Source organism: Miscanthus floridulus, chromosome 6, assembly GCF_019320115.1.
Source record: "Miscanthus floridulus cultivar M001 chromosome 6, ASM1932011v1, whole genome shotgun sequence".
Lineage (NCBI taxonomy): Eukaryota > Viridiplantae > Streptophyta > Magnoliopsida > Poales > Poaceae > Miscanthus > Miscanthus floridulus.
The window spans coordinates 10,120,016-10,190,573 of record NC_089585.1 but is presented as its reverse complement, the minus strand read 5'-3'; the positions used below and the strand labels follow the sequence as shown (position 1 = coordinate 10,190,573).

Below are 70,558 nucleotides of genomic sequence, written 5' to 3'. Positions count from 1 at the left end.
GTATTTTCTAGGTTACTAGTTTGATGGAACAACCTCAACTCAATGCTTACTCATGAAATTTTTTATTTACCATGCGGACACAGGTTGGTTCATTTGGGTTCACATTTCTGTCTGTATTGCTAGTTGAGGTCATGAATGCTGGCACACATGTACATATTGTAATAAGCTAATCTTTTTTATTTGTTATCTCTATGGCCGCCCTGAAGTTATTTTATATAAATTGGCTAGACCAACACTTTATGGTCGAATGCATCTATTGCTTGGCCATGCAAACCATTGTTTGTGTGCTTTTAGAGTTCTGTTCTTAAATTTGTGCTCCCATTCACCAGGAAGAAGACTAATGGAGACCATGGGGCATCATCATCATCATCTCAACCTTTTGCACAGCAGCAGCAATTGGCAGTACAGCAGGACAGTTATATGCAGAGCAGAGCTGAGGCTCTTCAAAATGTGGAATCAACAATCCATGAGCTGAGCAACATATTTACACAGTTAGCAACCATGGTTAATCAACAGGGAGAGCTAGCAATCAGGTGAACTTCCTCATCCAAATTCTATTCCATCTATTGTCCATGAAATAAAAACTCACTTGAACTTAAATCCGTATCTTAATTTTATAGTGTTAATATGTTCAAGGGTGAGCATTAGTGTTAATATATCATGACCTCACCTAGAGAATCTTATGGCCGCATCAAAGAGGAACATTGTCTGAAATGTTGACAATGAATTTGAGAATTTGCTGGCTGCTTGGTTGTTTGGGCTTGTAAGCAGGCACTGACTCTGGCACTTGAATAGTACCTAATGGAACCATTAGGGTTAGATAGGGTTTGGAATTTCTATTTTTCTTAATAAGTAATTAGATTATGAGGATAAGGTTAAGTTAACTAGTATCCTATCTATTATTCTTGGACTTATATCTATTTAGTTAGAAAAAGCAAGGTATGGTCCATTAGGAAGGTGGAGACTGTTGTTAAGGGTCAAGACAGTCCTTGGGCACGTGAACAGTACCACTACACTGTGGCACAAACATGGTCAAGGGACCTTAAATGGTGCACTATGTGCCAAATTATGATCAGGGAAAAAACGAACCAACTTTTGTACCTGGCTGATTAGAATCTCGTGGCATCCATGATAAGTTTGGCATTGGTAGGAGCATATATCTTCCTGGACCTTATCCCCAAACATCTCCTGTATTATCAGTCCTCACTGCCCCTATTGTATTGCATTGGTGTGGAATTGATGTGCCCTATTGGCTATATTGTATTAATTGACGGGTTGCCATGGCAGAATTGACGAGAACATGGATAACACATTGACTAACGTGGAGGGAGCACAGGGCCAGCTCCTGAAGTACCTCAACAGCATTTCATCCAACAGGTGGCTGATGATGAAGATATTCTTTGTGCTGATGGTGTTCCTCATGATCTTCATATTCTTCGTCGCTTGAGATGCTTTGGCTGCTATGCGTAGTATTCTTTTATTTTTACTTATATCATACTACACCGTGTACACAATTTTCACCCTGGATGATAAGCAATCGTTCACCCTTTTGTGGTCATGTAAATTGGGAGGAGTTCCAGTACTGATACGTTACTCTTGATTGGCAATGTCTCCACTATGGCCTCGTTCGGCTTACCTTATATCCGGCTTGTTCAGTTTCTTTTTTCAGCCGGAATAGTATTAATTTCAGTTAAGATCCAGGCCGTGTTTAGATGGCGAAATTTTTTGGTTTCTGCTACTGTAGCACGTTCGTTTGTATTTGACAATTAGTGTCTAATTATGGACTAATTAGGTTCGAAAGTTACGTCTTGCGATTTTTCACCCAACTATCCAATTAGTTTTTTTTTCGTCTATATTTAGTATTTTATGCATGTGTCATAAGATTTGACGAGATACTTTGGGTGAAAAATTTTGGGAAATAAACAGGCCCTCGACAAGCCGAACGGGCCTATATTTGATGTATCATTTCGCCAAACGGTAATAGGTAGTTGAGCCGAACGGGCCTATATTTGATGTATCATTTCGCCAAACGGTAATAGGTAGTTGGTTGCATACAAAGCTGCTGCTCGTCATTGTCAGATCGCTATACGGACAGTTTGTCTCACTAATTTTGAGGTAGGATATCTGTCCTGTCTTCACTAATTTTGAGGTAGGATATCTGTCCTGTCTACGATAAACATAGGTGAATCCTAGCATCGTGGATGATGCATCCTTCGCGCTTAGATTCTTGTTTTTGTTTTTTATTACATGACTTTTCTCGCGCTTTTAGCACTGTTACTAGAAAATATGCACGTGCGTGTTTATTGTTTCAATTAATAATATATTGTCCAAATTATATATGAATATGAAATTATGAACTAATTATCTCTTGCTAAGATTGTCGCCATCAACATCAATCTGTGAGGCTAGGTTTGCTCATTCACGTCAGTCATGTGTGCCACGGGAAACTCATTGCAGGCAGTACAATTTGGCATCGGCTAGCGCCTTGTACTTAGGCCTGGTTTAGTTCCAAAAATTTTTAAAACTAATTAGTCCATGATTAGCTAAGTGCTACAGTAACTAACATGCACTAATGATGGATTAATTAGCTTAATAAATTTGTCTTGCAGTTTCTAGGCGAGCTATATAATTAGTTTTTTTTATTAGTATCCAAAAACCTCTTTCAACATCATCAAAACATCCGATGTGACATCTAAAAATTTTCATTTCGCGAACTAAACACCGTCTTAGCAGATCGAGCCTGGTCTGCATGGCGGCGGGCCTGGACTCGAAACTCGATCGTGCACCCGAGCTTCCAGATGTACCATGGCCGTCCTCAGCGGCGTATGCGGGAGCACAGGTCCTGGCGGCTGGGCGTCAGTTGAAACCCAAATACAATAAAAGCCAGCACAATATTCCAAGGATTACCGTCAAACAAAAAAACTCCGTGTAAGCAAAGAGCACAGAAGACAGGAAAACGAAGAAAGATGGCAACCAGCAAGGCAAATAACAGCTTCAAAATCTTTTAAGGACACGTATAGCATACGTGACCGACGAGGACTCATGAACCCATCCGAATTTTTTCTTTACGTATCGCACTAGGAGTCTTACACAGATATACTCGTGCGTTGTAACGGAATATAAAATTATTGTGCAGTCATCTAGACAACTTGTGGCTTAGAAATTTATTCAACAACTATGTCATATATTTCAATTTATACTTTGTACATGTAACTCTTATTAAAATGAGAGGTTTAGAGATTTATCAATGCTCACGTCTCCTTGCTTTTCATGTATCCTTTACCGGTGACTCGGCGAGTAGCCTAGAAAAGCAAGAAAGGCTTGCTCCTGTTCTCTCCGATGACCAAGCATTGTGAACAAAAGCAGCTTGATCTAGTCTCTTCTCTCGCCAATCAAACCATCAACAACAGCATTGTAAATTCTCTTCGCTCCTCCCCGTCGGCTGGACGCTTGCCTCCCCCATGCCACTTGTCCTGGTTTCAGAAAGCTGTATGAGCGACGAAGAGCAGTTTTGAAGCGATGCCAGGAGTTGGAGTTAGATTTCGACGGGAGAGAAAAGGCTAATTGATTTGGCGCATAGGGCGATACTTATACGGACGAAGGAGGACGATGTTGGAAGTTACATCACGGTTTCCATGGGGGCAGACGCGGTTTAGGGCCAACAAACCAAGAGACGTGGAACATGTGGACTCCCATAGACGTATCTGAGATTGAATAAGAGTCTTACATCTTATATGTAAGATCACGAAAGACGAAGGGCTCATCTAGTACGATGTGTAGATCCAACGGTTGTTATAGAGGAAGAGTAAAATCACGTATGACGGAGGGCTCATATAGAACGGCATAGAGATCGAACGGTTATTATATAGTGATAGCCCCCATAAATTATTCCCTCTTTTATAGTGTATATATTGTACCACTATGCTCGACGACATTTCTATAAGGTCCATGCGTTGTGGAAACTCTAGGTCGATTCTACGACAGGTTCAGGGTCTGCGACGTCCATGACCAACCTGTTCGTTTGATCGTATTTGGCTTATAAGCCATGACTTATTAGCCAATAAATAATATTTTTCCTCTCCAGTTATCGGTACTTTCAGCCGTGGCTGGCGAACAACTCCGCATCATGAACGGGAGGACGAGGCAGCCGTGGCACGGCAGCCGCACCACAGCGCATGGCGTGTGCCGTCTGGCAATGCGTAATGCTGGTGTGGGGTGGATAGAATTGTAGCTAGCGATAGCCGATAGGTAGCAAAGCACGGCAGCAAAGCAAACCACCGTGCCTCTCTCGTCTTTGAGTTGCGCCGCTGCTTAAACAAACGCCAGGAGAAGGCTGCGGCACGCGTCCCCCTCCGTCTCCAGCCTCCTCCACCCATCTCAAAACCCTAGCAACCGCGCCTCCGTCCCTACCCGAATCCCAATCCAAGTCCGATCCCCCGGCGGCGAGGACCCTCCCGCGACGATTCGTCCTCGCAGATCGGCGGGCGGGGCAGATTCAGATTCGGGTCCGCGGTTCGCTCGGGTCGCCTCGCCGGGGTTCACCGCGGCGGTCGGGGAGCATGGTGGGCGGGGGGAGGCGGGGCGGAGCGGCGGAGGAGGTGAAACTCAACACCGGCAACGTGTTCGCGGCGCTCGAGTCCCTCAAGAAGAAGAAGAAGGGCGACAAGGGCAAGGCGGCCGGGTCATCCTCCAGGAAGAAGCACGGCGAGGGCGCCGCGCAGCAGCAGGAGCCGCCGCAGAAGGAGCTCTTCTGGGCGCCCGCGCCGCTCACCACCAAGTCGTGGGCGGACGTCGAGGACGACGACGACGACGACTACTTCGCCACCACCGCGCCGCCGCCCCCCGTCTGGGGCACCGCCGACGAGCCCGCCAAGGAGGAGGAGGAGGACGTCGAGGATGCTGTGCGCGCCGCCCTTCAGGAGGTCTATTTCCCCCACCTTCTCTATGTGCCCTGTGATTTGGTTGTGGAATGCGCCTATGAAATGTTCTTATGCTTTCAGACTGTTCGTTGCTGTTTGATCTATGCGCACTGGTTAGTTGACAGTTGGCGCGGAATCGTTGAAGCAAGGGCATGCAAAATTCTCTAGGTTTACGTGTGCATTGTGCCGTTCTATTGGTGTCGGTAACGGATGCAATTATTTCCCTTGGCCGTGTGTCGTGTGCGCAATATGACAATCAATTGTTGGTGTAAGTATTGAAACGCTAAATTTCAGCTGCAAAGTGCTGTAGGCGTACCACGTGAATAACTTTGTCCTTTGATTTGGTGATAGAAGGATTGTCTTGTTGTACAGCATATGCTTAGCTGACAAACCGACACGGCGTAGTTATGTCGCATAAGCAGAATTGGCAAAGCGGTGTATTAATGCCCATATCGTTATATGGCCCATACTATCTTTTTTTGGCAATTAATGGATTCAGCAACGGGTGCGAGAATTCTGGGTAGCTGTATAATATCGCATATTGACAGTAAGGAATTAAAGAGGCTCGTCGTGTGTATGGACGTTTTCTTCACTACCTTTAGGATTCCAGTTCTAGTTAGCTACAGTGATGCTCTTTACAAGATGTGTTTGTACTAATACCGTTGGAGATAAACCACCTGCTAAAGAAAAAGAAAAGAAAAGAAGCACCTTGGACAGGGACTTGTTGCAACTTTTTCTATATCTTGGCTAAGCAAGTGATTTGAAAATGGTTATACATGACAGGTGCTTCTTGTCTGTCATAGCAAACTCTGGTTATTGTTCTACTTGTTTTCTGTCAGAAATTTTGCTTTGAAATTGAACTTTGTTAAGTGGAAGAATAATTTACTCATGTTGAGGGAGGTGGAACATGTTTGGCTGATTGTCCTTATAGTTAGCCTCTGATAGTATTCTTAGATGTATTTGCTTCTGTATATGCTGCAGGACATTGAGAGTGATGATGAGGACATTGATGATGAGGTTGATGATGGAGCTGAGGATGAACCTGAGCATGAAGCGAAAGATGCCCCAGCCGAGCCTGCTGTCAAGACAGCTGCAGCCCCGGCTGCGCCACCCAAAGATACAGAAAGGCAGCTGTCTAAAAAGGAGTTGAAAAAGAAGGAACTAGCAGAACTTGATGCAGTATTGGCTGAGCTGGGACTTTCTGGGAATTCGAGCAGCGCTGCACAGGATGGTAAGAATCGTACATACTGCCATTAAAACAGCCTGATCTCAATAGCTCTCGTGTGGTTTTGTTGTTCGTATGGACTCAATTTTCTCATGCTATATTTTCTTGCAGCTGAGAAGAAAGGTGCCAACCAAACTGGTGATGCAGAGAAAAAGGAAGATGCTCCTGCCCCTTCGGAGAGCAAGACCTCAAAGAAGAAGAAAAAGAAGGACAAGAGTTCAAAGGAGGGAAAAGAAACACAAGAAGCAGCTGATGGGTCAGAGGAGACTGCCAGTGCAGGACCTGATGAAGATACCACTGCTGTGGACGTGAAGGAGCGCTTAAAGAAGATGGCTTCAATGAAGAAGAAGAAATCGAGCAAAGAGATGGACACAGCTGCCAAAATTGCCGCTGCCGAGGCCGCAGCGAGGAGCGCAAGGCTTGCGGCGGCCAAGAAGAAAGAGAAGAGTCATTACAACCAGCAGCCCGTGCGGTAAATGGGCATAAAGTTTGGGTGCTCTGAGTTTGATATCCCCTTGTTCGTTTTGGACTCACAATAAAACTTTTTTGAGTTGTCGTATTTATGACTGGGAAGTGCCTTTCTGAGTTTTATTTCAGAATTCATGAAAGGCCTTTGTGGTTGCAAAAACGGTGGTGTAATTGTGTTTTAAATTGTTCAATCCAATGAAAACTTCATGGACAACATGGCCAGTCAGGGCTATTCCGGCACCTCCTGTAGTCCCATGTCCCAATTCTTGCATTACTGCGGTGGCTACACTTGCCAAAATTATCCTCAGCCAGTTAAAAAAAAAATTATCCTCAGACTCATTTCTTTTATCTTATCTTATATATACCTTTTCTATTCCTATAGACCACATACAGTACCTTTGAGGCCTGCTTGGAACATGAGATTTTTCCCCTTCCGTTTTCACTATAAAATAGAACTGATTTCTGTAAATTTTTCCTGTACGATTTCTGGGTTGTGTTCTAACAGGTCCTGAATGTTGCCCTCATCACTCTACAATTCTATGGAATAACATATTGTAGTCTGATGATTTGTAAGATTTGATTTGATGGCGTATCGGCACTACCCATCATAGTAACTATATCTGTGATGTATCCCGTTTCGTTTTTGCTGCAATGTGCTACCAATTTGGCAATTTCGTTGGGATTCATGTCAGCCCACTGATAAATTGACCGTAACATCTTACTGCCTTGTGCAAGCTGGTGCAACCTTTTTCCAATTGGACAAACGATCACTCGCATTGCATACTGTGGATCGGTTGATTATTAGATGCGACGACTAATCTCTACTATAAGAGATCAATCAAAACTATACCAGATCTCTCTAAAAAAAAGTCTCTCGCTGAGAGACTACAACCATTGTGCACCAACAAAATTATACCCAGGATTACTGTATTATTAAAATCTATGACTCCTAATTCTCTCACAGACTTCAACTTGATCCGATGGCCAACGTTATTTGAATCTCCCCCACCCAGGCTTCACACGCCTCACACATCCCGCAGTTTACAGTAAAATAGAAACCAATGGAAGTCAATCAAGACAAATATGTAAGTCAATCAAGGCAAATAGGAAGAGGGATCCGTGACTCCGATCAAGACAATTTCCAGCATATCCCACAGTCTACGGTAAAATAAAAACCGATGAGAGTCAATCAAGGCAAATATGGAAGTCAGTCAAGACAAATAGGAAGAAGGGATCCGTGACTCCGATCAAGGCAATTTCTAGAATTGTCATTATAATAAAAAAAACCCACGCCGAGCCCGGCCCCATCTGACGCGCCTGTCGGATACCGTGAGAAGGGGTACCCTAAGCAAGAACCAAAAAACGACTGCTTAGACTTCGTAAAAGTCGAAACCAGCTAAACACCGCTGGCCTCGGCCGATTCTCCGACTCGCCCGAGGCCCCCTCACCGCTGACCTCGGGCGATCCCCCACCAAAGGCCTCGGCCGACCCCCTCTCGTCGCAGGTCTCGGCCGGGCCGCCGACCCTCCGTCTCGCGCAAGGCGGGCTCGGCAGCACTCCGCTGCCTCTTCCTTCACCCGTCCCTCTGACAAAACGTCGTGTCGCATTAACTCAGCCAACTGCTGCCCCTGACATCGGCCGCATGCTCGGCACAGTACAGCGGAATGGCCGACGGGACAGGAGGCAGGACTGGGCAGGGGTTACCCGCCACTGTGCTAACCACTATGCACATGGTTGACGCCCATGCCTCACTGTGCTGCCAACTCCTGCTCCGAGAACAACGCAGCGTGGGGAGCCACGTCTGGGACACTGTGGCCTCGGAATCAGTACCCAGGACCAATAATTCCCTCCAAGGCCTCGGCAGTTTGCTTCAGGGGCTCGGCAGCCTGAGGATCCATGTCCGCCGAGCCCCCCACGATGGCTCGGCCTCGGCATCTACAGAGCCATAGCTCCCTACGACGTCATCGCACGATGACCAGCACGTCGCCCGCCATGTCCTGCATCAAGCTGTACTGGAGCCCCACGACGCACAAGATCAAGTATGACCGGCGCGTCACTTCTGCACGACAAGGACGGGGCCACTCCATCGACCATACCACAACCGTGGCCGGCTACAGGGCTTAGACACGCCACCCCCATTTATAGAGCGCTATGTATGGACGTCCCTGGTTCTCCCTTAGAGTATAAAAGGGAGGGACCGGGGCCATTTCTGGAGGGAGGAGGAGGAAAAGACGAACACACCGATAGAACTACACACTTCTATGCTGCTTGAGAACAACGCCTCAAGCAGCCCGCACCACCCTCGCCGAGACCTGGGGCTAGCTCCCTCTCTCACCTAGCTTGTAACCCCCTACTACGAGCACTCCGGTGCAAGAAACAGAAGATCGATCTCTTAGATTGGACGTAGGGCCTCGATTGCCTGAACCAGTATAAACCTTGTGTCTCTTTGCATCACCATCCGGGATTAGGGGCACGCAGCACAAATTCACTCGTTGGTTGAGGGACCCTTGGTTCCAAAACACCGACAGTTGGCGCGCCAAGTAGGGGGTCGCTGCGTGTTAGCTTCATCGTCCCAGCAGGACCCGGATGGCAGACCCCATACGACCATTACGTCTTGGCACCGTAGTTTGGTTCGGGAGCCTAGAGTTCATATCTCTAGGGCATGAGTACGACATGGTGCTCCTCACCCCTCGAGCCCCACCGTCCGACGATGAAGTCACGCCCCGGCAGCCCAGGCGTAGGCGGCGCCCGGGCGGCCGCTCTCGCCGCGCTCGCCAGGCATGACGCGAGGAAGGCCACCCCGACGCTACGCGAACTCGGGGCGGCACGCCACTCCCCGCCGATATCCTATGACTAGCTGTTGGTACGGGGTCCCTGGCTGGGGACCTGTCTGGCCTAAGCATGGACAAAGGAAAATCGCCGGTGGCTCGCGGCGATGTCCAGTCGTCTAGCTCCACTCCACCACTCCCTGAAGAGTCGACCCCGGTGGGGCCGAATATGGAGACGGCACCGCCCCCATACCCCTTTGGGTTGAGGAATGCCGCCGCCTCTTATGCCTACGCCTACACTGCCGCTCACAAGCACCCCTCGGAACGCCGCCAGCGCTTCGCTCTCGACCTGAGCACCCACTCCGACTCCTCGGACGAGGACGAGGCATGGCCCGGGGTGGATTTCTCCGAACTCCACAACCCTGGGGCTTTGCGCCAATTCTTGGCCGCAAGCGACTACTGCCTCGGCTATTCTGACTCCGACGACGAAGGGACTTACGATCCATCTCGTGAGTGCTTCCACGTCGGGCTCGGGATGCCAAGGGCGGGCGAAGAAGACGAGAGGACAGGCAACCATTCCCCGCCCCAGGCAAGGGCGGGCGATGCCACACCTCCGCGTCTCGTAGCCCTGGCGGCACGAAACGAGAATCCCGTCCGCGGGGGGCATCGATGCCCAGACCTGGAGCAGCTCCGCGAGCTTCAAGCCAAGGTCGAACAAGACCGACTCCTTCTGCAACAGCTTCGGGACACTCTCGAGCAGGAGCAGCAAGGGCGCGGTGAGGGCGGAGGAGCCCGAGGGAGGGCCCACGACGTCCATCACCGCATCAACGACAACGAGGGGGGAGAGCCACCCCCAATCTTTAATCGGGCTAGCCAGAATGTCGTAGCGGCTGCGATGCTGGTCCGAGCAATGCCCGAGCCCTCCACCACCGAGGGGCGACGGGTCCGCGAAGAGCTCCGCGACCTCCTCGAGACCGCTGTGGTACAGCAGGCCGAAAGTTCCGCCTCCCGCCGGCGCGAAGGCACTTCGGAGCAACCCACGGCGCGACCTCACCGGGGCTAGGATGCCTCGGTCCGTCCCGAGCCCGCTCGCGCGTCGACGACCAATGGGGCCCCCTTGGTGCGCGATCGACCTGGAGACCAGCACGAGGCACAAGGCGACCACGAAGTAGTTGGCAGGCGACGGCGCCGCGGCGACGGAGCCGCCCGGGGCTACCACCCACACCGAGGCAGTCGCTACGACAGTGAAGAGGACCGCAGTCCTTCTCCCGAGCCACCTAGCCCTCGGGTCTTTAGTAGAGCCATTCGCGACGCTCACTTCCTAGCTCGGTTCCGGCAACCTGCCAACCTCACAAAGTATAGCGGCGAGACGAACCTCGAGCTATGGCTAGCCGATTATCGCCTGGCTTGTCAGCTAGGCGGTGCGGAAGATGACCTGCTCATCATCCGCAACCTCCCTTTGTTCTTGTTAGACTCAGCGTGAGCCTGGCTCGAACACCTTCCTCCCGCACAGATCCACGACTGGCGCGACTTGGTGAGGGTCTTCGTCGAGAATTTCCAGGGCACCTATGTGCGCCCCAGGAACTCCTGGGACCTCAAAGGTTGCCGCTAGAAGCTGAACGAATCTCTTCGAGATTTCATTCGGCGCTTCTCCAAGAAATGCACCGAGTTGCCCCGCGTCGATGACTCGGAAATCGTCCAAGCATTCCTCTCTGGCACCTCCTGCCGAGACCTGGTCCGAGAATTGGGCCGGAACATACCAACCACAGCGGCCGCACTCCTCGACATTGCCACCAACTTCGCCTCGGGCAAAGAGGCGGTTGGGGCCATCTTCCCCAACAACGATGCCAAGGGGAAGCAGAAGGACGAGGCCCTCGAGGCCTCGCCCACCCACGTCCCCAAGAGAAAGAAGAAGGGTCGCCCAGGGAAGCAGGAGGTCCTCGAGGCCATCTATGTCGCCACAGCAGATCGTAGGAATCCCCGAGGCCCCCGAGGCCCCGGGCTATTTGACGACATGCTGAAGAAGCCCTGTCCTTACCATCAAGGTCCGGTAAAGCATGCCCTCGAGGAGTGCACCATGCTCTGGTGTTACTACGCCAGGCTTGGGCTCCCCGACGACGATGAGGCCAGGAAAAGGGGCGCCGGCGAAAGGGACGGCGATAAAGATGATGGGTTCCCCGAGGTACGCAACGCCTTCATGATCTTTGGCGGACCCTCGGCATGCCTCACGGCGCGCCAGCGAAAGAGGGAACGCCGGGAGGTCTTCTCAGTCAAGGTGGCTACCCTCCGGTACCTCGATTGGTCTCGGGAGGCAATCACCTTTGATCGGGATGACCACCCTGATTATGTTCCAAACCCCGGGCAGTACCCGCTTGTCGTCGACCCGATCGTCGGCAACACCCGGCTCACCAAAGTGCTCATGGACGGAGGCAGCGGCCTCAACATCCTCTACGTCAACACTTTGGAGCTCCTGGAGCTCGACCAGTCACGGCTCCGAGGCGGTTCCGCACCCTTCCACGGCGTCGTGCCAGGAAAGCGCACACGACCCCTCGGGCGCATCGACTTACCCGTCTGCTTTGGCACTCCCTCCAACTACCGCAAGGAGGTCCTCACCTTTGAGGTGGTTGGATTCAAGGGGGCTTACCACGCCATCTTGGGGCGCCCGTGCTACGCCAAGTTCATGGTGGTCCCCAACTACATCTACCTCAAGCTCAAGATGCCAGGCCCCAACGGCATCATCACCGTCGAGTCCACGTACGAACATGCATACGACTACGACGTCGAGTGCATCGAGTACACTGAGGCCATCGTGGAGGCCGAGACCCTCATCGCCGATCTCGACTAGCTTGGTAGCGAGGTTCCCGATGCCAAGCGGCGTGCCGGGACCTTCGAGCCCGCGGAGGCCATCAAGCTCGTCCCCGTCGATCCCGCCGTCCCCGACGGCCGAGGACTGAAGATCAGCGCCACCCTCGACAGCAAATAGGAGGCCATGCTCGTCGACTTTCTCCGTGCGAACGTCGATATGTTCGCGTGGAGTCCCTTGGACATGCCAGGCATACCAAGGGAGGTCGCCAAGCACGCCTTAGATATCCGGGCAGGCTCTAGGGCGGCAAAGCAGCGCCTGTGCCGATTTGACGAGGAGAAGCGCAGGGCCATCGGCGAAGAAGTGCAGAATCTCATGGCAGCCAGGTTCATCAAGGAAGTATTCCATCCAGAGTGGTTGGCTAACCCTGTATTAGTCAGGAAGAAAAGTGGCAAGTGGAGGATGTGCGTGGACTACACTGGTCTAAATAAAGCGTGCCCGAAAGTCCCATTCCCACTACCACGAATTGACCAAATCGTCGACTCCACTGCAGGATGCGAAACCCTCTCCTTCCTTGATGCATATTCCGGTTACCACCAAACCAAGATGAAAGAGTCCGACCAGCTCGCGACTTCTTTCATCACTCCATTCGGCATGTACTGCTACATAACCATGTCGTTCGGCCTCAGAAATGTAGGGGCTACTTACCAACGGTGCATGATCCAAGTCTTTGGCGAACACATCGGGCGAACCGTCGAGGCCTACGTGGATGACATTGTAGTCAAGTCTAGGAAGGCCGGTGATCTCGTCGGCGACTTGGAGGTTGCCTTCACATGTCTTAGAGAGAAGGGCATCAAGCTCAACCTCGAGAAGTGTGTCTTCGGGGTTCCCCGAGGCATGCTCTTGGGATTCATAGTCTCGGAACGTGGAATCGAGGCCAACCCGGAGAAGGTCTCGGCCATGACCAACATGGGCCCGATCCGAGACCTCAAAGGGGTGCAGAGGGTCATGGGATGCCTTACGGCCCTAAGCCACTTCATCTCGCGCCTCGGCGAAAAAGGCCTGCCCCTGTACCGCCTCTTGAGAAAGTCCGAGCGCTTTTCTTAGACCACCGAGGCCGAGGAAGCCCTCGCCAGGCTCAAAGCACTGCTCACCAACCCCCCCCCCTGTCCTGGTTCCGCCCACCGAGGGCAAGCACCTCTTACTCTACGTCACCGCGACGACCCAAGTGGTCAGTGCGGCCATAGTAGTCGAGAGGCAGGAGAAGGGACATGCTCTACCCATCCAACGACCTGTTTACTTCATCAGCGAAGTGCTCTCCAAGACTAAGACGCATTACCCCCACATCCAGAAGCTGGTTTACACCGTAGTCTTGGCTCGACGCAAGCTGCGTCACTACTTCGAGTCCCATCCGGTGACTGTGGTGTCGTCTTTTCCTCTGGGAGAGATAATCCAAAACCGAGAGGCCTCGGGTAGAATAGCCAAGTGGGCTGTCGAACTCATGGGGGAAACCTTATCTTTCGTGCCTCGGAAAGCGATCAAATCACAGGTCCTGTCCGACTTTGTAGCCGAATGGACCGACACACAGCTACCACCCGTTCAGATCCAATCAGAATGCTGGACCATGTACTTCGATGGGTCTCTAATGAAGACTGGGGCTGGCACGGGCCTGCTCCTGGTCTCGCCCCTTGGAGTACACATGCGCTACATGATCTGGCTTCACTTCGCCACCTCCAACAATGTCGCCGAATACGAGGCCCTCGTCAATGGCCTGCAAATCGCCATCGAACTTGGAGTATGACATCTTGACGTACGGGGTGATTCCCAGCTCGTCGTCGATCAGGTGATGAAAGAGTCAAGCTGCCATGACCCCAAAATGAAGGCATACTGCGCGATAGTACGTCGCCTGGAGAACAAGTTCGACGGTCTCGAACTCAACCACGTTGCGCGAAAGTTCAACGAGGCCGCGAACGAACTGGCAAAGATGGCGTCGGCACGGGCCCCGGTCCCCCCGAACGTCTTCGCCAGAGACCTCCACAAGCCATCCGTCGACTACGCCTCGACGACGGAAGAGGGCATATCGGCCGAGCCCAACGCAGGGCCCGAGGCCCCCTCTGCCACCGAGACCCCGCCAGCCATGCCCGAGGCCATGGCGATTGACGCAGAGCCTCCCAAGGCCGACCAAGGAACGAACTGGTGAGTCCCTTTCCTTGATCGCCTCGTTCGAGGAGAGCTTCCTGCGGACAGAACCGAGGCTCGGCGGCTTGCGCGATGAGCCAAGACTTACGTCCTCTGCAACGGCGAGTTGTATAGGCGTAGCCCATCGGGTATTCTCCAACGATGCATCACCACCGAGGCTGGCCACTCCCTACTTTGGGACTTGCACGCAGGAGTCTACGGGCACCACGCGACGCCTCGGGCGCTCGTGGGTAACGCCTTCCGCCAAGGTTTCTATTGGCCAACGGCGGTGGCCGACGCCACGAAGCTAGTACGCTCCTGTGAGGGATGCTAGTACTACGCTCGACAGACGCACCTCCGGCCCAAGCCCTCCAAACCATCCCCATCACATGGCCATTCGCTGTGTGGGGGCTGGACATGGTTGGGCCTCTGCAGAAGGCACCCGAGGGCTATACCCATCTGCTGGTAGCCATCGACAAATTCTCCAAATGGATCGAGGCTCGTCCGATCACTCAGATCAAATCCAAGCAAGCGGGGCTGTTCTTTACGGACATCATCCACAGGTTCGGGGTTCCTAACACCATCATCACTGACAATGGGACACAATTCACCGGTCGCAAGTTCCTAACGTTCTGCGACGACCACCACATCCGGGTGGCCTGGTCGGCCGTAGGACACCCAAGGACGAACGGCTAAGTAGAGCGTGCCAACGGCATGATCCTACAAGGCCTTAAGCCAAGAATATTCAACCGGTTGAAGAAGTTTGGCAAGAAATGGCTTGACGAACTCCCGTCAGTCATCTGGAGCCTACGAAACACCCCGAGCCGAGCCACGGGATTCACACCGTTCTTCCTGGTCTATGGAGCCGAGGCCATCCTCCCCACTGACTTAGAATACGGTTCCCCGAGGCTACAGGCGTACAACGAGCAAAGCAACCGCACCGCCCGTGAAGACGCCCTCGACCAACTGGAGGAAGCCCGAGACGTCACGCTGCTACACTCAGCCAGGTACCAGCAAGCCCTATGACACTACCAAGCCCGGTGCGTCCAAAGCCGAGACCTGAAGGTGGGCGACCTGGTGCTGAGACTGAGGCAGAGCAACAAGGGCTGCCACAAGCTGACCCCACCCTGGGAAGGGCCGTACATCGTCGCTCAAGTGCTGAAGCCCGGGACCTATAAGTTAGCCAACGAGAAGGGCGAAATCTTCACCAACGCTTGGAACATAGAACAGCTACGTCGTTTCTACCCTTAAATTTCCAAATGTCATTTACATTGTTTCTCGAAATACAATAAAGAAACGTTCTTAGTTGTTATAATCTTTCGAGGAACCCCCTTATAGACAAGTCGATTGTATAGAACCTAAGGACAGAACGATCGTCTCAAAGGCGAAAAGGCCGGCCGAGCCGTGAGAACGGCCTACGCCTCCGGGCTACGGCAGCTCCCTCACTACCTTTTCACCCAAAGGACAACGTAGGCTCCGAGGAAGTTCTGTACAGAGAGCTTGTCTATCAATAGGGGCTCAACGTCACAATAGCGCTATAAGGGAGACTCGACTCTGCGTCTGCAAAGCCGAGCCTCCCTCGGGGGCTAAAAAGGGGGAACCCCCTAAGTCCCGAACACCGTTTGTTAATGGTCTTTCAAAAAATTTCTACGCCAAACTCTCTCGCGCTCCGATAGGACCTTCACAAGAAACCCAAAGACCAAAAGCTTATCTCAAGGCCAAAGGGCCGGTCGAGTCGTGAGAATGGCCTATGCCTCTGGGCTACGGCAGCTCCCTCACCACCCTTCGCCGAAGGACGGCTTAGGTTCCGAGGGATTTCTTTGTGGGTTCCCAAGATCGAGACAGAGGGCATAAGCTCGGAAGTAGAACAGAAAACGGTTAAAAGACCCACGTACGCAAATACTTTAAAGGCCTCGACGGCCACAAAAACGTCACGATACGGCAACTAACTCAATCCGGTTACATGGCCCCTTTTGGCCTAGGTCAAAGCTCAAGGATCGGCGGCCGGCGCGGGAGGGACCACCTCTTCTTCAAATAGACCAGCCAGCGCTGTGCCAGGTGCCTCGGCCGCCTCCAACAGCTTCACGACCTCTGTATCAGCTTCCTCGTCATCTTCTGGCAACACGTAGCCGTCGCTGACACCCTTGAGGTTGATAGCGTAGTGCGAGGAAACGACGGCCAAGGCGCGCTTGACGCCCGTGTGCAACGCCCCCTGGAGCCTCTCATGGACGCGGCCGCTCAACGCAATCAGGCGGCTCCCAAGGGAGCTGGCCGATTGGACTCCCTCGACGTCTAGGGCCTCACAGGCGGTACAGACTGCGCTGCGCAGCGCCTCGTGCTCCCAGACCTCAACATCCAGCGCCGCTTGCGCTGCGACGGAGGCCTCAGCCGCCTGGGAGGCCTCTTTCTCCAGATCTACGTCGCAACGAGGGGTCAGGAGTCAAACGCGAACCAGAACAAAAAGAACAAGGAGCACGGTTCGGCGGAACTTACCCTCGGCCTTGCTCTTCCAGTCTACCCGGCTATGGCCTTGGCAGCCTCGGCCAAGGCGACTTTCGTCAGCTGATGCTCGCTCTGCTCCACACCCAGCTACCCGGCTATGGCCTTGGCAGAGGCCATCGCTTCTTGGGCCCGAGACCTGGAGGCGTCTCGCTCCTCCTCTAGTTCCTTAATCTTCGCTACCAGAGGGGCAGACTGCTCTTTAGCTGTGGCCAACTCGGCCTGAATGTCAGCACAACGAAGGCGGAGGTCCTCCACTTCCGCACTCCGCGCCGACAAAAGCCCCTGAGCATCGGCGAGCAGGCCCTTCTGCCGCCGAAGCTGGTCCCAGATATCCCTCTCCCTTCGTAGGAACACCGATTTCCTAAGGGATCGGGTCTTGAGCTCCTAAAGAGGCAAAACAAAAAATGCACGTCAAACATTGCGAGGGGGCTCGGAGAGAAAACAACGCGGCACGGGAGAGAAAAGTACTGAAAGGTCCTTGTTGGTTTTGGTAATTGAGTGACAACCTAGGTGGACTAATTGTGTTTATGTGAGATACACAGGTGATTAGTCCACAGGTACATGTGTGTGAGCAACATATGCCATGAAGGTGAAAATGGCTTGGAGATGTTGCAAAGCTCACACATGTGATGATGAAGGAGCTTAAATGCACATGAGACATGACATTGAGTCATGTGATCAAGGTGGAGAAGATCAAGATAAGACTTGGCTTGATGGACCGGTTGCAAGCGTGAAGGGCAAGTCGAAGGCTTTGGAGTGATGGACCGCGTGGCGGTGAAGCTTGAGCAAGACTTGGCGCCGATGGACGATGGCAACGGTGAAGAGCAAGTAGAGTCAAGATCGATGAACCAATATGATCATGTGATGATATGAAGTGGATCATATCATTGTTGATCATGTTGGTGCATGTGTTGCATCGACATTGAAGGAGATGGAATGGAATGCGCAAGGCAAAGGTATAACCTAGGGCATTTCATTTCACCGGTCATAGGTGTGTAGAGAAGTTTATGACCGGGTTTAGGATAGATGGCCGTACTATCAAGAGGGGCAAACTTGTTTGCATATCGGTCATCTAGTGCCACTCGAGTGATCTAACTTTGCATTATCGCTAGGATCGAGTGGCGTGGCAAGTTGAGTGGCTAACATCCTTTGGGAAATGATTGTGAAAATGCTAACACACATACACATGGTGATGTACACTTGGTGGTGTTGGCACATTTACAAAGGCGGTGGTGTTTGCAGGGTTGAGATGGGTTTGGGTCCCTCTCTCCCTCCCGCCGAGCTTGTGAGGCGGGATTCGGCGCTTTCGGGAAAATAGAATGCCTATTTTCTATTGCGCCGGATGCAAATTCTTGTGGTTAGCACACTTGAGCAAGGGTGAAGAGAATGGAGAAGATACTGGCGTCGGTCAACTGACCGGACGCTGGATCTGAATGCACCGGACGCTGGAAGGCTGTGTCCGGTCAGGCTGACGTACGGTGACGCAGTAGCTGGAGAGTGACCGGACGCTGGCTGCGTCCGATCGCGTTCGACCGGACGCGTCCGGTCATGCTCGGGAGCTTACTAGAAACGACCAGACGCTGGGGGTTCAGCGTCCGGTCAGTTGAAGTGCTGCTGCGTCCGGTCAGGTCAAGTGACCATTGGAATCGGGACACGTGGTCGTCTGCGAGCGACCGGACGCTGAGGTCCAGCGTCCGGTCAACACGACCGGAGCGTCCGGTCAGCCCGACCGTTGCCCAGTGAAGGGGTAACGGCTAGTTTAGCCCTTGGGGCTATAAATAGAAGTGGCCCTCGGCCATGGCTGGTGTGGAACACCTTAGGGGACTTTGTGTCCATGCTTGAGAGTGCTTGAGAGCCCTCCATCACACATATACTTGATAGTGATCATTCGATTGTGTGAGTGAGCGATTCTAGTGCGATTGCATCGTGAGGTTGCATCGAGTGGCACTAGGTGATCGAGTTGCAAGCCGGTGGTGCTTGTTACTCTTGGAGGTTGCCACCTCCTAGACGGCTTGGTGGTGGTCTCCGTCGAAGCGCGCAAGAAGCTTGTGCGGCGCTCCGGAGAAGTGCTTGTGAGGGGCATTGTGCTCGCCCCGCGGGAGCCGCGAAGAGCAACTCTAGTAAAGCGTGTCATTGAGCTACCCTCACTCAAGGGGTAGGTTCTTGCGGCGCCCGACGTGCGGGCTTAGCGGGTGATGCTAATTAGCCGCCGAACCACCAAGTGAGCGGTCGACACAATGGGGACTAGCGTGTTGGCAAACACGTGAACCTCGGGAGAAAAATCATCGTGTCAACCTTGTTCTTCCCGTTGGTTTGCATCCCCATTACACAAGCTTGCAATTACTTTTATACATATTAAGCTTGTGTAGTTGCTCTTGTAATTAGATAGCTTGTGTAGCTTGCTAATTACCTTCTTGCTTGTGTAGCATACAAGTAGCTCCCTTGCGTGGCTAATTTGGTTTTAGTAACCTTGTTAGTCACATTGCTTAGTTTGTGTAGCTAAGTATTTGCGCTCTCTAATTAGGCATTGGTTGCCTTGTTATTGAGCATTGCTAGTGAGCTTAGTTAGCTTTGTGCTTTTGCTTACTAGCATGTGTAGGAGCTCCCTTGTTGCTTAAAGTACTAGTGGCATAGGTTTGTGTGACCTTGCTCCTAGAATTGTTTAGGAGAGCTCTAGCTAGCCCGGCACCTTTGTTGCATAATTGTTATCTTTGCAAGGTGCTAGTGAACATATATAGTGGGGTATAGTCTTGGCTAGACCGATAGTTTTAATTCCGCATTTATATCGGTTAGCCGACGCGATTAAGTTTTAGAAAAGACTATTCACCCCCCCTCTAGTCGCCATCTCGACCCTTCAAGTACTTACCTGGGTGACACCGGGCAAGTCCCCTCCCATAATAGTCATCGCTGTCTGTTGCGACCGCACTGCTAGTTGGTGGTACTGCTTGAGGGTATCCCACCGCCCCCCTCTGCGATATCTTCAAGGGCGAACACAGGCTCCCCCTCGGGATCAGCTCGGTTCTGCCAGAAAACACGCGGGAAGTTCCACCCATGGGGCTCGGGTCGTAGCCGGGCAAGAGCCGAACTCCCCTCGGCGGGATCTAGGACTGGCTGCTCCGCGGTACTGGCCGCCTCGACGTCCGCCGCCTCCTTCCCTTGGGAGGAATCATCAGACGAGATTGTCTGAACCAGGGGCGGCGCCAAAACTTGCTCCGTCTCCACCTCCATCGCCTCGGCCTCGATGGATCCAGGGGCTCTGGCCTCTACCATCTCTACCTCGGTGGCCCCAGCGTCCACCGCCCTGACTTCGGAGGTCTTAGGGGCTCCGGCCTCACCCTCAATGGCCTCGGCAATGGTAGACGCCCCAGCCTCCTTCGCCCCAAGACTCATGACATCGCGAGGCGTGGGCTCCTCCTCCTCCACTCGCTCCGCGGCCGCCTCGGCACCCATTTCCTAGGCAGCCGCCTCCTCCGAAACGGCCCCGCCTGATGCCGCGCCACGCTGCACGCCAGCCTGCGCCTTCGCTGCCTGATGGGCGGAGGAGCTAACGTTCACCTTGAGTGCCTTATGGGGCGCCAAGGCAGGATCTTCCACCAGATGCTTCTGGCTGAAAGCAAAGACACTCCCAAGGTCAGCATGCGACCAAGGGGCAAACAAGAAGTACTACGGACTCCACCAGAAAAGACGCTTACCACAAACGGGGATGCAACCGCTTTGACACCGCCAGCCTCCTCTACAACGGCGGCGGTGGTGGCAGCAGCGCGGCCTCGGTGTCCACCGGCGCATCGGGAACGGCATCAAATCGTCGATCTTCGGCTTCCCGTCTACCGCCTCTCTCACCCGACGTAGGGTCTCGTCGTCGGTAAGGGCGAAGGCGGACATCTTGATACCGGCAATCGGGTCGCTCGGGGTCATCTCGAACAGCCGCCGCCGCCGGGCCATCAGCGGCAACACCCTCCGGCGGTGAAAGGCCGCCACGACCACGGCCGCCGAAAGGCCGCGGTCACACAGCTTCCCCAAGGCCCGCAAGAGCGGCTCCAGCCTAGGCTGATCAACCTTGACAACGCCGTATCCCCATTTCTCTGGTTGACTCTCTACAACCCGCCCGGTATAAGGAGGAAGTCCTCCGTCGTCATTGCGGAGGTAGAACCAGCCGTCGTACCAACGATGGTTGGACGATGACAGCTGGGCCGGGATGTAGAGGGACTGCCGGTCTTGGCGCACATGAAGGGTGTAGCCGCCGGCCCTCTGCACCTTCCGAGCCCCCCTCGTTCCCCCCGGCTTGGTGGTGAACGTCGCTCGGAACAAGTGGAGCCACAACTCCCAGTGGGGAGCGATCCCCAAGTACCCCTCACAGACGGCGACGAAGATGGCCGCCTGCGCGATGGAGTTGGGGCTGAAATTGTGAAGCTCCACACCATAGTAGTGCGGGAGCGCCCGCATGAACTTATCCACCAGCGACCTAAGGCCTCGCTCGTGGAAGACGACGAAGCTCACCACGTAGTCGTCGCGCGGCCTCGGCTCCGACTCGTTCCCCGGAGCAATCCACTCTGGCTCGTCAGGGTCGGTGATCAGGCGAAGAAGACCGGCCTCCACGAGCGACTGCAGCTTCTCCTCGGTGACGTCAGACCACTCCCAGGGATCCGCCGAGAGGATGACGGGACCACCAGCCATTGCGCGGTGGAGGTCGCTGCTACGGCGGTAATCTCTCTCTCTCTTTCTTTCAGTCTCTCGCTCTCGCCCTTCTCCTCCCTAGCGCTCTATGCTCTCAGCAACGGCACAGAGGCAATGAAAGCGAATGCAGAAAAGGTAAGAAGGGGGAGGGCGAGGCTCTTTACGTATTTATGCAGGGACGAGACGAAACCATCGGGCGACGAAATCGGAGAAGTTTCCCCCAAAAAATCCGGCGCGGTTATCCAGATCCGGTCTTATCGCCCACGCGCCCACTCCCTCCTCATTAATTGCGCATGCAGATATGTCCCGTCGGCTGACGCCACGTCGCGTCCAACCACAGCAGCAGCAGGCGCCGTTTCGCCTCCCCGAAAAGCCGCCTCAAAAGACACGCCTGCCATTATTAGCCGTAGGGAGAGAAATAACCCTCCCCCGATTCCTTTCAGGCAAAGGAACTGGGCACCGAGCCCACTACGGTCCAGGGGTTCGAAGGCTGGGCCCTTAGGGGTTTCGACAGCCGCCCTAGGGCAACAGAGTCAGGGGCGACTACGGGCGAGCCTATACGAGGCCGAGGCCCAAGCAAGCGAAACGCTTGGGATGCCCTGTGTCGTGTCCGAGACCGGTAGGGAGGTCTCCGAATGGGATCCCACCGTAGGGAGGCACCGAGCCACCGAGGCCCAGCGAACGGCCTCGGCACCCACTAGAGAAACCCTCCGGTACTTTTGGAGCGCGTCTCCGGACCGCTAGCCGACCCCCAGCGAACGGGGTACGGGCCTCCACTCGGACTTACCCGATAACAGCTCACCGGAAATGCCATCGCTCGCGCCCACCGAGGGTAGCGCGGCACATTCCACCCCTCCTTCTGAGCGAAAAGGAAGCACGAGGGTCGAATAAAAAGTCAGGAGAATCCCCGACGGTCCTCTTGCTCCACGCAGAGGCTAAGGGACTCTTCCTGCAAACCATTGCCGAGGCCCAGCGACTTGGGCTCGCACACGAGGGGGCTCGGCAAAACAAACCCTCCTTCCGAGCGAAAAGGAAGCGCGAGGGTCGTTCAAAAAGCCAGAAGATCTCCTGACGGCCCTCTTGCTCCGTGCAGAGGCTAGGGAGCTCCTTCTGCAAAAGACGCCGAGACCCCGTGACCTAGGCTCGCACCCGAGGGGGGCTCGACAGACAGACCCTCACGCGCGAGGGGCGAACCAAAAGCCAGGGGGACCTCTGACCGCTCTCTCGCTCCATGCGAGAGACTCGGGGGCTCCTCCTGCAACTTTACCGAGACCCAGCGGCTCAGGCTCGCACACGAGTGGGCTCGGCAAACAGCCCCCCGTCCGAGCGAAAAGGACATGCGGGGGACGAACAAAAAAGTCGGGAGGACCCCTGACCACCCTCTCGCTCCGTGCGGAGGCTCGGGGGCTCTTCCTGCACCCAAGATAAAGACAAGCGACCCGAGCCCGTTACGGTCCAAGGGTTCGAAGGCTGGGCCCCCAGGGGTTTCGACAGCTGCCCTAGGGCAAAAGAGTCAGGGACAACTATGGGCGAGCCTGTACGAGCGCGCCCTGTGTCGTGTCCGAGACCGGCAGGGAGGTCTCCGAATGGGATCCCACCGTAGGGAGGCACCGAGCCACCGAGGCCCAGCGAACGGCCTCGGCACCCACTAGAGAAACCCGCCGGTACTCTTGGAGCGCGTCTCCGGACCGCTAGCCGACCTCCAGCGAATGGGGTACGGGTCTCCACTCGGACTTACCCGATAACAGCTCACCGGAAATGCCGTCGCTCGCGCCCACCGAGGGTAGCATGGCATCTTCCACCCCTCCTTCCGAGCGAAAAGGAAGCACGAGGGTCGTACAAAAAGCCGGGGGAACCCCCGACGGCTCTCTCGCTCCAGGCGGAGGCTAAAGGGCTCTTTCCGCAGCATCGTCGAGGCCCTACGATCCGAACTCGCACCCACGGGCCCGGCAAACACAATGAAAACCCCTCACTCGAGAGAGAAAAAAGCCCCTGAAGAAGTGAAATCACTCCTCCAGGGCCTCGGGGCTACACCCGGTGGGTGCGCTCGCGCGCACCCACCGAAACCTCGAGTACAAAACACCATCCCAACAGGAACTATCAAGAGCCAATTCTTGTCAGAACCTCAGGGGGAGTGCCTCCACTCCTCCCAAGGCTCGGGGGCTACTGTCGGATACCGTGAGAAGGGGTACCCTAAGCAAGAACCAAAAAACGACTGCTTAGACTTCGTAAAAGTCAAAACCAGCTAAACACCGCTGGTCTCGACCGATTCTCCGACTCGCCCGAGGCCCCCTCACCGCTGACCTCGGGCGATCCCCCACCAAAGGCCTCGGCCGACCCCCTCTCGTCGCAGGTCTCGGCCGGGCTGCTGACCCTCCGTCTCGCGCAAGGCGGGCTCGGCAGTACTCCGCTGCCTCTTCCTTCACCCGTCGCTCTGACAAAACGTCGTGTCGCATTAACTCAGCCAACTGCTGCCCCTGACATCGGCCGCATGCTCGGCACAGTACAGCGGAATGGCCGACGGGACAGGAGGCAGGACTGGGCAGGGGTTACCCGCCACTGTGCTAACCACTATGCATATGGTTGACGCCCATGCCTCACTGTGCTGCCAACTCCTGCTCTGAGAACAACGCAGCGTGGGGAGCCACGTCTGGGACACTGTGGCCTCGGAATTAGTACCTAGGACCAAAAATTCCCTCCAAGGCCTCGGCAGTTTGCTTCAGGGGCTCGACAGCCTGAGGATCCATGTCCGCCGAGCCCCCCACGATGGCTCGGCCTCGGCATCTGCAGAGCCACAGCTCCCTACGACGTCATCGCACGATGACCAGCACGTCGCCCGCCATGTCCTGCATCAAGCTGTACTGGAGCCCCACGACGCACAAGATCAAGTATGACCGGCGCGTCACTTCTACACGACAAGGACGGGGCTACTCCATCGACCATACCACAACTGTGGCTGGCTACAGGGCTTGGACACGCCACCCCCATTTATAGAGCGCTATGTATGGACGTCCCTGGTTCTCCCTTAGAGTATAAAAGGGAGGGACCGGGGCCATTTCTGGAGGGAGGAGGAGGAAAAGACGAACACACCGATAGAACTACACACTTCTACGCTGCTTGAGAACAACGCCTCAAGCAGCCCGCACCACCCTCGCCGAGACCTGGGGCTAGCTCCCTCTCTCACCTAGCTTGTAACCCCCTACTACGAGCACTCCGGTGCAAGGAACAGAAGATCGATCTCTTAGACTGGATGTAGGGCCTCGATTGCCTGAACTAGTATAAACCTTGTGTCTCTTTGCATCACCATCCGGGATTAGGGGCACGCAGCACAAATTCACTCGTTGGTTGAGGGACCCCCGGTTCCAAAACACCGACCTTCCAAAACTCTTCGTGCCGTTCTGGTATTGCGTCAATAAGGAATGGCGACAGACCTGCCAACATACCCTCTCGCATGTTTCCATCAAGAACACGTGGGACTTGGTTTGGTGACCCCACGCTTCAGTAGGAGCAGTGGACCGTTTTGGTACATCTAATTTGTTATACATTTAGATATAATAATATGTCTAGATACATAGCAAAATGGATGAACCAAAAAAATCAAAGCGACTTATAATTTAGAATGGAGGGAGTATGTATCTAGAAAAGTTGGAACGACTTACAATTTAAAACAGATGGAGTACTTAAAACTTACTTATAAATCAATTGATTATGCCAAGAAGAAATGTTTTTTTTTGTCCAATAATTTTCATTAGTTAGCTTTCTAATACCCGAAAATCATCTGAAGAAAGAAAAACAGGATGGGAGAGAAGGAGAAACCGAGGAACAACCAGATAAATATCCATCGCGGTTGCGCACATATATTTACGACTATATCTACTATTTAATTTTAAAAAAGATCAAATACAATTTTTTCTTCCATTTATCAAAAGTGAATTATAGAGTTACTTTAAAAAGTTATATCTACTTTAAGAAGCTTGGTACGACATCTTTGATTATTTGAGATAAAGTTTGCATGAAGTGGCCATGAAGATCTTCAAGACATGTTTAAGGACTTAGGCAGATTGTAAATTATATGGTTAATGCGAGAAATAACTTTATTATGTCTTGTTACGTATACGTGTTTCTCGGATTATATATACATGGTCATATATAATTGTGTGAAAGTTGAACTCTGAAAACAAAAATTGTTGTTTGGTTGTTTTCATGTACATCTCTAAAATAAAGCCGTAGTGTTAACACGGACACTGTACTAATAAAAATAAAAGAGACCAAATTCTCAGAAACCATTACCTACCCAAAGACAAAAAGAAAAAGGGATAGAAGAAAACTGAGGCGAGGCGTGGAAGCGAAAGCTGGGCTAAGCTTTCGCTAGAATACTCGAACTCGAGAACGAGAAGACACTGCTCACCCAGAGGGCCGGGCCAGGCCAGTCCAGGCAAAGAAGGGAAGCCAGCAGCGCGAGTGCGCGACGACGAAATGGTCCCAGCGGAAGGCAAGCATCTCCCTCGCATCACCTGTCGCCTCGCCCCGCGCCCAGACCACTACTCTCCCCCTCCCTCCCCTTGCCGCACGCAAATGGTCACCTAGGCGCGCGAGGCCGACGCGCCGCTCGCTCCCTCCCCACCCAATGTCGAACTGCCTCCGCGCCTCACTCTTCCTCGCGCCGCCGTCGCCCTTCCTCTTCTCCCACTGCCCATCTCCGCGCCGGCGACGGCGCCCGCGCGGCCGCAGCCTCCACCTGACCTCGCGCCCCCTCTTCACCCTCGCCCGCTTCGACCCGCCGCCGCTGTTCCGCCTCAAGGTCTCCGACTCCAGCGACCCCCCCGCCGAGGCCGCCCACGCCCACCGCAGCAACCACCGCGCCCACGCCCACCAAAGCTCCGCGCCGTCGCTGCTCCCGGGGCCGCGGGCCCTGATCGGCTCGCTCGCGCCGGTATGGCGGGAGGGGCTCTTCCTCGTGCGCTGCTCCGTCTTCGCCGCCGTGGTCTCCGTCGCCGCCGTGCTCTCCTGGGTCGCGCAGCTCCGGGCCCGTTCCTTCGTCGAGGCCCGCCTCCTGCCCGCGGCATGCGCCGCGCTCAGCGAGTACCTCCAGCGGGAGGTCCGCCTCGGCAAGGTGCGCAGCGTCTCGCCGCTCGGGATCACGCTGCAGACCTGCTCCATCGGCCCGCACGCGGAGGAGTTCTCCTGCGCCGAGGTGCCCGTCATGAAGATTAGGGTACGCCCCTTCGCCAGCATCAGGAGGGGAAGGGTCGTCGTGGACGCCGTGCTGTCCGAGCCCTCCGCGCTGGTGGCACAGAAGAAGGATTTCTCGTGGCTCGGGATTCCCCCACCCTCCGAGGGCACGGTCAAGAGGCCCTACGGGGAGGAGGGCATAGACTACCGCACCAAGACGAGGAGGCTTGCCAGGGAGAAGGCCGCGGAGCAATGGAACGAGGAGAGGGATCAAGCCGCAAGGGAAGCCGCTGAAAAGGGATACACCATTCCTAGTGGCCAATCGGTTTCTCTGCCCACTAATGAGATTCTGGAGGTTGATGCGACTACCGAGATTGGGAAGTCCAGTCCACCCGTGTGCGCCGATGAAATGCATAAGAAGGATCATCACTTGGCAACAGGCAGCGACTCTGGTTCAAAGCATGCAGATCTGGAGAAGTCTTTTGGCTTCAAATCACGCATTCCTGGGATTAACCTCTGGTCTAGGGTGATTTCAAGCTCTAGTAGGCTCAGGTACAGGAGGAAGGCTCTCAGTAAGGTTATTCCAGATGTTGATAATTCTTCTCAGCAAAGGATTCTTAGACGCAGTGCAGACGCTGCTGTAGCATATTTTCAGAACAAAGGTCGCATTAATATTGATGATTCATCCCCTGAACCAGGAAAAGGCTCATCGGATGCTGGTCATGCCAATGTTGGTGGCAGTGGAATCACTTCAAATGATGAAACTGTCAGCAACTCTAAGACTGCATCAGCCAGTTTGGCTGAATCCCCATCGCATAATCAACTATCTAGTCAGTGCAGTTCAAGTAATTTGGACAACTTGTTACTATGGCACAATTTGGAAGATCTGCAGATCGGTCAGGCCAAGAATCCTTCTGAAAATAGACTTGTTCCACAGCAAGAGATTATTTTTGGGGATTTCGGTTCATGCACGCATGCTCACAGCTGGGTGCCATTTTGGCCGTTCCAATTAAAGAGTTTTCCTGTCAGTTTTAATGCACCTTGTGCATCTCTGGATCTTAAAATTGAGAAATTGAAGTCACAATTTGCTATTGGTCCTGGAGATTTCTCTGCTGAACTTACAGAAGGGGCTAGTCAAGTCCATCCTGGTGGCGCTCAGAATGCACTTCCAATCACCCTTGATTCTGTCTATTTCAATGGAGGTAACTTGATGCTTCTGGGATATGGTGATCAAGAACCCAGGTGTGACGTCTTCATTTAACATCTTTGTTTCAGATATGTGGTCTTCTGTAGTTTGTTTTATCTTCCTAGCACATTATCTCCAATCAACTTGCGACATTGTGAACGATAAATGTTTTCAACTTAGGCTTTCATATCTGTATTAACCTATAACCGATCTTATAAATTACCACTCCACAGTAAAGTTGCTAAAGCATCACACTCACAGTCTGGGTATGCAGAATGCACTGTAATGTTTCTTACCCTAGTCTGCCAGCACAATTCTGTAATCTTTTGAAATGTAAGTTATGTTGTAGGTTTGAAACTAATTTCAGCTCGAAGTTTGATCATAGTCCCTCCATCCTGTAATATAGCGCATACAAGCATTCAAAATTTATACTCAAATATAAGGGATTCTAGGGGGCAGAAAACACTTTGCATTAAATAGTAGCATAAATTTGGTAGGTATTATATTGTTACTTGCCATTTATCAACCAATCACCATTAATCATGTTGATGATAGTGTCTACAACAACAACAACAACAACAAAGCTTTTAAGTTCCCAACAAGTTGGGGTAGGCTAGAGTTGAAACCCAGCAGAAGCAATCAAGGTTCAGGCACGTGAATAGCTGTTTTCCAAGCACTCCTATCTAAGGCTAAGTCTTTGGGTATATTCCATCATTTCAAGTCTTCTTTTATTGCCTCTATCCAAGTCAACTTCGGTCTTCCTCTGCCTCTCTTCACGTTACTATCCTGGCTTAGGATTCCACTACGCACCGGTGCCTCTGGAGGTCTCCGTTGGACATGTCCAAATCATCTCAACCGGTATTGGACAAGCTTTTCTTCAATTGGTGCTACCTTTAATCTATCACGTATATCATCGTTCCAAACTCGATCCCTTCTTGTATGACCGCAAATCCAACGCAACATACGCATTTCCGCGACACTTATCTGTTGAACATGCCGTCTTTTCGTAGGCCAACGTTCTGCACCATACAACATAGCAGGTCTAATCGCCGTCCTATAAAACTTGCTTTTTAACTTCTGTGGTACCCTTTTGTCACATATGACACCAAATGCTTGGCGCCACTTTATCCACCCTGCTTTGATTCTATGGCTAACATTTTCATCAATATCCCCGTCTCTCTGTAGCATTGATCCTAAATATCGAAAGGTATTCTTCCTAGGCACTACTTGACTTTCCAAATTAATATCTTCCTTCTCCCGAGTAGTAGTGCCGAAGTCACATCTCATATACTTAGTTTTAGTTCTACTGAGTCTAAAACCTTTGGACTCCAAAGTCTCCCGCCATAACTCCAGTTTCTGATTCACTCCTGTCCGACTTTCATCAAGTAGCACTACATCGTCCGTAAAAAGCATACACCAAGGGATCTCCCTCTGTATGTCCCTTGTGACCTCATCCATCACTAAGGCAAACAGATAAGGGCTCAAAGCTGACCCTTGATGTAGTTCTATACTAATCAGAAAATCATCCATGTCCCCATCACTTGTTCGAACACTAGTCACAACATTGTTGTACATGTCTTTAATGAGCCCGACGTACTTCGTTGGTACTTTATGTTTGTTCAAAGCCCACCACATAACATTCCTTGGTATTTTATCATAAGCCTTCTCCAAGTCAATAAAAACCATGTGTAGGTCCTTCTTCTTCTCCCTATACCGCTCCATAACTTGTCTTATTAAGAAAATGGCTTCCATGGTTGACCTTCCGGGCATGAAACCAAATTGGTTCATAGAGACCCGCGTTATTGCTCTCAAGCGATGCTCGATAACTCTCTCCCATAGCTTCATAGTATGGCTCATCAACTTAATTCCTCGGTAATTAGTACAACTTTGAATATCCTCGTTATTCTTGTAGATCGGTACCAATATACTTCTCCTCCACTCGTCAGGCATCTTGTTCGATCGAAAAATATGGTTAAACAGCTTGGTTAGCCATACTATAGCTATGTCCCCAAGGCTTCTCCACACCTTGATTGGGATACCATCCGGTTCCATCGCCTTACCTCCTTTCATCCTTTTCAACGTCTCTCTGACATCAGATTTTTGGATTCTCCGCACAAAGCGCCTATTGGTGTCATTAAAAGAGTCATCCAACTGAAAGGTTGTGTCCGTATTCTCACCATTGGACAATTTATCAAAATACTCTTGCCATCGATGTCGGATCTCATTCTCCTTCACCAAGAGATGCTCCCTTTCATCCTTAATGCACTTAACTTGGTTGAAGTCCTTTGGCTTTCTCTCACGAACCCTGGCCATCCTATAAATGTCCTTCTCTCCTTCCTTCGTACTCAAATGTTGGTAAAGATCCTCGTACACTCTACCCTTTGCCACACTTACTGCTCGCTTTGCAGTCTTCTTTGCCACCTTGTACTTCTCTATGTTGTTCACACTCCTGTCATGGTACAAGCGTCTATGGCATTCTTTCTTCTTCTTAATAGCCCTTTGGACTTTCTCGTTCCACCACCAAGTATCTTTAGCCTCGCCTCCACTTCCTTTGGTTACTCCACACACCTCTGAGGCCACCTTCCGAATGTTGGTTGACATCTTCTCCCACATGTTGTTTATGTCCTCTTCTTTCTTCCAAGAGCCCTCTTTGATAACCCTTTCCCTGAATATCTCTGACGTCTTCCCTTTCAGTTTCCACCACTTTGTTCTTTCAATCTTAGTTTGTTTATCCCTACGGGCACGCACCTGAAAACGAAAGTACACCACCAAAAGCTTATGTTGAGAAACAACACACTCCTCTGGTATCACCTTGCAACCCAAGCATGCTCGTTTGTCCTTTCTTCTTGTGAGGACAAAGTCAATCTGGCTAGAGTGTTGTCCGCTACTGAAGGTCACTAGATGAGATTCTCTCTTTCTAAAGAAAGTGTTGGCTATCATCAGGTCAAAAGCTACCGTGAAGTCCAGAACTTCCTCCCCCTCCTGATTCCTACTACCATACCCAAAACCTCCATGAAATGCCTCGAAACCTGCGCTTGTAGTACCTACATGCCCATTAAGATCTCCTCCTATAAAAAGCTTCTCACTAATAGGTACAGCTCTAATCAGGCCATCTAAGTCTTCCCAGAACTGTCTCTTAGCACTCTCGTCGAGGCCTACTTGGGGGGCATACACACTAATTACGTTTAAGACCATATCACCAATGACAAGCTTAACTAAGATAATCCTATCTCCTTGCCTTCTCACTCCTACCACACTATTTTTGAGGCTCTTATCAATCAAAACTCCTACTCCATTTCTATTCGCGACTGTTCCTATGTGCCAAAGCTTGAAACCTATATTGTCCACCTCCTTCGCCTTCTGACCCTTCCATTTAGTCTCTTGAACGCATAATATATTTACACGCCTCCTATTCGCGGTATCAACTAATTCTCTTAACTTACCTGTAAGCGACCCTACATTCCAACTACCTAAACGGATCCTAGTTGGTTCGACTAGCTTCCTTACCCTTCACACCCGTCGACTCAGATGTGAAGACCCTTGCTCATTTTCACTACACCCGGGCGCCGATGTAGCGCGCCACTAATGATGCGACGACCTGATCCTTGCTCACTTGACACCGTGACCAGATCGCGACACGGCGCGTCACGGGGGTGACGACCCGGCCCTTGCTCATTTAACACCATATCCGGGTTCTGATATGGCGCATCGCTAAGAGGGTTACGCCCCAACGGTTTTCTTTCGGGTTTCATCTCCATTAGAATGGCTAGATTTAACGTTGGCTCGCCACGCCTATCACAACCCTCCTCCTTTATCAGGACTTGGGACCTGCTATGTTGAGACAACATAGGCGGAGTTGTTGATGATAGTGTCTGATTAGGAAATAAAGTGAGGGCACATGCGTCTATTGTGCTCTCTCATAATCTATCCTAAAATCTGTAGAATGCACTATATTATAGAACAGAGGGAGTATGTAGTATTGGCATTTTTGAATGAGCCCACTACTTTGTTTGCACTGACTGCGTGTGTATTGTAGAGAAATGAAGCATGCTGGTGGACATGTCAAGTTCAAAAACAATTATAATCGTGTACATGTGCATGTAACTGGGAATTGCATGGAGTGGAGGCAAGACCGATCTTCTCAAGGAGGGGGTTATCTTTCTACAGATGTATTTGTTGACATAGCTGAGGAAACATGGCATGCTAATCTCAATGTAGTCGATGCATTTGCTCCGGTAATGATACTGCTTTTATGATTTCTTTGTTACCATAGTTTTATTATCGAATTATCTCTGCTTAATAGCAAATGATGTTGAAAGTTTAGTTTCTGTGTTGAAAAGGAGTTTTCATGTGCAGCTGTTTGAAAGAATTTTAGAAATACCTATTGTTTGGCACAAAGGAAGAGCTACCGGTGAGGTACTTTGCTAAGCATGATCTCTTACATGTCCTTTTTCCACTGCTTGAATTGTTACATGTTCTTATTTTTTAAAACAAGCGGAGATGTGATGTCTCACATGCTCTGGATGAGTGGCTGAACTTAATAGGGTTTACTGTTAGCCACGCCAAGACACCAATCTCTCATGAAGCTTTCTTATACCATGCTTGACCATTTGGTATGCTTATTACAGGTGCATATTTGTATGTCAAAGGGTGACAGTTTTCCAAGCATTCATGGTCAGCTTGATGTGAAAGGTCTAGCTTTTCAGATATTGGATGCCCCATCATCATTTTCTGTACGTTTACATTTAAACCCATATATTCGATGGAATAAAGTCTTTGGAAATGTTAGTGCTGGAAACATTGCAAGTGTGTAGTTACCACCCTTTAATAATAAGCCTGAATATATTCAGGATATAGTGGCAAAATTATCATTTCGTGGTCAAAGAGTATTTCTGCACAATGCAAGTGGGTGGTTTGGTGATGCTCCAGTTGAAGCTTCTGGAGATTTGGGACTAAATCCTGAGGATGGAGAGTTTCATCTAATGTGCCAGGTACCATAAACTGTTCTAATACACGGTGTCATCTCATCTCATATACAAAGTTTCCTAAACAGCAATGCTTACATCTTTTGGTAACTTTTATTCTATTTTCAGGTTCCATCCGTTGAAGTTAATGCACTTATGAGGACAATGAAAATGAAACCCCTTATGTTCCCGGTATGACATTCTCTCCCTCTTCCACTCCTCTCCCTCTCTCTGGGTACCCGCAATGGCCGACTCATAAGCTAGCTCTAAGCATTTTTTTTATATTTTAATAGAAGAGAGAGAAAAGCTAGCTCTTGATCAAGAGCTATGCTCATACACACATTCCAAGATCATGTGAGAGTGTCATGTGGGCCTAATCATACTATGAGCCATTGCTAAAAGCTAGCACTATTAGAGAGGTTGGCTTAGAGCTAGCAACTGGCTTATACCATTGCGGGTGCCCTCTGGTACTCCCTCTATCTCTGGTACTCCCTATATTCACTATATTTGTCCATAGCACACCATACCGTAGACCAAACCATGTGGAAGTATTCTAATAAGGATATCTTCTATGACAAACAATATGGAATATTTTCTCTCAAATGCTATGGACGAACATTGTAAAACGAAGGGAGTAATATCATATTCCAGTTCTGCATGCATCTGGATTGATCTCTTTTGACTCAATTTCTTGGTAATATATGGAAATGTCATAGATGGTTCAACTATAGTATGGTAGAAATAAAATTTGAATATATTAGTTTCAATTAATAAACAAAAGGCAAGGATATTATTGATTAGTTTTGTAAGTAAGGAATATCATATTGCGAATTAGTTTTGCACTACCTTATTCAGTGTGAGAATTTACTTTTTAAAAAGTCATATGTGGAGTTAGCTAAATTGAACACCCAACATGTCTAGTAGAGCGAGAAAAGATAAGATGTTGATATACTCTCTATTTGTATGGTCGTCATCCTATGGACAAATAGTTAACTGGCTAACCCATTTGGGTTGATATTGATGGTTGAATTCACTTATTTGTATGGCTACAGTTGCTATTCTCCGCCTCAAAAGGAGAGACTGAGAGGGGGGGGGGGGGGGGGGGGGCAGCATATTGCTTTGCTTTGGTTCTTAGCATGAAAACAATTAGCCTCTGGATGAAGGAAAATGATAGTTTTTAAATTATCATTGTGGGTTATGGATCTTACTTTTTTTTTCCCTGTACACGATGATTTGGAATGGCCCTAATTATGATGTAATGTGTTTCAACACCTCTATGCCCCATGCTTCTGTTCGCCCTTTTATGACTTGACCTCTGATACCACAACTTAATCTGTTCAGTTGGCCGGTTCTGTTACTGCTGTATTTAACTGTCAAGGACCCCTTGATGCTCCTGTTTTTGTTGGAAGTGGGATTGTCTCAAGGAAGTCTTTTTCAGTATCTGGTATGCCTCCATCTGCAGCTTCTGAAGCTGTGATGCAAAACAAAGAGGCTGGTGCAGTTGCTGCATTTGACCATATTCCATTCTCTCACGTATCGGCCAATTTCACGTTCAACCTTGACAACTCCGTGAGTACAAATATAGTCATAATTCTTCTACTTTGAAAGTTTAGAGTTTAGCAACTATTTCTCTCTCTTAGTTCTCATCCCTGGATGCAGGTTGCTGATTTATATGGTATTAGAGCATGCCTATTGGATGGCGGAGAAATTCGAGGGGCTGGTAATGCATGGATTTGCCCAGAGGTATTGTTGTTATGTAGTGTCTTACACTTCCATTCAGTCACCCCTCTGTGCTTGATTGAGTCAGACTAACTTCTTTCTACTTCTACTATAGTGGCTTCAGTTTGCGCCAAATGGCCATTTCTGATGAGAACTAAGTGAAAGATTTTGAATTATGATGAATAGATGATGATATAATAACAACTCAAAGATGAAAATTTGTATGGAATGATTTAATTCAGTACAATTCTCAAAGGGCATTCATAGGACCATAGGTTTCCACAATTTCTGACGCTATAAAAGATATATTTGCTGGCCATCAAAGTCATTCTATTGCTCATTTCCCTGGGGTTGCAGTGAATATTCATTGTTGAGAGCTTAGCAAACAACTGCAAACAGCCTATATTTCTTGCTGTTGAAGTTCCTAATAACAAGTAAAATAACAGCAGTGTGCTCCTAAGAAGGCAAGCATAAATTTGCAGTATTGCTACTTTAATCCATTATAATTAACCTACGGTTTCTCATCAGTACAAGTAGTCACATTATTTAAAATATAGTTATAGATTTCAATCTTTACAGGGGGAAGGTGATGATTCTGCTATGGATATTAATTTGTCTGGGACCATTCTACTTGATAAAGTATTGCATCGTTACATTCCTGGAGGAATCCAGCTGATTCCACTCAAGATTGGAGAGCTCAATGGAGAGACTAGACTTTCTGGTTCCCTTATTAGACCGTGAGTATCTTAAATTTAATGTCACCTGTCCTAGTTTTTGTTAATTTTTTAACAACAAATCTCTTACAGGAAGTTTGATATCAAATGGGCTGCACCCAATGCTGAAGATTCTTTTTCAGATGCACGTGGCAATATTGTTATTGCACATGATTACATTATGATCAACTCTTCATCAGTCTCCTTCGATTTAAATACCCGAGTTCAAACATCATATATTGATGACTACTTGTTGAACAAGGAGACTTATCAAATGAAAAAAATCATGCCACTAATTGTGGAGGGTGTTGATTTGGATTTACGTATGAGAGGCTTTGAGTTTGCTCATATAGCCTCCTCAATACCTTTTGATTCACCACGACCATTACATTTGAAAGCATCTGGAAGGGTCAAATTTCAAGGAAAAATCATGAAATCTATCAATATAGCTGATGGCAATATCAATGGTGTTCTTCAAAGTAACATTGACCAAAATAAGCTTGAGACCAATGTTTCAAAGCTTGTAGGCGACATCTCTCTTTCTGGAATTAAACTCAACCAGCTCATGCTAGCGCCACAATCTACTGGTTTCCTTTCCATATCACGGGATTCTATGATGGTAATTTCTTATCAAATTGTTTGTTTCTTGTGGTCATCCCCCATATCCAGCTTCTTTTGATTCTAGATTATTTACTATAGTCAAATTCAGTTTTTTTCCTTTTCTGTTTGCACGTGTATTAGTTTTATGTACTTGAAGCCATGGCTGAAAGCAATGATGGTATTATGTGCACAAATAGATCCGCCATAATCTTAACTAATGTTTAATTACTTCCTACATTTGACCTTTTCAAATGTGACATATCTCCTATTTACTTTGCAATACAAATCAAAGGCAAATTTCAAATACAAGGATAGAAGTTCTGAACAAAACATGTCCTCCATTCGTTTATTTTTATCAAACTTTGGGGGTCCATATGCATTCAAGTTCATTTTTCTTTCCAAGTTAATACACTTCTCTTTCTGATAATCATACTGTATTTATACTACTTTAACAGATTACATTTCAGCAAATAGTAATCTTAGCATGGTACTGCAGAAACTTTGCAAAAGAGGCTTCATTGAAATAACAGCATATCATAATTTTGAGACTTTAAAGGATCTTTAGTTCCATGTGCACCCATTGGTTCTACACAAAACATAAACTTGTTTTCTTGAATGCATATGATTTGTTCCACATGAAGTTTTGCTCTAAAAAGATGGATAGAGTGTGCAGTATGTTTGTTCTATGATGATTTTAGTATTGTATCAGTATGGACTTCACTGCAGTTCCTGTTCATTTTCCTCTTACAATCTCTATTCCCTGGTCAAGCAGTTGAATGCTACTGGCAGGCCTGATGAAAATTTTTCCATAGAAGTGAATGGACCATTGCTTCTCACTTCAAACGAGGATATTCAAGATGTAAGGCTTCTGTCAATTTTCCTCCAAAAGGGCCAGCTGAGATCTAATATCTGTTATCATCCTCAGAATTTGACCAGTGTAGAGGTACACCACTGATATGGTTTGTATTTTACTTGCCAGTGGTTATTATGGATCACTATAGATTTTAGGAGTCTATTCAAACTTTTAATACTACATGTTCTTGAGCCTTGTTTCCTGGTTTTAAAGGTTCGGAATTTGACACTTGATGAGCTGGAGTTTGCTTCATTGCGCGGATTTGTTCAGAAGGTAATGATAGTTTAGATAATAATGTGACATTTTTTTTTCTGTTTGTTGTAGGACAATGGGCAGGTTGTGTATATGAGTTTTATCTGTTTATTAGATCTATTTGGTGCGCTGCTGTGCCATATACCTATAACTAAATTACTCACCTATCTAAGTTTGGACATATCTTCTCTTGAGATTGCATTATTTTAAATTTTCTAAGAGATATTGTCTTAGCCTCTTAGGATATGTTATATTCTAATACAAAGAAGCGCAGCTCTCCTTTGTTTTCGAAAAAAAAGGATATGTTATTTTAGTGTAGCCATTGACAATATGCAACGATGACGACTACAGTGCTTTTAATCCCAAGCAAGCTGTTGTAGACAGGCTAGAGCGCCACACAAATCATCAACAATATGCAGTAGACTAATAATGTTATACTATGATTATGTCAACAAAATTTAAATTTACATGTTGCAGTACACTAATAATGTTATACTATGACCATGTGAACAAAGTTCAAATTTACATGTTGAGTTGAAAATGTGGCATGTTTTTTTTTCTCGAACACGTAGGAGAGCTGCGTATCATTATATATTAAGAAGAAGAAAAGGGGTGTAAAACCCCATAGCCCAAAAACAACAACACCACACACACCGCACCTCACTCAAAAAACCACTGCTAGCCTATTACATCAAAAAAGACTTTACCTCGACCAATAAAATGTGGCATGGTTATTTGCAGTGATGTAACTTTCTGGTTTACTGCTATTTTAGGTTGTCTATTGTTCACCGTGTATGTATTTGTTTTATTACTTTTGCAATGTTTTTTACTACCATAGCATTTTTTTGTTACTTTTGCCTATTGTTCTAGTTTTTTCCTTTTACTTTTATTGGGACTTGTGGCCATACAGGTCGAATCCGGAAGATTCAAAATCACTAACTTTTGTTAGTGGAGTAATCCCCTATTGTATGACGCAACATTTTTTTATTGCAGGCAGAACTTCAGCTTAATTTTCAGAAAAGAAGAGGTCATGGTTTGCTGTCAATAATCCGTCCCAAATTTAGTGGCGTGCTTGGTGAAGCACTTGATATAGCTGCTCGATGGAGCGGTGATGTTGTAAGTTTTTCTTTTCAAAATTTTCCTTGTTTCCTGAGCCACCTCAGTCCCGTGGGCCCATCTGTCTTGTCCGCTTTCCGCGGACCCATCTTAGCCGCCTGTTGCTGCCCCGAGTCTTCACGCGTATATAGAATGAGGCCATGCGGGATAGGTTCTTTTTTTCAGTTCTGAAACCAGGATTGGCAAATCATCTCTTTTGAGGCATGCCGTTTTATAGTAAGCGATGATGTTTCTGCTACTGATCTGTACAGTTAAATTCTGGAATACAAAATAACTAATAATTAGTAGCACATCCATGGAATACTGTATACTGATATGCACACTGTAGAAACAAATTTTCTGGAACACGTAGGAGAGCTCGTATCTTTGTATGAAGAGAGAAGGATAGAAACCCCAAAGTTCAAACACTCACACCATTTTGGTTCTCAATATACATTTGTGCCCGTGAAAAAAGATAAACTGACCACGACATGACTTAGCCTGTTCGCTTGAACTTATTAGCCTGGCTTATCAGCCATGGTACAATATTTTTCTCTCACAACAAAACAGCATCAGCCGGTTTATCAGCCGCAAAAACCATCACTAGGTGCAAGGGCACGCAACATGGAAAGCCCTTGTGTCGGTGTTTCGGATCACCGGCTAGTAAATTTGTATCTGCGCGTTTGACCCGGATGGTGTGCTCGGAGAACACAAGGATTAATACTGGTTCGGGCGGAACATTCCTACGTCTAGTCTGCTGCTGCTCATGTTACCGGCACTAGTTTGTAGCAGGGGTTACAAATGGGCGAGAGAGGGAGAAGGTCCCAAGTCTCTGGTGAAACGATCGAACGGAGTTGAGTCTTGTTGAGCTCGTTCCGCCGTGTGCTCGTGTCTCTCCCCTTTATGGGGCGTTCTGCTTCCCCTTTTATAGGTGAAGAGGAAGGCGCAGGTTACAGAGAGAGAAAGAGAGAGGAGAAAAGTGAGGGAGACGAAGGCGTCTACGGTCACGGCATCCTTCATCTCCTTTATGCGGGTCCCGCCGGTCCTGTAGATGATGATGGGGACGGCTCCACGTCGCGGCCCTGTTCGTCACTGGCGCTATACGCAGGCGTCGTCAGCCGGTCGCGGCACTCCACTCCGTTCTGGCGGGCTGCGTGGTCAACAGGTACTCCTGTCAGAAGCCGTATGTGGATTAGGCAGTACAGCGCCGGCACGCCCGACATTGTTGACGACGTGAGCCCCTAGGTATGGTCTGTCGTGGCCACGGGTCACGTCGAGACGTTCCCGCTTCCCTCCCGCTGTCAGAAGTTTGACCCTGGGGTCGTACTCTTAGACCCGTAGTGGTTGGAGGCGGTATGGATCTCTGTCAGGCGAGACGGAACCCGCGCCCTCAGGGTCTGGCGAGACGGGGCCCGCGCCCTCGGGGTCGGGCGAGACGGAGCCCGCGCCCGAGGGGTCTGGCGAGACGGGGCCCGCGCCCTCGGGGTCGGGCGAGACCTTAAATACGTCTTGGACCATCCGGGCGAATTAACGTTTGTGGCCGTTAACTGTTAGTCGCTGAATTCTCACTCTTGGTAGTAGGAGAATTCTTACTCTCATCGAGAGAGGATGACACTAGGAGTTGGGGCAATTTTCTTGTCTATTTCTCACACAAGCTCACACAAATGCCATGCCAACCCAAGGGATTGGGGTTACATATTTATAGGCTGCTAGCCAGCCAAGCATATGCCAAGATGCTAGTCTAAGATGCTAGTCTAAGATGTTAATATGCTGTCCTAGCTAAGATGCTGTCCTCTAGTCTAAGATGCTGTCCTCTAAGATGCTGTCCTCTAGTCTAAGATGCTGTCCTAAAAACAGAAAAACAGCCACAAGGACCATGACCATGTGAGCATCATAGCCCCACAAAGACCAGCCACACATGAGACTTATCCATCATTCTCCCCCTAAGTCTTGTGCGTCGTCTTGTGGGAGAGTTGAACCATCCCGGTCCTGGAGCAGAGCTCAAGGAACTTGATCCTCCCAAGGGGCTTGGTGAGCAGGTCCGCAAGCTGGTCCTTGGTGTTGATGTAGCTCGCCTTGATGCTCCCTTCCTCCAAACAGCTTCGGATGAAGTGGTACCTCACCCGGATGTGCTTGCTGCGTTCGTGGAACACGGGGTTCTTTGCCAGGGCCAGAGCGGACTTGCTGTCCACCCTGAGCTCCACCGCTCTAGTGTCTCTGCCGAGGAGATCACCAAGCAGTCGAGCGAGCCAGAGCGCCTGAGTCGAAGCGGTGGAGGCCGCTATGTACTCGGCCTCGCAGCTGGACAGGGCCACCACCTGCTGCTTGACCGACTGCCAGCTAACGAGGCACTTGCCGAGGAAGAAGAGGATCCCGCTCGTGCTCTTGCTGGTGTCGATGTCGCCGGCGTGGCCGCTGTCGCTGTACCCGACGAAGTGTGCCGCCCCAGGGCACCTCGGGTAGTAGAGGCCGTGGTCGAGAGTCCCCGCAACATAGCGGATGATCCTCTTCACAGCCTGCTGGTGCTCCGTCGTCGGTCGCTGCATGAACCGACTAACGTAGCCGACGGAGAATGCCAAGTCCGGCCGTGTGTGGGCGAGGTAGCGAAGGCTCCCCACAAGACGCCGGTACTGCGTAGCGTCCACCTCCTCCGTCGTGCTGTCGCGGCTCAGCTTCAGCCTCTCCTCCATCGGAGTGAGAGCTGGGTTGCAGTCGGTGAGCCCAGCTAGCTCAACGACGCGCTTGGCGTAGGCGGTCTGTCGAAGCGTGATCCCAGAGTCATCCTGGTGTACCTCGATTCCCAGGTAGAAGGAGAGAGGCCCCAGGTCACTCATCTGGAAGGTGGCCTTCATCTCTTCCTTGAATGCCGCCACCTCCGCATCCTTAGTGCCGGTGATCACCAAGTCGTCGACGTAGACACCCACCAACAGGGCATTACCTCCATTGCCCCGTCGGTAGATGGCCGCCTCGTGCGGGCTTTGCTCGAAGCCCATCCCCTTTAGCGTGGAATCCAGCTTGGCATTCCACGCCCTCGGTGCCTGCCGCAAGCCATAGAGGGCCTTGCGCAGGCGGAGCACCTTGCCCTCCTTGCCGGGGATCGCAAATCCCGGCGGCTGGTGCACGTAGACCTCCTCCTTCAAGTCGCCGTTAAGGAACGCCGACTTGACGTCCATGTGATGAACACGCCAGCCCTCCTGGGCAGCTAGCGCAAGGAGTAGTCGCACGGACTCCATCCGTGCCACGGGAGCAAAGGCGTCGTCGAAGTCGACCCCCTCCTGCTGCACGAAACCTCGTGCCACCAAGCGAGCCTTGTGCTTGACGATGGCACCGGCTTCATCCCTCTTCAGCTTGTACACCCACTTAAGGGTGATCGCGCGATGACCACGAGGAAGGTCAGCAAGCTCCCAGGTGCGGTTCTTCTCAACCGCATCCATCTCCAACTGCATCGCGGCGCGCCATGCCGCGTGTCTCTCGGCCTCTGCGAACGACCGAGGCTCGCCGTCGTCACACGCAAGGTGCAACTGCGCCTCCAGGTCCTCCAGGTCATGAGGCACCAGTCCCGGCACCAACTGGTCGCCGAGAAGGTTCTCCATCGTACGGTACCGCAACGGCTCGCCGTCGTGGTACGCGTCGATGCGCTCCTCGTCGTGAGAGAGCGGAGTAGCGAGCTCAACCGGGCTATGCTCGACACGAGCTGGTGTTGGAGTAGACGTGCCCGGAGAGGTGCCTGTCGGTGCTGGAGTGCGTGGCGTTGCCGGCTGTGGTGAAGCCGGCGAAGAACTCATCGCAGCCGAGGTCCTGGCTGGAGAGCGTGGAGCTGTCGGAGTAGCAGGCGCCGGGGTCGGTGGAGGCTCGGGGACTGGGGTAGACGCGCTCGCCGAAGAAGAGCTGCCTACTCCCCCAGCTCCCTCGAAGTGGACGTACTCGACAGTGAAGTCGTCGTAAGTCGGAGCCGAGCCATCGTCCACCGCCTTGTCCCACGCCCATCCTCGCCCTTCGTCGAACACAACGTCGCGCGTCGTGCGCACACGCTGTGTCTTCGGGTCGAGGATGCGGTAGGCCTTCGAGCCCTCCGCGTAGCCGATGAACACTCCCGGAGTGCTCCTGTCGTCGAGCTTGCTGATGTGGCCAAGCTCCTTGGCGAACGCGAGGCAGCCGAAGACCCGCAAGTGGGAGACCGCCGGCTTGCGCCCATGCCAAGCCTCGTACGGCGTCCTGCCGTCGAGCGCCTTGGTAGGCGAGCGGTTGAGGATGTAGACGGCCGTCACCACCGCCTCTCCCCAGAAGACAGCCGGCATCCCCCTCTGCTTGAGGAGGGCCCGAGCCATCCCCACAACCGTCTGGTTGCGCCGCTCGACGACGCCGTTCTGCTGCGGGCTGTACGGCGCGGAGTAGTGGCGCTGAATGCCCTCGTCAGCGCAGTACGACGCGAATTCAGCCGCCGTGAATTCGCCGCCGTTGTCGGTGCGCAGCACGCGCAGCTTGCGGCCGCACTCCGCCTCCGCAGAAGCCTGCGCGCGTCTGATGGCGTCCGCAGCCTCTCCCTTGCTGCCGAGGACCATCACCCACATGTAGCGGGAGAGGTCGTCGACGAGCAGCAGGAAGTAGCGTCGTCCTCCCGGTGTGGCCGGTGTCACCGGGCCACACAAGTCCCCGTGCACGAGCTCGAGCCTCTCCTTGGCTCGAAAGCTCGCCTGCTGGGGAAAGGGGAGTCGCCTCTGCTTCGTCAACACGCAGACGTCGCAGAGCTGCTCCACATGGTCGAGGCACGGCAGGCCTCGCACCATCTCCGTGGCACTGAGCCGCTTCAGGGCCTCAAAGTGAAGGTGCCCGAAACGCTCGTGCCACTGCCACGCCTCGTCGTCCCGACGAGCAGCGAGACAGAGGGGTTGTGCCACCTGCACGTTAAGGACGTAGAGTCGATTTGCGCTTCTGGATACCTTGGCAAGAAGGCGACGACGACGATCCCAAATCCTCATGACTCCGTCCTCAACCACCACGCGCGAACTGTTCTCATCCAGCTGTCCCAAGCTGATGATGGAGTTCCTCAACGCGGGGATGTAGTAGACTCCGGTGAGCAGCCTGTGCTCACCAGACACGGCGGTGAAGATGATGGAGCCGACGCCCTTGATCTCCACGCCGGAGGCATCCCCAAACTTGACGGAGCCTCGGACGCTAGAGTCAAGCTCGGTGAAGAACTCCCGTCGACCGGTCATGTGATGGGTGGCGCCGGTGTCGAGGCACCACCCGTCAGTCTTGTCGTTGCCGGAGCTGTCGCCGAGGAGGGCGTGTGCTTTTGGCTCGTCAAGGTGGAGGAGAGCCGCTGCGGCCGGTGCCGCTGGAGGTAGCTCGATGCTGGCATGTGCCATGAACAGAGCCGGCTCCTCCTCCGCCTGTGCGACGTGGGCCTGGCCGCGTCGTGGCTGTCGACAGTCCTTGGCCCAATGGCCAAGCTGGCCGCAGTTGCGGCAGGTGTCGTCTCGTGCCGGCTTGTGCCTGCCGGCGGCGCCGCCCTGGGCGCCTCCGCGGGCATCACCCTCGGCACGTCCTCGCGCCCCGGCCTGGGCGTCTCTGCGCGCCTTGCGCGGCTTGCCACGCTTGCGGCCGCCTGTCGCGGAAGAAGGCTCCCCCTTCCTCCGGTCACCTTGGCTGGCAAGCCACTGCTCCCGAGTGAGAAGGAGCTTCCCGCCAGTGGTGATGGGCCCCGAGAGGGACTGTGGCTCATCGCTGTCGACGACCTTGAGGCGACCTATCGCCTCCTCGATCGACATCGTGGAGAGATCCAGCAGAGACTCGATCGAGCGAGCCATCTGCTTGTACTTCTCGGGGACGCAGCGGAAGAGCTTTTCGACAGCTCTCTCCTCGCCGTAGGTGTCGTCGCCGAACTGCACCATCTTCTGCAACAGAGTATTGAGACGGAGAGCAAAGTCATCAACGTCCTCACCTGGCTTGAAGGCCAGGTTCTCCCACTCCTTGCGAAGTGCCTGCAGTGTGGACTTGCGGGCGCGGTCGCTGCCGATGCGTGCCGCAGCGATGGCGTCCCAAGCCTCCTTGGCAGTCCGCTTGCTGGTAAGCGAGAACTGCATCTCGGGCGGGACTGCAGCGATGAGAGCATCCAGCGCCCGTCGATCTAGGTCGTAGTCGACGTCGCCGTACCGGACTGCCTCCCACATGTGCCGCACCTGGAGCTTTACCCTCATCACCGCAGCCCACTCGACGTAGTTGGTCTTGGTGAGGGTAGGCCACCCACCGCCGGGACCGACGTCCCTGACAACAGCCTGGAGCCCGTGGTGACCACGGTACCGATCCGGGGAGAGAGAGCCATGCTGCCTGTGAAGGCCGCGCTCTCCATCGACCCGTCGGTACCGATCCGGGGAGAGAGAGCCACGCTGCCTGTGAAGGCCGCGCTCTCCATCGACCCGTCCGCCACCGTTGCCGTGCGCGCCTCCTCCAGGAGCGCCGCCGCCGTGCGCGCCTCCTCCAGGAGCGCCACCGGCGCGTCCGCGCCTGTCTGAGCTGCCGCCGCGCTCGTGGGCGTGCGCGGCCGCCCCAGGAGCGCCACCGCCGTGCGCGCCTCCTCCAGGAGCGCCGCCAGCGCGTCCGCGCCTGTCTGGGCTGCCGCCACGCTCGTGTACGTGCGCGGCTGTCCACTGCGCCGCCCGCGCTCGCGCTGCCTCCCTCTCTAGCAGCTCGAGGTCCGCGTCGGCGGTGTCGTCAGCGGAAATGGAGCTGCCGATGCTGCCGTGCAGAGCCTCGACCTCCGCCGCCGCCGCACGCGCTGCATTCGCCGCCGCCGCTGCTTCCGCCTCCGCTCTGGCTGCTGCCAGCTCCGCCGCTGCTAGCCTCGACGCCCTTGCCGCCGCTGCAGCAGTCTCTGCCGCCGCTCGCTCGCGTTCCTCTGCCGCGGCAAGTTCGGCCTCCTGCCGACGCCGCGTGCTCGAGGCGACCGAGCGCTGAGACTGCCCTGCGGACATGACGCGCTACCGGGGGGCTGCTGCGTGGGAAGAGGGCTGCTTCAGACGAGCTGGGAGAGGAGTGAACAAGAGCGGCCGGAGGAGCTGCTGCTGCCAACAGCTGGGGCTGTTGTGGGGCTGGGAGAGAAGATGAGCAAGAGATGCTCAGGCTACAGGATAATACGGCTCTGATACCAGTTGTTAGTCGCTGAATTTTCACTCTTGGTAGTAGGAGAATTCTTACTCTCATCGAGAGAGGATGACACTAGGAGTTGGGGCAATTTTCTTGTCTATTTCTCACACAAGCTCACACAAATGCCATGCCAACCCAAGGGGTTGGGGTTACATATTTATAGGCTGCTAGCCAGCCAAGCATATGCCAAGATGCTAGTCTAAGATGCTAGTCTAAGATGCTAATATGCTGTCCTAGCTAAGATGCTGTCCTCTAGTCTAAGATGCTGTCCTCTAAGATGCTGTCCTCTAGTCTAAGATGCTGTCCTAAAAACAGAAAAACAGCCACAAGGACCATGACCATGTGAGCATCATAGCCCCACAAAGACCAGCCACACATGAGACTTATCCATCATTAACTTCCTCCGGGTATCCCTAATATCGATACCCGACAGTCGTCCCCGAGCCTGCGGAGGAGTAGAATACTCCTTTGGAGGCTTTTTTCAGGCGGGAGGACTCTGAGGGCCTCGGTCTCCATTTGTAGCCCGCGGGGTGTCTTGGTAGGGTTGCGATTCCCTTTTGTTGCGATCGGACTCCTTGGGAACATGTAGTTGCGGGATTCAGGGGGCCAGAAAAGATTTCTTTTGATTCCGATCCCTCCCTATGATCCGATCGATCCTCCATCGTTATGTGACCGCGTATTCGGTCTCCTTACGAGTCCAATTTTCCTCAAGCCCCCGCGCGTATCTGGGGTTCGATCGAAGGGCCAGCTCGTCTTGTGATCATCCTCCCTCAAGCGTTTTTTTCGATACAACGGAGGGGCTGAGCCATGCCATGTTTTTCTCGATGGACGAATCATGGTGCTCGGTGAGCTGTTAACGGGCTAGTCCGAGTGGGGCCCCGGCTTCTTGTTCGCGGGGGTCCGGCATGAGTCAGCTGGTGACCGACTCTAGATTCTTGGCGGCCAATCCATATAGTTCTTTGGTCTATTCGACCGGTCCCAAGGGCTCGCTGCCTTTCTTTGAGGAAAAACAATGGACTGCGAACCGACCAAGACTCGAACGTGAGCCGAGATGCCTACGGCGCTCGTGCGCCCGGGTACTAGCCGCTAGCGGACCCATCCCTTTCCACCCTTCACTCTAAAGGCGCCCCGGAGCGGTTGTGAACCCGTCGGTGGGCCAACCTTCAAACTCCTGGGACTGAATGGGCCGTGGGAGCGTTTTTAGCTCCGTATCCCTCCTTACTTGTGGCGGTTCTCGGCCCATCGAATGGGGCGAACTGTCATCTGGTGCGTCCTTCGAGGGATCGGCCAGAGGTGGCGTGCGCACGATCTCCGACGCCGAGCTGGAGGACATCGAGAAGGAGGTGGCCCCTTTGGCATAGGACTTATCTGCCAAGATAGAGGATGAGATCATCCCCCGAAAATTAGTTAGTCAGATAAACGAAGTGGTGGTCTTGTGATAAATGAACAAGTTTTAGTTCTTTTGTTTCGGTCAAACAAACTTTTTGGGTACTTTTTTCTTTTTGTGTTATAAAAAGGTTACTGCATTCCGACCCTTTTCCGTTGTTAAGGCTACAAAGCTTAAGGCGTGGGCGAAAGAACCTTGATCACGCTGGTGAGCAAGAACACCGTAGCCGCTAGGGCGTAGGTTTCTTGCAGTCCGACCAAATTTACTCAGTGTTCGTTTCCAAAGCTCTCGCTTTTAGGTCTTAACGTGAGAAGGGGTCGGGCACAACGATTGTTTCTGAATAGGTATGCTCTTATCAGCCCCCGAGTGAGACCCGGCCCCGTGTCGTTGTTGGGGCCGGGTGTCACTAAGGATGGAGGACGAGATAGCGAAAAAGAAAGCATTTTTGTATTTCAGAAACACTGTTCTTAGTTTTCATGGGTACATACATATGCTAAGGGTAAAAACGATGTAGTTGTTCGATGTTCCATGCGTTGATGAAGACTTTGTCGTCGATGGTCTTGAGCTTGTAGGTGCCGGGTCGGAGCACTTCTGTGACGACGTATGGTCCCTCCCACGGCGGAGAGAGCTTGTGACGGTTTTTGTTGCTCTGGACGAGGCGGAGTATCAAGTCCCCGACGTTGAAGGCCCGACCCCGCACCCGACGGCTGTGGTACCGGCGCAACGCCTGCTGGTACTTAGCCGAGCGGAGGAGGGCAACGTCGTGCGCCTGGTCGAGCTGATCCATGGCATCCTCGAGGGACGCCTCGGCTCCCTGCTCATTGTACGCCCTGACCCTCGGCGCTCTATAGTCGTGGTCGGTCGGGAGGATAGCCTCGGAACCGTAGACCATGAAGAAGGGTGTGTAGCCGGTGGCCCGACTGGGGGTCGTCCTCAGGCTCCAGAGCACCGTTGGGAGTTCCGCGACCCATCGTCCGCCAAACGTGTTCAACCGGTTGAAGATCCTAGGCTTGAGGCCTTGTAGGACAATGCCGTTCGCACGCTCGACCTGCCCGTTCGTGCGGGGGTGTGCCACGGCGGCCCAATTGACGCGGATGTGGTATTCATCGCAGAATCGGAGGAACTTTTCCCCGATGAACTGCGTGCCGTTGTCCGTGATAATGGAGTTCGGGACTCCAAAGCGATGGACGATGTCAAGGAAGAACAACATGGCTTGCTCGGACTTGATCACGGAGATCGGCCGAGCCTGTATCCATTTTGTAAACTTGTCTACGGCCACTAGCAAGTGCGTATAGCCTCCGGACGCTCTCTTGAGAGGTCCGACCATATCGAGCCCCTAGACCGCGAACGACCATGCGATGGGGATCGTTTGGAGTGCTTGGACCGGCAGGTGGGTCTGCCAAGCGTAGTATTGACACCCTTTGCAGGTGCGCACAATCTGTTCAGCGTCGGCTACTGCGGTCGGCCAGTAGAAGCCCTGTCGGAACGCATTTCCGACCAGGGTTCTAGGTGCGGCATGGTGCCCGTAGACCCCACCATGGATATCTCTTAGCAACTGCTTCCCTTGTTTGATGGGGATGCAGCGCTGCAGGATCCCGGTGTGGCTTCGCTTGTAGAAATTTACTTGGCCACGAGTGAGCTTTCACGCCGCTGCTTGTTCTTCTTCTTGTTGGAGCGGTTGGAGGCGCCTTCGCCGGCGTCCTCGTCCCGCTTCGCCTTGCCCTTGGGACGGTCGAAAATCGCTCCGACCGCCTCCTCGCCCGAGGCGTGGCTGGTGGCGATGTCGAGGAGCTACTTGGTGGTTTGCGGGCCCTTGCGTCCCAGCTTGTGAACCAGGGACTTGCAGGTGGTCCCACACAGGAAGGCTCCTATAACGTCGGCGACGTTGGGTAGCTCGTTGTACTGCTGGGAGAAGCGCCTAATGTATTCTCGAAGAGTTTCCTCGGACTTCTGTCGGCAGTTTTTGAGATCCCACGGGTTCCCAGGACGCGTGTAGGTGCCCTGAAAGTTTTCCACGAAAATCTCCTTTAGGTCCGCCTAACTTTGAATCCGGTTGGGCGGAAGGTGCTTTAACCAAGTTCGCGCCGAATCGGCCAGGAACAATGGGAGGTTGCGGATAATAAAACTGTCACTATCCGCTTCACCGGCTTGGCAAGCAAGCCGGTAATCCTCGAGCCACAGTCCAGGGTTCATTTTCCCGGAGTATTTCGGGATGTTGGTCGGCGGTCGGTACCACGGTGGGAAGGCGACATTGAGGATGTGTCGGCCGAAGGCCTGAGGTCCCGGCAGGTCGGGGCTCGGGCTCCGGTCCTCGCCGCTGTCGTAGCGTCCGCCGCGACGAGGGTGGTAGCCGTGGCCGGCTTCCTCTCTCTTGTCGCTTCGTCCATGCTTACGGGCATCTAGGGTGTTACGTGCGTCACGGTGGAGGCCGAGACGCTCATGCACCGGGGCCACGGCGAGGCACTTGGTGGACAGACACGTCCCTGACATGTCGTCCCGAGGGCGCGCGCTGACTGGCGTCGAGCTCGCGTTGTTGAGAGAGCGAGCTCTCCGCCTGCTGCACCGCCGCACGCTCGAGCAGCGTGCGGATCTCGCGATGGGCCCGACAATCCTCGGGTGTCGCGGGCTCCGGGAGCCCTCGAAGCAAGGCCGCTGCGGCAGCGATGTTCTGGCTTACCTGGGCGAAGTGTGGGAGGGCTCCATCGTCTTCGATGATCCTCCGGTTCACGTTGCGGGCCATGGCGCGCGCACGCCCACCGTCTCCGCGGCGCTCGATCTCTCGCTCGAGCTCTGCGCGCTCCTGCTCGAGTTGGAGTCATGCATCCTCGAGCTCCTGGTGCCGTGCCCTTAGCTGTTCCACCCGCATGCGAGGAAGGGCCCCTGCATCGTTTGGTGGGGTAGCCCCTCCTTCGTGGACGCTTTCGACGCGTCCCTCGGGGGTACCTGCCATAAAACATTCTCGCGAGGGGTGATGGCTCCCCCTGCTGGAGTCAGAGTCGGAGAGCGACTTTGAATCTCTCGCGAGAAGGTCGTGGAAAGATTTCGCGACGTATTCGGTCATCCCCACGAACCCGTCGTTCGTAGGGGATAGGTGCATGCGCTGCGCGACGAGGTGGCCAACGGTCCCCGCAGTATTGCGCAGACCGAACGGGAACGCTGCCGGGGCGCCCCGGGTGAGGTGTTCCGGGGAGAGGTTTCCCTTCGGCGAGTTGCATCATGGTGTTGGCGAAGGAGAAAGTAAGGCAGCGCAGCTCCTCTTGGGACAGTCGGGGTCCCAGGAAGGCGTCGAGTTGGCGCTTCCGCCTCCCGTAGTCGGAAGCCGAGGAGCCGGTCGCTCCCGGAAACACGGGCCTCCGGTGCGTGCAGCTGCAGCTGCTCAAGCGCCTCGACTGTCGTGTCGAGGCCAGCGGAGTGGAGAGGCTGGACGGCGGCGGGAGCCTGCGCCAACTCTCCCTCCGTCGTGACGATGAAGTCCAGGCTCCCGAAGCGCATGTGCACGTCCGGGACCTAGGTGACGCCGTGACTAGCCATCCGAGGCCTGATGTGGACGTCGAGACGCGCAAAAACCCCCTACCTGGCGCGCCAACTGTCAGTATTTTGGATCACCGGCTAGTAAATTTGTATCTGCGCGTCTGGCCCGGATGATGTGCTCGGATGACACAAGGATTTATACTAGTTCGGGCGGAACGTCCCTACGTCCAGTCTGCTGCTGCTCATGTTACCGGCACTAGTTTGTAGCAGGGGTTACAAACGGGCGAGAGAGGGAGAAGGTCCCAAGTCTCTGGTGAAAAGATCGAACGGAGTTGAGTCTTGTTGAGCTCGTTCTGCGGTGTGCTTGTGCCTCTCTCCTTTATGGGGCGTCCTTCTTCCCCTTTTATAGGTGAAGGGGAAGGCGCAGGTTACAGAGAGAGAAAGAGAGAAAAGGAGAAAAGCGAGAGAGAAGAAGGCGTCTAGGGTCGCGGCGTCCTTCATCTCCTTTATGCGGGTCCCGCCGATCCTGTAGATGATGACGGGGACGGCTCCACGTCGCGGCTCTGTTCGTCACTGGCGCTGTACGCAGGCGTCGTCAGCCGGTCGCGGCGCTCCACTCCGTTTCTGCCGGCGGCGTGGTCAACAGGTACTCCTGTCAGAAGCCGTACGGGGATTAGGCAGCACAGCGCCGGCACACTCGACACTGTTGGCGACGTGAGCCCCCAGGTATGGTCCGTCGTGGCCACGGGTCACGTCGAGACGTGCCCGCTTCCCTCCCGGTGTCAGGGGTTGACCCTGGGGTCGTACTCTTAGACCCGTAGTAGTTGGAGGCGGTATGGATCCCCGTCGGACGAGACGGAACCCACGCCCGAGGGTTCTGGTGAGACGGAGCCCGTGCCCGAGGGGTCGGCGAGACGGGGCCCGCGCCCTCGGGGTCTGGCGAGACGGGGCCCACGCCCTCGGGGTCGGGCGAGACGGAGCCCGTGCCCTCGAGGTCTGGCGAGACGGGGCCCGTGCCCTCAGGGTCGGGCGAGACCTTAAATACGTCTTGGACCATCCGGGCGAATTAACGTTCGTGGCCGTTAACTTCCTTCCTCCGGGTATCCCTAATATCGATACCCGACACCTTGCATCCATGCCCCAAAGCTGCGCCTCTTTTTCTGCAAGCAGTAAGGCACCCGCCATTTTTGGGGGAACACCATCAAACACACAGGCACACCGCGATTCCGATTTTAATGAAGGAATGCACCAAACTTACAGGTCTAAAATCCCTGATGCTTGTAGCCTCATCCTTTTTCAAGAGGGTGATATATGCCGACTTAAGCTGCTCAAAGTTCATAAACTTTCTGCTCCATATAGCTGAAACCACTGTCATCACATCGTCTTTAATGATTGGCCAACAGCATTGATAGAAATTTCTCTGTAAAACCGTCGGTCCTGGTGCTTTGTTTGCCGGCAAGAGACCGGTAGTCTTCCATGACATCTCAATCAACACTTTCCCCAAGCAGCTGACTATAAAAATCAAGAATGATTTTTTTTTCTTATCTTCATGGCTTGTGAACACCTCTCCCTCCTCAGTGATGAGCTTGGTTATGAAGTTCTTTCTTCTTCGGTGTTGACATGTAGATGGAAGAGTTCTGTGTTGGCATCACCTTCACTGAGCCAAAGAATCAAGGACACGCTGACACTGTAGAAACAAGTCACTTATTAATGTTCTCAATCTCTGACCATACTCTTCTTTAGACGTATATACCCTCAGCAATCATCAGTTTTACTCTGCTTTTGATCTCTAGGAGTGATAGTAATCTGCAGTTGTTAGCACAGACTAATTGGTGTATGGTGTGAATGCATCATGCATCCATAGGTTTTTCCTGTCATTATTTATCCATTTCTAGCAAGGTTTGTGTCTTACTTTTAGTTACTATTTTGGAACCCTCTCTTTCTCTCTCACTAGCCTTTTTCTTTAATATATTCAAACACAGATTACTATGGAAAAATCTATCCTGGAGCAAGCTAATAGCAAGTATGAGGTTCAAGGGGAGTATGTTTTTCCTGGAACACGTGATAGATTTCCTGTGGAAAGTCAGAGTAATGGGTTCATAGAGAAAGCAATGGGAGGGCATCTTGGTAGCATAATGTCTTCGATGGGCAGGTGGAGGATGCGACTAGAGGTTCCTGGTGCTGAAGTAGCTGAAATGCTTCCTTTAGCAAGGCTTCTTTCACGGAGTACAGACCCAGTTATTCGTTCGAGATCAAAGGTACACATTTGGTCCTTCAAATCTGCTTTTTCTATGGTTGGATAAAATACTTATTGGTATTTATGTCTATTAGAGGGCAGAGCACCATATAACCCTCCTTTTGTTTTCAGGAACTTTTTATGCAATGTCTGCATTCTGTTGGGTTCAATGCTGAAAGTCTTCATGATCAGCTAAAGGTATTGTACTAAAGCTAGTGTTGTAGTCAAGTAGATCCACTGGCATAGGGTTTGATACTTTGATGGCTAGTCTAATGCTATGGTTTATGGTCTCATGATGACATGATTCTTTATATTGAACTTGACCTTGTTACTTGCTCCAGGCATTAGAAATGTATCATGATTGGTTGGATGATGACACAATGGAAGATATAACACTTCCTGGCTTAGCTGAACTAAGAGGCTATTGGCGTGGCTCTCTTGATGCTAGTGGAGGTGGTAATGGGGATACGATGGTGAGCATGTTCTGAAACTGACCCTTTTTAGTTGCCTTTTTGTTAGGATTTCTAAAACAATTGAGAAGAAGCACAAGTGAACATGTATTTTGTTGTTCAATTTTATTTTCCATTTGTTTCTTTCCGTATTTGTTTTTATCTGTGTGTGACTTGCTTCATTCTTTTTTATCCCTTCAACAAGATAATTATCCTACAGTTATGGTTGACTATGTTCTGCATGTACATATGCATGATCATAACACACTTATGTACCACAGGCAGATTTTGATTTCAATGGTGAAGATTGGGAATGGGGAACTTACAAGACACAGCGTGTTCTCGCATCTGGTTCATTCAGCAATAATGATGGTCTGCGACTAGATAAATTATTTATTCAGAAAGATAATGCCACCCTTCATGCTGATGGGTCGATTCTTGGGCCGCTTACAAATCTTCACTTTGCTGTGCTTAACTTCCCAGTTGGCCTTATACCAGCTTTAGTTCAGGCTATAGAATCATCAACCACAGACTCAATTCATTTTCTGAGGCAATGGTTGACTCCCATCAAAGGTATTTTGCACATGGAGGGAGACTTGAGAGGTACTCTGGCAAAACCAGAATGTGATATTCAAATAAGGCTGCTTGATGGCACTATTGGAGGCATCGATCTTGGAAGAGCAGAAGTATTAGCTTCTGTTACCCATACGAGCCGTTTCGTATTTGATGCAAATTTCGAACCGATAATACAAAGTGGACATGTAAACATTCAAGGTAGTATCCCAGTCACTTATGTAGACAACAGCTCGATAGAGGAAAGTCCAGAAGAGGCAGATGGGAAACAAGGTATCATAAGAATCCCTGTTTGGGCAAGAGACAGAGGATCATCGAATGAGATCAGTGAAGCAAGAATTGTGAGAGACAAGACGGAGGAGGGCTGGGAATTTCAATTAGCTGAAAAACTTAAAGGTTTAAGTTATAACATGCTAGAACCAGGTGAAGTGAGGATAGATGCAGATATAAAGGATGGGGGTATGATGTTGATAACTGCATTGAGTCCTTATGCAAACTGGCTTCAAGGCTATGCTGATGTTCTCCTCCAGGTATTCTTTTTTAATTCCTATTGTTCTATTAGTGACAGTCTATGTCTCTGACTAGTTGGCCAAATCCTTTTCAGTAATATAGTGTGAACTCAAACTATTGTATTGTGTTTATATACGGGTTCTTTTGTTGTCCTTGTGAAATCTTTAGAAACTTTTCACCCCTATGGATCTAACGTGAAACTGTGTTGTTGATATTTTGCCCTTGTCATTTATTTACCAAGGTTAAAGGCACTGTTGATCAGCCTGTTGTTGATGGGTCAGCAACGTTTAACCGAGCAATTGTGAATTCTCCCTTTCTTCGGACACCATTGACGAATTTTGCGGGTACAATTCAAGTCATATCCAACAGGCTATGCATCAGTTCAATGGAAAGCAGGGTTGGGAGGAAAGGGAGATTGTCAATGAAAGGGACCCTGCCTCTTAAAAATAGCGAGCCATCTGCCAACGATAAGATTGATTTGAAATGTGAAGTTCTGGACATACGAGCAAAAAATATTTTGAGGTCATTGTTTTTTCTTTATCCTTTTGTTTATCAAAATAAATAGGGAAAATGGTGTTCTTACCCCTGTCCAGTAAGCTAATTGTGATTTTACCCTTTCTTTTTCAACTTTGTGTTTTTACCCCTGTTATTTTGAACTGAAGGGTCCGTTTGCCCCTGCTTTTGACGTCCGTCAGAAGGACATGGATTAAATGAATTAAAAAAATTCTAAATTTGAAATACAAAGGCCAAATGACCGTAGTGCCCCTTATCCTTATCTACTCGTCCCAAACAAAGGCCACGACTCCAGGTTCGGGCACAGGGAGGGGGCTGCTTCCAGGGCGCTGGGCTGCCTCCGGGTCGCGGCTCCAAGGTGCGGGCGCGGCCTTCCTCTAGGCGCGGGGAGGCCGCGGCGCCCTGCCGCGGCTCACCGGCGGCGTCCGCCCGCAGGTCCCGACGGCGCCCGGCCGCGGGTCGTCTTCTTCCTCCAGGCGCCCGGCTTCGTGGCTGCAGGGGCGGGCGGAGCGGGCGGCTCCGGTGCCTGGCCGCGGCTCCCGGCGGTGCCTGGCAGCGGGTCTCCGCGCCGCCTCCTCCCCTCCTTCCTCCGCTCCTCCTCCCCACGCAGGCTCCCGTGCCCGCCTCCTGCTGCCCCGCTGACGGCGCCGCACCCGCCACCGCCCAGACCGCAGAAGCAGAGGAAGAAGGTGGAGGCGTCGCGTTCAGACGGCGCCCATGAGGAGGAGCCCAGAGGTTGAGCCGTACCTGTGGCATCTCCTGTCTCCGCACGCCGCTTCGCATCCCCGTGACCCCCGCCCAACTCCCGTGCCGCAGCCCCGACCGGCGGCTCCGCCTCCGCTCACAACGCGGTGGATCTGAATAAACGAAGCCACGGAGGCGTTTCCACGGGAGGCGGCAGTGGATCCCCGGCCAGTAGTTCACCCGTACATGGAGCCGCCGCGGAGGTCGGCGACAATAGCGTCGATGGGTCTAATAAGCAGTCGGGAAGTGGAAGCGGAACCCTGAGCAATGCTGCTGCCGGACATGGCAGCACTGTCAGAGCTGAGGCCAAAGTTGGAAGTGATGTTTCCACCAATAGTTCTGCGGGGAGTGGCAGCTTGGGGAAGGTAGATTTGAGCACTGGATCTTCTAATAATCTGGCAGGGAGTGGAAGTGGCTGTGACCAGTGAGAGTTCTAGTTTGGGGAAGAGTAAAGATACAATGGCTGTGACCAGTGAGAGTTCGAGTTCAGAAAGATGTTGGATCTCCCAGGAACAACAACACAGTTGTAGCGTCTCCCCCTGTGAAGAATCAGGAACAGACCCAGAACCAAGTTGCTCCCAGCGGGAGCACTGATACAGTGAATAATCTGAAGGGAGATGCTGCTCAGGGCAGTGCTGGTTCATCAGAGAACCATTCGGCCCAAGAGGAAGGTTTTCGAGGCATCTGGCAGGCGTGAGTTTAAGACCGAAGGCTCATACTCTTTTCTGTTCACGGTATTATAGTCTTTGAAGTTCAGATTCTACACTATGCACATGTTTGTTGATTTAACTATTTAGTATTGTTGCCTAATTTTCTTTTCCACTCGTGTCATTCAGGATTATAACTGCAGCGTGGAGTTCTTCCGCTCCCCATTCCTAGTCCAGGAATGGGAGATGCAAGTGAGCAGTGGAAAGAAAAAGGAAACTCTCAGGCTTGATCTGGTCAAGCAATCATCATTGAAGTACAAGGATGCAGACTTTCTCATTTTCAATACTGGGCATTGGTGGACACATGAGAAAACTGCTCTTGGGTAACTCACCTTGTTCTTTGGTTGAACAAGAATCTCCACTTCATTATTGCTTAAACACTGATGACAGATTTAATGTGCCACAGGAAGGACTACTATCAGGAAGGTAACCATGTGTATAATGAGCTAAATGTCATGGATGCCTTTCATAAAGCCCTTCTCACCTGGTCCAAGTGGATTGATGCCAATGTTAACCCCAGAAAAACTGCTGTGTTATTCAGAGGCTACTCAGCATCTCATTTTAAGTGTGCATCACCTTTTATATTGCAAATTACCACATGATATATTTGATCTTGGTCAACTGAACAAATATTTTGCTGTGCATCATCTCCACTATGCAGTGGCGGCCAATGGAATTCAGGCGGTAGCTGTGACAAGGAGAGCGAACCAATAACCAATGAACAGTACCTTTCAACCTACCCACCAAAGATGAGCATTCTGGAAGATGTGATCCACAAGATGAAAACTCCTGTTGTTTATTTGAACATAACGAGAATGACTGACTACAGAAAGGATGCACACCCTTCCATCTACCGCAAGCAGAACCTTACTGATGAGGAGAGGAGATCGCCGGAAAGATATCAGGACTGCAGCCACTGGTGCCTTCCTGGAGTACCAGATTCCTGGAATGAACTAGTTTATGCTCAACTTTTGATCAGGCAGCATCAAATGCGCCAACAATAAAGGCAACTACTGTTTTTTTGCTGTGTGCCTATATATGATCTGTTGTTTTCTAGGATAATAGTCAACACGGTGATGAAAGTAAGGTCGGCATGAGACCGAGGAACCGAGCCTCGGTCAGACAGGGGCAAAATCACAATTAAGCATAAAAACAAGAGGCAAAATCGCATGGGCATTCATGTCTTTTGTACAAAGTTTAACACCGTTAGGGGTGGATGACGGAGCAGGGGCAAACTGGTGCTTCATGAATGGCACAGTAGGGGTAAATTCACAAAGTCAAAAAAATAGGGGCAAAATCACAATTTCGATACAAAACAAGGGTACAAACGCAAGAGCCCCAAATAAATAATTGCATTGTTTCTAAGTTATAGGGTATATGCTCCAGTCTAAAATAGATACTCCCTCTGATTGCAAAATTTAGATCATTTTAGACCTGTGCACAAGGATTAAGAAAGTAGGTCCAATAGTCTTTTTGCCGTTCATTTGTACTAATTGGAAAACGTGGCTTATTTATTAGGAGACTGGTGCCATTTGTTAAGCAAGGGCAATGAAGGAAGAAAATAGAATTAAAAAAAGTACCTAGGAGTACTAGGATGATTTTAGTTTAGAGAATAGCCAAGAAGATTAACACAACATCATTTTAGGGTAAGTGTTTCCTCTGAATGCTCCTACATATTGCTTACTGGCAGTGGCATTAAAGAGGGGTATATACATTACTAGTTACTTATTTCCATATTAGAGCTTTTTAGCCTATGAGGTTTTCAGAATCCTGGGTTGGGCATTGTAATAGTGTAATTGGTACTGCCTTCAAGATTAATTTAATGCATTTACAATAATATGCTGACCTTAACATGCATATCGTAAATTGATAGGTCAATCAATGCCGACTGTAGAATATGCCCTTGACATTTGTGACTAGATGGAGTAATACGTAACACGCAACGCTGTGGAGTTATATGAGCCTTAACATTTGTTTTGTTGTTTTTGTGCTGACTTATGCAGTGGCCAAGTAGACAGTCAGCTGCAAGTTACAGGCTCAATTTTGCAACCAGATCTTTCTGGGATGATCCGGTTGAGTCATGGTGAAGCATATTTGCCTCATGATAAAGGCAATGGTGCTGCCGTCACTAGGTTGACTTCAAACAAGTCGAGTTATCTTCTTTCTGGTTTTGACCAATCAACCACTTCGCAGGACGTCTCACGAATTCTGGGGTCACTGTCAACATCTGCAGACAGTATGTATTCAGTTAAATTTGAGCTTCACTCATATTTTTCATCCAAATACTCTTGGCCAACATGTTTTGCTTAACTACTTATGTTGTTGCACTTGCACATCAGTATGCCCAACCAGAAAAATCCAATTTTGGCATGAAATAAGTGGCATATTCTTTGCTTTTTATATGCCATTTTTCTCCAGCACTTCTGCTATTTCCTTAATGAGCCAACTAAAGCTTTCCATCTCTATATACTAGGAGATCAATCAGACACAGAAAAGACACTTGAGCATGGAAGTTTTAAGCCAAACATTGATGCAAGGCTAAATGATCTGAAGCTCACCTTGGGACCAGAACTAAGGATTGTTTATCCTTTAATTCTGAATTTTGCCGTCAGTGGTGACCTAGAGCTTAATGGGATGGTTCATCCAAAGTATATAAGACCTAAGGGCGTCTTAACATTTGAAAATGGTGAGGTCAACCTGGTAGCAACGCAAGTAAGCCTTACTTCCCTAAGCCCTTGCTTAGAATATCTTCATTTTATCAAAGTATACATTCAAGTTGATATGGTTATGATGGTTCTTACTCTCTGTACTCAATTGCAGGTTAGACTTAAAAATGATCATTTAAATGCAGCAAAATTTGAACCTGATCTTGGTTTGGATCCTGTTCTTGATCTCGTTCTTGTTGGATCTGAATGGCAATTCAAAATCCAAAGTCGAGCAAGCATGTGGCAAGACAATCTGGTGGTAACCTCAACACGCTCTGTGGACCAGAATGTTCTGTCACCTAGTGAGGTAAGACTACTGCAGTGAGTTATAAACCGAGTCACTTTACTGTAGGATCGATAACACCTTGCTTTAGTTTCAAATCTTCAACTATTATATAATCAAGTGAATTTTCTTACGTTTTATGTACCTCTTGCTGGGTGTTTGCTCAATCCATTTTAGACAAGCGCATGACAGGCAAATAGCCTCTAACAGATCACCAGGAACTCACACAAATACACGAACACATTGGTTTTGTGGCTGGAATGACTTAGTCTTTTCTGATTTTCCTTCTAGCTTTATACAGTGCTGAGAGCTACAATTATGGCTGTGATAGCCTCCTAATTAATGCAGAATATTACCAAAATAATCAGTCTATTACTCCATGCTGAAATTTAGCTAAAGTAGGCTAGGAACCTGGACACTAGCATGCACGTAGGCGCAAAGGATTATTTCCAACAGTGCACGAAGTTTTGAATCATTAAAGAATTGGTTTGCTGCGTTCTTTTTCTATCATATATTAATATGTATTTCTTAGACCTGCTTTCCTTGTCTTTTAGGCTGCAAAGGTTTTCGAATCACAGCTTGCAGAATCATTATTAGAAGGTGACGGACAGCTTGCATTCAAGAAGCTTGCAACTGCAACGCTGGAAACTTTGATGCCAAGGATTGAAGGCAAGGGAGAGTTTGGACAGGCACGGTGGCGACTGGTTTATGCTCCGCAGATCCCAAGTTTACTCTCTGTGGATCCAACAGTTGATCCACTAAAATCTCTGGCAAAAAATATCTCTTTTGCCACGGAGGTTGAAGTGCAGCTCGGAAAACGCCTTCAGGTATACACTCTTTTTTCAAAAAGGAAACAAGTTAAACCTTTCAGCCTGATAAGGTGCAATGTGTTGTACTGAATAGAAATTGACCGAAATTGCTGTCGTCAATGTGCAGGCCTCTGTCGTCAGGCAAATGAAAGATTCAGAAATGGCGATGCAGTGGACGCTGATATATCAGCTAACTAGTAGGCTCCGTGTTCTCTTCCAGTCTACCCCATCCAATAGGCTTCTCTTCGAGTACTCAGCAACATCGCAGGATTGATTCATTTTTGTTATTGCGCACAGCAAGAACTGGGCGTAGCAGCTGTGTCAAACAAAGATTAGGTGGCCTGATGAATTGTTTTTGTAGATATTTAAGTTTTGACAAGGAGTTGTACGTGTACATTCGCTCAGTTGTAGTTGCATTCTTTCTCGGAAACAAAGTTTCTGAGCCTGTAAATAATAGGTAGCAATCTTAGCGTCGGGTGTAGAGAGAAATGTATAAATGAATGAACGTTTCCGGTCTCTAGCGTTGCTGTTCATATGTGGAATTGGCTTTTGTTATGGAGCCAGTTAGAGCAACTTCACCGAGAGCAATCAGGATCCCTATATTATTGAGTAAAATTCACTAATGGTCGCATGTGTCATCTAGGTCCTCGAGGTCTCAAAATATATTTTCTAAAATTGTAATAGGTCTTATCTAGGTCCTAACGGACGTTTACCTGACCTGTTACCTTACGTGGCATGACCTGTTACCTTACGTGGCATGGTTATGTGGCACGATGGGACTCATATGTCAGTGATAAGAATCTGTCTTAGAAAAATCGTATTTTTTTTATACGATCGCAGATGAAGATGATTTTTGTATGAAAATTGTAGCTCTGGATAAGATCTATAGCTTTTTAGTTTTGAGTTTTTTCATTTGAGATTGTTAATACGCTAAAACAATAATATAAAGTTTCAACAACATATTAGTGTACCAGGGCTCTTCACTTTAAAAAATATATCTATCTTGTACTGTGTTGATAAATAAACATGCTTTATATATAAAAATTGTAGCTCTCGATTAGATCTATAAATTTTAATTTTGAGTTTTGTTATTTGAGATTGTTAACGTGCTCAAAAACTAATATAAATTTTTAGCAAAGTATTAATTGCGTCCTAGAGCATGTCGCCTTAGAAAAATCAAGCCTTTGTGGTATGGTGTCGAATAAAGATACTTTGTATTGAAAGTTGTAGCGTTCAATGAGATCTATGACTTTTTAGTTTTGAGTTTTTTATTTGAAGTTATTTAGATTTAAAACAAAATTGATACAAAATGTGATTAATATATTTCTCAAACTAATCTTTTGAGCTTCTTAACGACATCAAATAAGAAAACACAAAACTAGTATCAAATAAGAAAACACAAAACTAGTATACCGTAGATCTCATCGAGAACTACAAATTTCTCTATACAAAGTATCTTTATTCGACACCATACAAAAAGATATGATTTTTTAAGACGGTAAACTTTGGTACGTGATTAATATGCTGCTAAACTTTATATTATTTTTTAGCATTTTAACGACCTCAAATAACAAAATTCAAGACCGGAAAGTTGTAGATCTCTATGAGAGGTACTTTTTATTTACGAATTATCTTTACCGACACTATACAAGAAAGATATGACTTTTCTGGGACGACAAGCCCCTGGTACACGATTAATATGTTACTAAAATTTTATATTATTTTTTGAGTATTTTAACGACCTCAAATGACAAAGGCTCTGCTCGCTTGTCTTATGAGCCGTACTATTTCAGCGAACGAACAGTGTTTTTCTCTCACAACAAATCAATGAACAGTACTTTCAGCCATAGCTTTTCAGCAAAGCAAACAAGACCAAAACTCAAAACAAAAAAGTTGTATATCTCTTTAAAAATACATTTTGATATACAAAGTATTTTATCCAACACCAAAGAAAAAGATATGATTTTTTTAAAGCAACAAGCTCTGGCACACGATTAATATGATGCTAAAAGTTTGTATTATTTTTCTGTGCATCTTAACAACATCAAATGATAAAAAAAAATCAAAACCAAAAAATTGTATATCTCCCCGAGAGCTACAATTTTTATAAACAAAATATCTTTATCCGACACCATCCAAGAAAGATATGATTTTTGGAAGACAACAAACCCCGTACTTGATTAATATGTTGCTGAAACTTTATATTATTTTTTAGTATCTTTACGATCTCTAATAAAAAAACAAAACTAAAAAGTTGTATATCTCATCGAGAGCTATAATTTTTATATAAAAATAATCTTCATTTGAGATCGTATGAGAAAGATACTATTTTTTCTAAGGCGAAGCCTAGTTGCTGACATGTGGGTCCCATTTGTCGGACCCATGCTACATAGGATAGCGGGTCGGGTAAATTCCCGTTGCGACCTGAAGGAGACCCGTTACAACTTTAGAAAGCCAAAAAGGCATTTTGGGACTTCGGAGACCTAGATGATACCTCTAGACAGCTTTGAGGACTGCTGGTGATTTTTACTCTTTTTATTTGAAAGTTCTTTCAATTTTTAAGGGTCCTATTTCTTGGATGTACTTCAATGGTGGCTTGCAAAAACAGGACTCTACTCATTTTCACCATTTATTCACACACACTATGCATGTGTATTTGATAACACAACAAGATTAAACAACCAAGTTTGAGTTAGGCTTATGAAAAGAGAATGGTGTTGGTAGTTGAGGGTTGAAAAGTAAAGGGTTTCAAAATTGATGGTTGAAAATCTCAATCCACTCATAGTCGAGGTTAGTAAAATGAACACTTCCCAATGAAAAATGTTAATTTCCACATAATTTACATGTATTTTTTTAGAATTTATTAGGTCTTGACGGACCAAATTGAAAGTGGAAGAAGGGAGAAGCAGAGAGTGGACTGAAATAGGCTGCCTTAAAAGAAAAGAAATGTGTGTGTGTGTTGTCAAGAAGAGAGTTGTTTCATGTTTGCGCAAAGAGAGCATTGCACAGTGCACACCCAAATCCCAAATCCCAAATCCGGGCATTCCCTTGGCGCTTGGAACTCCCCCTATTTCCATTTATGTAGAGTAGCACCACGGCACCGTCCCTTCCCCAAATTCTGAATTTAAAAAACGCGGCTCCACCCCACAGAGAAGCCACTTGCAGGCCCATTGCCATGAAGCTCTCCCGCTATCACCGCCTCGCCGATGCCGCCGGCAACAAGGGCGGTCCGGCCGGCGCGGACGACGGCACCTACTGCCACCACATCCCTGCCGCCGCCAGCGCCACGTCCCCCTGACTCCTCGCCGCCTGAGGTAGCGGAATCGGAGCTTTCGGCGTCGTCGTGGCAGCCTCTCCCACGCTCTGTCCTACACCTCTACCATGTCGGTACGAGCCCTACCACCGGATACGCCGCCCCTTTCGTGCCGTGGGCTTGGCGCGCCGGCGAGATGTTCTACTCTTGGCGCAACAAGACGTCGTCTCTGCCGTGGATGCGGAGGCGCAGTCTCGTCGGCGACAGCGACGTGCCCCTTTCGCCAAAGCCGTCCACTGCGTCCCGCGGCGCTCCTGCTCAGAAGCCGTTCATCCCGTGGTTCCCCGGCGATCCTCGGGCCCACACACCAAGTGTCCCTCCTTCTCAGAAGCCGTTCATCAAGTGGACCCACGGCGATCCTCGGGCGCACACCCCGATGTTGCCTGCTTGGTCCCGTTTCGCTCTCGCCAACCTGCAGGGCGCGCCTCCTCTTGCTTCTCCTCCACCACCGCAGAGCAACCAGGACGCATCTCATCCACCTTCTCCAGCTGAGGCTAGTAAGGGCTGTCACTGTCAGGTACTTGATTTTGATCTGCTAATCTGTTATAAACTGCTGATCGATAGCGTGATGTATGTTATACATATCCCTGCTTTCCACGAGATAATTGGTTGGGCAAGGTAGCAACCACACGCAATTAGTAAAATCAGTTAGCATCGCAAGGGACCGTGACGCCTGAAGGAGTGAATTAGGAAACTTAAAATTTTACTTTTAGCTAAGGCCTCTAATTTCATCTAGTCAAAATCTATGTAAGAAAGTAATTTATCTAAATATGTAACTACGATTTTGCTAAATGTGTTATTATCTCTACCGTAAAAGAGTTATGCAACCTAGATTCCAATCCTATCAACTAAGCTAGGAAAGTAAACCACGTAATCAAGGCAGGAATACAAATGCGAAAGGTAAAGAGTGTAGAGATGCAAACTCTCATCGATGACTCCGATATTTATACCAAGGTATCGAGAAGCGCTCAAGCTTCCCCCTAATCCTCGTTGGAGCCCCTTGCAAGGGCTAAGCTCCCGGTCGGATAACTCCGTGGATAGCTCCGGGCCTTTCCCACGCGCAAATGGGTCTCCTGTGTGCCTTCTGGCAAGCCTCTCCTGGACCGCTCCCCGCCGTCTTCACTATAAGCTTCCGGATGAACCGTCGCGGGCCTTGTTCCCTTTGATACATTGTGGCGGCCACACCACAAGCACGGTTGGTGTGGTCTCACAAGACTACAAGCCCCGCCGAGTACAAGCACGGTGCGCACAAACACCTTTGGATGAGAGGTATGCAAACCTCACTAGCAACTAGACCTAAGCCTAGAGCAAGCGCATATGAGCATGGTCTAACTAACATAAGCACTTCGTAAAACACCTACGCTAACCACCAAGTGATCTTTAAGCCCTATGCATGTGAAGAGCACAAATGTGGTGTAGGAACACCCCTCTACCTTTCCCTTGCTCCCTCCTTATTTGGTCGATTGCAACTCATATTTATAGCCCACATTGCAAATAGAGCCGTTGGAGACCAATTTGTAGCTTTCTGTAGAGGACCGGATGCTCCTATAGTAGCACCGGACGCGTCCGGTCAACTAGCCGTTGAGAAACTAGCCGTTACACTTCTTTTCTGTGAGTACCGGACTCGACTGTGGTGTCCGGACGCTCAGGACCGGACTCGACGGTGCCACTGTACATTTCGGGGCTGATTTTGTGAGGACCGGACTCAACTGTGGTCATTATCAGACGCGTCCGGTCATGTATTTTCAGCACGTTGGGCTTTCGTGTTTTGGCCATAACTTTTAGCTCCGAACTTCGATTTTGATGATCTTGAACTTTTTGGAAAGCTAATGAAAAGCTCTACAACTTTGAGCTGGTGTCATGTCAATTTGAACAGATCCAAGATCATGAGACAATTCCAATTCATCCACCTCTTTGTCTCGGCTTGAACGGCTTCAACTTTGTTTATGTCTTCGCGTCCGGGCTTCTACTTCTTGTGTCTTGGACTTTGCTTGATTTTTTGGGTCTTCCATTGTGCTTCTGAGGTCTTTGCTTAAGGTGTTGATCATCGAATCACCTATGTCCAAGTTCACTTTGCATCCTTTGAACTATATCCACACAATACTAGCAAATATTGTTAGTCCAACTTGATTGTGTTGATTATCAAACACCAAAATCCAAACTGGGAGCTCTTTCTGTCTGATTCTGTTACTTTTGTTCGATCAAATTATAGCTCAGCAGTTGATCTTAGCGCAACCAAATCAATTGACCATTTTTAACAATAAATACTTTAATCCAATGTACATGCATGTATTTCTAAGAGTCACATTAATTGGTGGTTTGAGAATGTTTTTTTTAATGAACAGTGGTACGAGAATATCAATACTCAGAGCATGCTAGCTTAGTTTTCCGCAATGTCAATTGCAGGGATTCTTGGCTCAGCTGGCATTTGCTGCTTTAGTGATCATGGGTGTTAGAGATGGCCTCGATGATCTGCTGTCTAGTTGGAACAAAGCTCTGAAGGTGATCTTCGTGTTGTCGCTGATTGTGGGAGCTGGTACGTTGGCAGCAGGTCTTATGGCCACTTCTCCAGTCGTATCTACAGGCTACACACGTACAGTGTTGTCCACGTGCGCCCGCTTTTGCACTTGTGTCTGGCTGCTTTCGTTCTGATCGTTGACCTCTCAGTTCTCATGGGGAGTCATGGATATATTGCTGGGATTATGCTTGGTCTAGTGTCTGTCTTGTTCTCAGAGTTTGGATTATGGGAGAGCCAGCTGCCTATGGTGTTTACATGAGGGCGCGGAATGACACAAAGCATCTGTGTGTGGGTGCTTCAAGTGGTCTCGTCAGAGAGGTCCAATCCTCCCAACATGAAGACATTATATGTTTCTGGTCCGCGTACTATGTTTCTGCTGACCACGATCAGTACATTCATCTAAGTCTTACCTGATTGTTGCCGGTTTACATCTCTTTCATATGATGACATGGCCGTGTATCATGCCTAGATTTGTTGTGCATGAGCTTCTCTTTGAATCAACGTTTTTGTCTACTAGTATGTTTAACCGGTAGTTTCCTTCACCGCTTACGTACATCTGAGTCTCTAACATGTTATATATTGCAATGTTTGGAAAGGATGTATAGCATACTTTTAATTAGTCTACGATACAGAAGCATACCTTTCCAGTAACTGTTGCATCTAACTCTGCCACTCGGTATTTGAAGATATAATAGCCACTTTTTTTTTTTGCTCTCCTACAGAAAGATGTATACCATACAGTTTTCCCTCACTCTCGTGTTTTCAGATAGTAAACATAGCTGATGTGCTTACATAGCTGATGTGCTTACATAGTTACATGTACACTTACATATGGCGTTTTGAGTGTATAGGTGTGTTCCAATTGTTTCATATATCTTCCATGCCATGTTGTTTATGTGTAAAGGATTTTAAAATGGTAGTGTTGATACAACAGTTCATGTCTTCCTTTGGAAATGATAATATGATTTAGATCATCTCCAAAAGTCTTTCTAAATCATTATTTGGAGAATCATTTATGTAAAAATCCGTTTCTATATCTTTTCGCTCTCCAAAATTTTTTCTATAGCTTGTGTGCACTCTAGAGAGCCATTCTCGTCTATCTTTAGCTAGCGAGAAATTCGAAATAGAAGATAGTTATATTTGAATATAATCAATTAAAGAAGTTATTGGAGGGTATTTTTTTCATCAAAATTTCTATTCCTAACAATTAGTTCTCAGGTACACGTAATATATACTGATCTTAATATATAGGTAATACAAAATCAATTTACTTTGGTTAGTATTCTCACGCACATGTAGCCAACCAAACACATTTTCTTAAACTTGTCTGCCTAGGCAAAAATCATGAATTTTACTGGCAACTTTTAGACAACAATTTTTGTCAGGTAACTCACCCAGGTCTCCAACCAAACGGGATTTTTTTTAATTTTTAACCCTTTTTAAAACTATTTCCAAATTTGACCTTGTTTATTTTTTTTCAAATCTAAAACTTTTGCCCACGCCACGCATGTTGGCGCGGAGGAGGGGGTGACATGGCCGTGACCTGGGCGCTGACCGGTGATGTGGCGGGTGAAAGGTCCTAATGACTAGAGGGGGTGAATAGCCTATTAAAAATTTCTACAACAACACTTAGCAAACCAGTTAGATAATTATGAGGTGAACCAAGTGTTGCACTGGCCTACTAAAAATATAAGCCACCTACCACAATTATAGTTTCTATTATTTCTAACCACACAATGGCTATGTCGCTATAGTAGGTTAGTGTGCTCTCAAAGGCTAACTAAAGAGCCACACTAACTAAACTAACAAGCTCTCACAGCTAGCTACCCTAAAGAGCTTGATAACTAGTTTGCGATAATATAAATAGAGTGAGCAAGATGGTTATACCGTCGAGTCGAGGAGTGAACCAATCAATCACAAGAATGAATGCCAATGAAGACCAATCACCTCAGAATCAAATGATAACACAATAATTTTTTATCGAGGTTCACTTGCTTGCCGACAAGCTAGTCCTTGTTGTGGCGATTCACTTACTTGGAGGTTCACGCGCTAATTGGCATCACACGCCAAACCCTCAATAGGGCGCCGCACAACCAACATAAGATGAGGATCACACAAGCCACGAGCAATTCACTAGAATACCTTTTGGCTCTCCACCGGGGAAAGGTCAAGAACCCCTCACAATCACCACGATCGGAGCCGGAGACAATCACCAACTTTCCCCTCGACGATCCTCGCTGCTCCAAGCCATCTAGGTGACGGCAACCACCAAGAGTAACAAGCGAACCCCACAGCGAAACACGAACACCAAGTGCCTCTAGATGCAAACACTCAAGCAATACACTTGGATTCTCTCCCAATCTCGCAAAAATATTGAATCTATGATGGAGATGAGTGGAGGGCTTTGGCTAAGCACACAAAGTTACTATGTCAATGCAAATGGCCAAGAGAGTGAGCTAGAGCCGACAATGGGGCTTAAATAGAAGTCCCCCATAAAATAGAGCCGTTGTATCCCTTCACTGGGCACAACACGGGTTGACTAGATGCTCTGGTCTGATCGACCAGACACACCCTGCCAGCGTTCGGTCAACGGATGGCTGCCACGTCATCCCTCTCTTCAAATATTGAGCGCCCAATCCCAACGGTCAAGTTGTGACCGGACGTAGCACAGTGCCACGATCAGACGTAGGACCCCAGTATTCGGTCACTTCCAATAAGGTTCCAGCTACGACCGGACGCGTTAGTTAGATCATGACCGGACGCAGGACCCCAGTGTCCGGTCATTTCTAGTAAGCCTCCACTCACGACCGGACGTGTCCGGTCAAGTCCGGCCAGACTCACCCAGCGTTCGGTCACTCACTGTCTCCTCTGTGCTGCCACGTCAGTAGGACTGGACGTACTCATCTAGTGTCCGGTCACTCTATGAAATCCTATCTTTTTTGTATAGGACGCCTGTGGCACCGTCGGACTGTCTACACTTTATGGGAGGACACTCCACCAGTGAAGTTTCTTATCCTTGCTCAAATGTGCCAACCACCAAGTGTATCACCTTGTGCACATGTGTTAGCATATTTTTACAAACATTTTCAAGGGTGTTAGCACTCCACTAGATTCTAAATGCATATGCAATGAGTTAGAGCATCTAATGGCACTTTGATAACCGTATTTCGATACGAGTTTCACCCCTCTTAATAGTACGGCTATCGAACCTAAATGTGATCACACTCGCTAAGTGTCTTCATCACCGAAACAAAATGGCTCCTACCATTTATACCTTTGCCTTGAGCCTTTTATTTCTCTTTCTCCTTTTTCAAGTCCAAGCACCTGATCATCACCATGGCATCACCATCATCATGTCATGATCTTCATTTGCTTCATCACTTGGAATGTGCTACCTATCTCATAATCACTTTGATAAACTAGGTTAGCACCTAAGGTTTCATCAATTCACCAAAACCAAACTAGAGCTTTCAGCGGGCTTTATCGCGCCGTAGATCTTAGCGCGGCATAGCTGCGGCCCACCCCATGGCATGGCAAGGCCTAGTAGAGGCCCGCAATGTGGCCTCCTACTCTCTATCACTCCATTCATTTCCTCCTCGTCTTTCACTCACCCACCGCCGTCAGCCACCCGTTGCGCTCGGTGGTCACGCACGCTGCCGCTAGCCACCTGTTGCCCCCTCCCTTAGGTCCTCCACTATCGAGCATGCCTCCCTCCCTGCCTCTCTCCCCATTCCCCTGCCTAGAGGCTAGGGGTCAGCCCCTTGGTTGCCCATGCCCCCTCCCTTGGTGGCTGGCCGTACCGGCACCGCCGCCGTCGGTGAGGCCGTCGGTGGCCCTCTCTATCGTCTAGGTTGACCCCTAGAAGGTCTCCCCATCGTTGCTAAGGTATTTCCCTCCTCCAAGACCCTCAATTTCTTGATTAGGGTTAGTGATTTAGTATAGTTAGGTAGTTAGGTTTTAGGGTTTAGGTTGTATGTTGTAATCTAGTTAGGGTTTAGGGTTTGGTTAGGTAGTTAGGGTTTAGGTTTTTGTTAGTTAGGACTTTGGGTTTAGGGATTGGTTAGGTAGTTAGGGTTTAGTTAGTTTCTAGTAGTAATGGTAGTTAGTATAGATACTAGTTTTGAAGTGTTGGTACTTAGTAGTGCGTGATACGATGATTTGGACAACTTGATGAAGTTTCCTCATATGCTTTTTATAGATGGATTGTTGTGTCTGAGTTTTTTACGGAAGAAGTGTTAGAAAAGAAGATGGTATGTTTGAGGATATAGAAGAAGAATTGGAATGGTTTGATGAATCTCCTAGCTTCAACGACCTTTGTGTCTGTTTGAATGCAAAGTTTGGTGATGATTTCACACTGAAGGGGAGGTTTGATAGTGGGAAGACTAGGGCACACTATGTCTTGATGCCCTTGCGTGACCATGCTCACTAGTCCTGCTACAATAGGGTGATCCAAGGTTCCAATGTGCCCATGGCTGAGGTGGTGGTGGAGAATGGGTATAGGATGCAGGGTCTCTAGGATGGGTCGTCCATTGATGGTGTTGGAGGCAGTGAACAAGAATTGGGGGTCGAAGGGGAAGTAACTTAGGGTAACATGGATTTAGATGGTCAGTTGATGTAGGAGTAGCTTCATTCAACTCCAATGGTAGTCGATGATTCGAGGCGGTTGTCAGTAGGCCTTATAAACAATGACTTCAATGCAAATGAGTTCTAGTGGGAAGAGGAGGAGCAGGAGCAGGAGGACAGGATCAGTGATGTAGTTAGCAGTGATTTAGAGGATTTGAATAATGACCAAGGAAGCAGAGATGCTATGCCAACACCGGTTGATGCTATGCTAGTACCAGTTCATGCTATGCCATTACTAGTACCAACTAAAGTACTTCATGCAATGCCGGCTTAGGGAAGACTAGTCACATATTTGCTAGAGGATGATACCCCCTATGCTTCATGGGCTAGAATTAGCGAAGCACAATAGTATGTTCCACTAGATCCTTACACAGTGACAGAGCTTATGTAACTGAGGTTGATGAACGTACTTTTTAGTGGCGTTTCGAACTATAGGGATGTCAGTATGACAGATATGGTAGTTTATGACACCGGTCTACA

The 70,558-nt window shown here is 49.9% G+C and overlaps 3 protein-coding genes across 7 annotated transcripts in view; all 3 read left to right on the top strand.

The window, feature by feature from the left end:
* Positions 1-1,598, top strand: part of LOC136457597 (syntaxin-32-like) — a 4,022-nt gene extending 2,424 nt beyond the window's left edge. Inside the window, exons 4-5 of the mRNA XM_066457625.1 lie at positions 330-533; positions 1,288-1,598. Coding sequence (XP_066313722.1) covers positions 330-533; positions 1,288-1,447 — 364 coding nt within the window. The 3' untranslated portion in view covers positions 1,448-1,598. The remainder of the gene's footprint in view (positions 1-329; positions 534-1,287) is intronic.
* Positions 1,599-4,256: 2,658 nt separating this feature from the next.
* On the top strand, positions 4,257-6,886 carry LOC136457596 (uncharacterized). The gene is made up of 3 exons (XM_066457624.1): positions 4,257-4,922; positions 5,901-6,150; positions 6,256-6,886. Exons 1-3 carry the CDS (start codon positions 4,560-4,562, stop codon positions 6,618-6,620), a joined length of 978 nt encoding a protein of 325 aa, XP_066313721.1. The 5' UTR covers positions 4,257-4,559; the 3' UTR covers positions 6,621-6,886.
* A 19,004-nt stretch (positions 6,887-25,890) lies between these two features.
* On the top strand, positions 25,891-60,353 carry LOC136461634 (protein SUBSTANDARD STARCH GRAIN 4, chloroplastic-like). Of its 5 annotated transcripts, XM_066460921.1 has the most exons (23): positions 25,897-27,951; positions 31,932-32,130; positions 32,252-32,311; positions 32,524-32,628; positions 32,746-32,886; positions 32,989-33,051; positions 34,201-34,428; positions 34,519-34,602; positions 35,158-35,315; positions 35,385-35,910; positions 36,664-36,834; positions 36,958-37,017; positions 37,990-38,112; positions 52,078-52,353; positions 52,464-52,529; positions 52,673-52,804; positions 53,062-53,883; positions 54,105-54,385; positions 57,831-58,063; positions 58,301-58,539; positions 58,648-58,839; positions 59,370-59,642; positions 59,752-60,353. In XM_066460921.1, exons 1-23 carry the CDS (start codon positions 26,165-26,167, stop codon positions 59,896-59,898), a joined length of 6,366 nt encoding a protein of 2,121 aa, XP_066317018.1. In that variant the 5' UTR covers positions 25,897-26,164; the 3' UTR covers positions 59,899-60,353. The 5 variants fall into 5 exon arrangements, with proteins under 5 accessions (XP_066317020.1, XP_066317022.1, XP_066317019.1 ...); XM_066460922.1 differs by lacking the exons at positions 54,105-54,385; positions 58,301-58,539; positions 58,648-58,839; positions 59,370-59,642; positions 59,752-60,353 and adding exons at positions 55,957-56,150; positions 56,234-56,392; positions 56,489-56,833 and having other exon boundaries at positions 25,893-27,951; positions 57,831-57,967; XM_066460925.1 differs by lacking the exons at positions 54,105-54,385; positions 57,831-58,063; positions 58,301-58,539; ... (1 more) ...; positions 59,370-59,642; positions 59,752-60,353 and adding exons at positions 55,957-56,150; positions 56,234-56,253; positions 56,489-56,686 and having other exon boundaries at positions 25,892-27,951.
* The last annotated feature ends 10,205 nt before the right edge of the window (positions 60,354-70,558 follow it).

Excerpts from the sequence above, each read along its gene's own strand:
- LOC136457596 (XM_066457624.1), top strand. The coding sequence starts at position 4,560 with ATGGTGGGCGGGGGGAGGCGGGGCGGAGCGGCGGAGGAGGTGAAACTC. Across the intron at positions 4,923-5,900 it reads TGCGCGCCGCCCTTCAGGAG|GACATTGAGAGTGATGATGA; the intron begins GTCTATTTCCCC and ends TATATGCTGCAG. Across the intron at positions 6,151-6,255 it reads GAGCAGCGCTGCACAGGATG|CTGAGAAGAAAGGTGCCAAC; the intron begins GTAAGAATCGTA and ends ATTTTCTTGCAG.
- LOC136461634 (XM_066460921.1), top strand. The coding sequence starts at position 26,165 with ATGTCGAACTGCCTCCGCGCCTCACTCTTCCTCGCGCCGCCGTCGCCC. Across the intron at positions 52,530-52,672 it reads GTCTTCATGATCAGCTAAAG|GCATTAGAAATGTATCATGA; the intron begins GTATTGTACTAA and ends TACTTGCTCCAG. Across the intron at positions 54,386-57,830 it reads CGAGCAAAAAATATTTTGAG|TGGCCAAGTAGACAGTCAGC; the intron begins GTCATTGTTTTT and ends TGACTTATGCAG.